General features: G+C 42.0%; 8 protein-coding genes, 3 non-coding genes and 1 pseudogene across 11 annotated transcripts; 7 read left to right on the top strand and 5 right to left on the bottom strand.

Moving 5' to 3' along the window:
* Positions 1 to 11,490: 11,490 nt before the first annotated feature.
* On the top strand, positions 11,491 to 18,424 carry LOC119562274 (protein hunchback). The gene is made up of 2 exons (XM_037875452.1): positions 11,491 to 11,954; positions 15,219 to 18,424. Exon 2 carries the CDS (start codon positions 15,237 to 15,239, stop codon positions 17,523 to 17,525), a length of 2,289 nt encoding a protein of 762 aa, XP_037731380.1. The 5' UTR covers positions 11,491 to 11,954; positions 15,219 to 15,236; the 3' UTR covers positions 17,526 to 18,424.
* An 11,335-nt stretch (positions 18,425 to 29,759) lies between these two features.
* LOC119551517 lies at positions 29,760 to 31,870 on the top strand. The gene is given in 3 exon segments (XM_037860907.1): positions 29,760 to 29,822; positions 30,950 to 30,982; positions 31,049 to 31,870. Coding segments are annotated over 3 exon segments (918 nt in total).
* Positions 31,871 to 31,893: 23 nt separating this feature from the next.
* On the bottom strand, positions 31,894 to 33,884 carry LOC119563142 (cysteine-rich DPF motif domain-containing protein 1-like). The gene is made up of 2 exons (XM_037876399.1): positions 33,761 to 33,884; positions 31,894 to 32,531 (listed from the first exon to the last, which is right to left on the bottom strand). The coding sequence occupies exon 2, from the start codon at positions 32,527 to 32,529 to the stop codon at positions 32,065 to 32,067; it is 465 nt and encodes a 154-aa protein (XP_037732327.1). The 5' UTR covers positions 32,530 to 32,531; positions 33,761 to 33,884; the 3' UTR covers positions 31,894 to 32,064.
* LOC119563141 (putative transferase CAF17 homolog, mitochondrial) lies at positions 32,569 to 33,904 on the bottom strand. The gene is made up of 2 exons (XM_037876398.1): positions 33,761 to 33,904; positions 32,569 to 33,695 (listed from the first exon to the last, which is right to left on the bottom strand). Exon 2 carries the CDS (start codon positions 33,692 to 33,694, stop codon positions 32,648 to 32,650), a length of 1,047 nt encoding a protein of 348 aa, XP_037732326.1. The 5' UTR covers position 33,695; positions 33,761 to 33,904; the 3' UTR covers positions 32,569 to 32,647.
* A 534-nt stretch (positions 33,905 to 34,438) lies between these two features.
* LOC119563194 (protein unc-50 homolog) lies at positions 34,439 to 35,888 on the top strand. The gene is made up of 3 exons (XM_037876481.1): positions 34,439 to 34,878; positions 35,245 to 35,604; positions 35,660 to 35,888. The coding sequence occupies exons 1-3, from the start codon at positions 34,548 to 34,550 to the stop codon at positions 35,794 to 35,796; spliced, it is 828 nt and encodes a 275-aa protein (XP_037732409.1). The 5' UTR covers positions 34,439 to 34,547; the 3' UTR covers positions 35,797 to 35,888.
* A 172-nt stretch (positions 35,889 to 36,060) lies between these two features.
* On the bottom strand, positions 36,061 to 37,188 carry LOC119563193 (39S ribosomal protein L19, mitochondrial). Its single transcript, XM_037876480.1, has 2 exons — positions 37,046 to 37,188; positions 36,061 to 36,992 (listed from the first exon to the last, which is right to left on the bottom strand). The coding sequence occupies exons 1-2, from the start codon at positions 37,107 to 37,109 to the stop codon at positions 36,127 to 36,129; spliced, it is 930 nt and encodes a 309-aa protein (XP_037732408.1). The 5' UTR covers positions 37,110 to 37,188; the 3' UTR covers positions 36,061 to 36,126.
* A 530-nt stretch (positions 37,189 to 37,718) lies between these two features.
* Positions 37,719 to 41,834, bottom strand: LOC119558281 (transketolase-like protein 2). The gene is made up of 3 exons (XM_037871659.1): positions 41,477 to 41,834; positions 38,145 to 39,743; positions 37,719 to 38,075 (listed from the first exon to the last, which is right to left on the bottom strand). The coding sequence occupies exons 1-3, from the start codon at positions 41,578 to 41,580 to the stop codon at positions 37,898 to 37,900; spliced, it is 1,881 nt and encodes a 626-aa protein (XP_037727587.1). The 5' UTR covers positions 41,581 to 41,834; the 3' UTR covers positions 37,719 to 37,897.
* Positions 41,835 to 42,409: 575 nt separating this feature from the next.
* On the top strand, positions 42,410 to 42,503 carry Trnay-gua. Its single transcript has 2 exons — positions 42,410 to 42,446; positions 42,468 to 42,503. It is a non-coding gene; the product is annotated as a tRNA-Tyr (tRNA).
* A 338-nt stretch (positions 42,504 to 42,841) lies between these two features.
* Positions 42,842 to 42,935, top strand: Trnay-gua. The gene is made up of 2 exons: positions 42,842 to 42,878; positions 42,900 to 42,935. It is a non-coding gene; the product is annotated as a tRNA-Tyr (tRNA).
* Positions 42,936 to 43,265: 330 nt separating this feature from the next.
* Positions 43,266 to 43,359, top strand: Trnay-gua. Its single transcript has 2 exons — positions 43,266 to 43,302; positions 43,324 to 43,359. It is a non-coding gene; the product is annotated as a tRNA-Tyr (tRNA).
* Positions 43,360 to 44,052: 693 nt separating this feature from the next.
* LOC119552819 (peroxisomal N(1)-acetyl-spermine/spermidine oxidase-like) lies at positions 44,053 to 47,398 on the bottom strand. Its single transcript, XM_037862671.1, is given in 6 exon segments — positions 44,053 to 44,642; positions 44,704 to 44,824; positions 44,886 to 45,660; positions 45,725 to 46,130; positions 47,094 to 47,276; positions 47,279 to 47,398. Coding segments are annotated over 6 exon segments (1,752 nt in total). The 5' UTR covers positions 47,363 to 47,398; the 3' UTR covers positions 44,053 to 44,459.
* A 664-nt stretch (positions 47,399 to 48,062) lies between these two features.
* Positions 48,063 to 51,412, top strand: LOC119552812 (annotated as a pseudogene).
* Positions 51,413 to 51,743: the final 331 nt, after the last annotated feature.

Raw genomic sequence — 51,743 nt, 5'->3', positions numbered from 1 at the left:
CGGACACGGGAAAGCAAACACGTACGGCGCTCTGTGGCGGCCATATTGGGTCATAAAAAGCACTCACACACACTCGCGCACTCTCGCCAACACACACACACACAGACACACACACGCACACACAGTGAAAGCAGCATAAAATCCTGGCCACAAACCAAAAGCAGGGCAACAACAGCAACAATAACAAAGGCAAAAAGTGACAGCAACAGCAGAAAAAAATTTTATGATGCTGCCTGCGCAAAAGTTTTGTGAAGCAGAAACATATAAAAAATGTTGCATATTTTTGGGCATGTGGGAAAAGGGGCGGCCAAAAGTGGGTGGCGTGGGGTGGTGAGGAGATGGGTGTGCCTGTGTATGTGCCTGTTTTGTCATTTCCGTTATTTGTCGTTGTGTTGTTGGTTTATAGGCGCACAGTTCTATCCCGAAATGAAACAAAAGGAGCAACAACAACAACGCCAAAAAGCACACACAAATTAGAAATGGCGCATTTTTGTAATTTGGTAAAAAGGCCCATAAAACGCAGTCAAAATGCTGGCAAATTGTGCCATGTTCCATGATTAGAGGTTCAACGAAATTCCTATAAACCCATACGATTTCAGATTGCTTTGAAGGAAACACTAAAATGATTATTATCCTTTTAGGATTTTGGTATAAATGAAAGCCTTGACTAGGACTTTCTATTATAACAAATCCAAAAGTTTTATAATACATATGTATATTTAAGGGGGATTTGATAAAAGGCATTTTTAAGAAACATCTGTTCTATAACTGTTCTTGAATTGAGAGCATTCGTTCTCAAAAATCGTGTAAAAAAAGTACATTTTGGTATCAATGTTCTCAATATAAGAACGAAATGGTGAGAAGAGAAAAGTTAAATAGAGTTTGCTTAACAATATTTTGATAAGAATACACTACGGACTGAACTAATAGTTTATTTGTTGAGATATACAATGTAAACACCGCCAATTCAACTTGATTCGAGCAAAATGAAAACATTTTAAACTTCAAAAATGTCGTTATATTTTTAAGAACATTTTCAACTCAGATGAGAACGTCAGAATTTTCTCTGTGATTATAGTTTTATGTTATTATTATTAAATGTGTAGAAATTTATAATTGATCAGCGTTACCAAAAAATGTAGCATTTGTTTATAAGTTATATACAGAAGTACCATAGTATAAGATAGATATGAGATATTGTAATAACAAAAATGTTCTAATTTTTCTTCACATTATTAGCAAAATAGGCATGAATTGTATGAGAAAAGTGGATTATTTTCTAATCAAATACAAATCTTGCCATAACCAATGACCCAGAGATATTTTACTGCCAGTTCGTAATGCACTAACCAATCCCCAATTTCCGCAGCAACGTTTCTTCGCAGCTTCATTGCCCTCACGTCCAGACCAAGGGAATCCGACCATATGGATGCGAACCGAGAACCAGAACTCAGAACCCAGTACCCGAAACCCTCTGCAGTACTGAACCCTGGCCATTTCCTGTCGCTTTTTCGGCCGGCCACGTTATTAGCGTCTAGCACATGGCTCCGCATCGTATTCTGTATTTTTGGGGGGCGTTCGAACGGGGGGCGTGGCCGATGGCACACGTTTGCAAAATAAACTAAAGCTGCTGCGCCTGCCAGCCGAATGGACTTTTGTTGACCCGTCCGCCCGCTCAGAGGACTCATAAAAATATGCTTGAAATTGGTTTGGCCGAAAAAAAGGAAAGAAAGAAAGTAAGGCGGTGAAAACTGGGGGTGGGGGAAAAAGGGGGTTCGTGAAAAAGAAAGAACGCTTAGCAATATTTAATGTCGCCAACGATGTCAACGGAGCGAAATCGAGGGGAAATGGGGAAAACTGGGAATGAACATGGCGAGTGCGTTCGCTTTTGATTGTTTTGCAAACAAAGCGAAAAAGGCTCTTGGAAACGGAAAGAACCATCCGTAATACTTAGAAAAATTGGTCTTCCATATACATATGATGAATCTTGGTTCCTCCAAAAAAAAAGATATAAAATATGTTCTAGAAAATCATGGAAGGTGAAAATTAGCTTATCTATAAGGATTGAACTTAGCCCATCCTATAATTATTTACTATATTTTCGATCAGTTTTCGGTATTTTCAAATAGTCTTTAATTGGCTTTCTAAAATATACCAAAAAGGTACATAACGTATTCTGATTTTTATAAAGACTTTATTTCAAAGTGTATTGCCATGGCACAACAACCGATCCACACACACACTCAAATAAATACTTTCACCCACCCTAACACATGGAAACTCACCCACTCAATGCTTTTTGCGTTCTTCCTTTTTTTTGCCCACTTAAACAAAACAAAGGGGAAGGAAAGAAAACAAAATAAAAACGAACGGGAAAACGGAAAAAACGTTGGCAACTTTTTTCGAGGGTGGATTTTCATTTTGTATGGTTCATGATTTCGAACTCTATTTGCTCCCCCAATTTCGCCCATGCAGCCCCTCTCGCTCGCACTCACATGCGGATTTTTTTTAGCATTACATTATTTGGAAATTTATGCAGGGGGTGGCAGCCCCTGTGACTCATTCCCATTCCGCCCATCGATTTTTTGATGGCCAGTAGAACGGGTAGGAGAATCCGCCGAGCCAACGAGCGATTTTTTATGTAGATTGGCCCATTATGTGGAATTAGTTTTTGTGTGGCCTCTGATAGAAATGGCGAAGCTCGTAGGATTTTATTGGCTGACGCCGGCTTTGTTCCATAACCCGAAAAAGTATGCAATGGCATTTTTAGGAACCCATTGGCCGGTTAACCATATCATAAAGAACACAGTATCTAACATGAAAACAGCTTTAGTTTGGTAAAAACTTCGCAATAGTGGATAGAAAACTTGGCAAAATATTCCATTTAATATGAGTAAACAAAACTATTATCAGGAAAATCATTTTTTTAAATTTAATATGAGTAAACAAAACTATTATCAGGAAAATCATTTTTAAAAATTGACTTTTTTAATTTCTGGAACTCTTTAACAGTTATACTCATTCATAATAATGACAACAAATATTGGTAGTGATTCGCTTTATTTGTCATGATGTCATAAAATAAAAGCTAGCCAATCACATATGGGTTAAACATTTAGATTGCTTCGTTTCGGATTAGTAGACATATGACGGGTGCATACTTTACATGTTTCACATAATGAAATCGAGTGCTTTTGTCATTTTCCTGGTCTTTTTTCTGGACTTGTCTCTGGCAGAATCAGGACCAGTTTTTCTACCTTTTTTCGGATCCAAGTGATTGGGAAGGATTAGGGGGTTTTAAATAAAAGCTTTTTACCTTTTAAATATTAATCTTATTAAATGAAGAGCGAAAATAACTTTACAACGGTAAGTATCTTACAGACCAAACAAAACTAAAATATTCACGCTTAAATACTTGTACTTACAGAAACTTCAAAGGCAATCATCATACAATATATCTTGATTTAATTTTAAATTTAACTTAAGATATAATCTTAAAATCCATTTGTTTTGAAATAGTTTCGAAAGCAAGCCATCAACTTTTACGAACTAACTATTTCTTAATAAAATAAAATAAAATAATTTATTTTTTTTTTAAATGTTATTGATGGAGATTAAAGGTATTCGAAATTATGTAGTTCATTTTCATCTGGGTCTCTCCTACTAACTAAACAGCTAAGCGATAGCGATCCAATAGTTGTTCAAAATTTTCCATGGAAAGCAAAAAGTTGACTGACCACTGAGGCAAATAAGTCAAGGCATTTGCATTTTTATCAGTGCGAACAAACAGAACCAACCAAATTTCAGAATACACATATTTGCACTTTTTTATTCTTAAACAAATCATATTTGACATTTAGCTTGTGTATATAACTTCTACAGAACTTAAGTTGCTTAATCGGGAGATTGGAAATTTGGGTGTGTAAGAATGTTTACTGATAAGCAAGGGGCGACGAAACAAAGAAACCAATTTAGAAAAATAGTAGGTACTCAAATCCGACTATGGGTCTATAACATTTTACAAAAAAATAAGTATACAATTGTAATTTTATAAAAACATTTTCTTAAGAAATTTTATTGGTGACGCCAACATAAGATCAACTTAATTTTAATCTTCTACCTTTTAGTAAACTAATAGAGAGACCTTAAGATGCGGTGGAGCTAACACAAAAACAAATAAGAATCTAACAACTTGAACAGCAAACGACGATTGCAGATATAGACCATCAGAGTCTTAGGCAAAGGGGTGCAAGTATAAAAAATGTAAGGATAAACTAATATCATTTGATAATAAACTTTCATTTAAATAAAATATATAACATTAAGTTACAAAAACTTAGAAAACATTTTTGAAGCTCAATATATTTTCTTCTAGATTGTATTTTTTGATTTTATATTATAAGAGATACAAGTCAAAATTATTAAATAAAAAATCTTGGTCTAATGGTCTGAAATGAAATTATTAAGCAATACTTCCTATACTACTTGTCCTCTTAAAACACTCCTACGCCCCTGTAAAAGTTTTTGGAATTGAAGGGGGTTGGTGGGAGTCTGCATAAATAGCCGAGCCACCCCACTTTGGGGTGGATATATAGTTTCTATTTGGCCCCGAACTGGGTGATAATTTAACAACAACAAAACCGAATTGCCAATGCGAAACTGTTTTTGTGTTTTACTTTTATTTCAGCTCGGGTGCCTTTTTTATACACAAGGACGCACACACATGCGGGATCTGAGTGACATGTGAGGGGGTGGTAAAACTGCCCTTCTGGGTGGTTGGTTTTTGCTGGCTAATGTTTCTGGCACAAAAAGCAAGAAATTCACATAAAAATATACGAGTCCTCATTATGATAATACGAAAATAAATGACAGTGGTGTTTACACTCTAACGGTAAGCCCAAAAGAAGCTGGGGATGCGAGGGAGCAGTATATGGGATTATGTGAGGAATAGGACCAAGTGTTAATGCAGCCTTACTTTTTTTTGGGGATGTAAGGATGTGATCCATTCATTGGGTTCAGTTCGGCTGGGAAATAATAATAATGTGAGAATAGGCCTAAGAACCACAGCTTTGGAGAATATATCTTTATTTTTAACAATAAACATTGTTTTTCTTCTACTTCAGATAAAAACTACCCAGAGAAAATTCTGACGTTCTCATCTGTGTTGAAAATGTACTTAAAAATAAAACAACATTTTTGAAGTTGAAAATATTTTTATTTTGCTCGAATCAAGTTGTCTTTAGGGTATACTTATCAAAAAGTTTTAAAAACAAAATCAATTTAACTTTTCTCTTCTCACCATTTTGTTATAATATTAAAAACATTGATACCAAAATGTACTTAAAAGGTTTTTAAGAACGAATGTTCTCAATTTAAGAACAATGTACTTTAATAATTCTCTCTGTGTGGACAATAGATTTCAATATTCATTTGTAAAATAATTTTTAATTCAAAATCTAAAAATGGTTGTTGCAGGATTTTAGTTTTTTGGAAAGAAATCTTGTATAATATGAATGTCGTATTGCTAATTTCCAAATTTGTATACAGGGTATCCTAAGACCAAGCATCATCCCGTCTGCCAAATAAATCCGGAATCTGGCATTTCAACACATTCATTAGAAAATAAAATATTCTGCTTTGTCCTTTCACATCCTGCGCGTTGGAGCCGTGGTATCGTTTTGTGCCCTTTGTTCTTGGCACCCACACCTTGGCAGCAGCGAGTCCTGGAATATCATCCTGATGGTCGCAATCCTAGAAAAAGAATTACTTATTCAGCGCTTGACATGGGCTTTGGCTTGGGCTAAAAGCCTGATGGCCGTGTTTTTGGTTTGGGCCCGGCGTTGACTGTGCGACTAATAGGCTCGCATATTTATCGTAAGAAGTTCAATTTTTTATTCGCATTTCGGCCGTATGTTTTCCGGCTTAGTTCGCCGGGCCATTACCGACATTTTCCGAAAAACGGGCCTGGCCATTAGCTAATTCTTTGGCTCAACCAACGAGGAAAGAGCTTCGAGCTGGGCTGGAACATAAGCAGAGAGTTTTCCAGCTGCCGATGGACGAGAAATACGTTACATTTTCCGGTTCTGTTGAGTGGGAAACTCAGGGGTCAACAATTAAATGCCATTTGCAATAAAAACAAACCTGGGATGGCAATGAAAAATTATTCAAATGCCGGATCACAGCGTTTTCAAATGTCAAGACGGAAAAAGGTCAGGAGGGTCACCCAATGGTCAATTAAAATCGCCCTAACCCGGCGACCCCACCTCCTAAAAATCCAAAATCGAACCATTTTTCACAACATGCAAAACAATGAAGCGCAAATTCGAACGAGCTGCAAAAATCCTTCGCTCCACTGTTACAGTTTTCAATTTTCAATGTCGAGCCATAAATTTGACCCTAGCCAACCCCTATGCCCTCGCTCTCCTTGAGGCGTCTTAGCCGTGACCCCGAATTGATGCAATTTCCCCGCATTCGCATTAATTTTAACCTCTGCCTGACGCTGACAAGGGGTCACAGGACCAGGACGCTGGCGCGCGTTCCCAATTTTATTATATTTTTATTCTATTTTTACTTTTGCTTGCTTTTTGTTTTATCCCACATCGGCCTGACCAATGCCCAATGGCCAATGGCCAGGGGCCAACCCCCGATCCGCATCTGTAGCGCCGCAGGGGTCACGAAAGTGTGAAAATGTGGACTGATTAGACGGCACATCGTCCTTTCCAACCAAGGATCTCTCTGGGGTGGGTGAGCAATGGTCCAGAGGTTAGGGTAGGGGTACATTTTTGGCGCTTATTTCCCAACGCCGATTGCCTAAGCTCGGGATTTGGTATGGGTTCGTTTTCGTTGGGTCTTTCCGGATGGACAACAATGGCTGGACTCAAAAATCCTTTATACATTTGTCCAATGTCCAATGTCCGAATGCATTTCGCTGGCGACTTAGTGGCCTTAATTTCCAGCGAATTACGAATGTAATCGCGCCAAATGTTCAGCCAGGAGGATCGAATATAATTTGTGGGATTTTTAAGAATCTTTGTTGATGGCCGTTACTTATGCACGACCCATTAAAATGATTTTCCTTTTACTATTTAATCTTTTCTATTTCATTTTATTTAAAGATCTGATATGTCATATGTTTAAGATTGGGATTATAACAAATATGTCAGCATTTTAAATATTTTCAGTATATTGATTTTGGAAGAAAGGAAACCATTGCTCTATGATAAGGATTAAGAATTCCTTTTATAGTTAGTTCAATTTAATTTTAATACAAAAAAATAACTTTTTAATATATTTTGACAATTTTCTCGAATTTTTAAATATTTTTTTTTATTCATAAGAACATACTTATATGACCTCCCTGTCGCAGGACATTTCCCCTACAAGTTTTTCAGTATTTTCCCTGCAGTAAAATGTTTTAGAAATTACTCGCCTTAACCCTTTGAATTTGAATACACCCCATAAACCCACCCAGAGCCAGAATCGAACTTAACCCTTTCGCCTAATGACCAATGTAGTTCCGAGAAGATCGCGGCTCGTAAAAAGTGCGATGCAGTTTTCTCTTAACCCCTTCTCGACGAACCAGGACCAACTTTCTCGCCCGCAAAAGGGTTGAGGAAGTAGGGATTTGGCCGTGCAACGAGGCTCGCAGGACAAAAGGACATCATAAAAAAGAAACAACCGAGGCGTCATAAAGAACACAAAGACGCAGACATTAGCTGGAAACAAAAAGAAGAGAAAACGCAAAACACACCGAATTGTGGACCGTTTCGAGGGAAACTGGCAAGGACACTCCCAGGATGCGATTTTTTCTTAATGGTGAAAGGGTTAAGGTCGCACACAAAAAACGGCAGGCGTCTACCTGACCTGTCCGTTGATCATAAAAAACTAAATATTTTATGGTGCCCACTATAAAAAAGTAGACAAAAATAGACTTCCTTACGCGGAAGTGAGTTTTTTGCGAGGTTTTTTAAGTTTCGACCAAAGTGCCGGGCACAATTGTATATAGAGCGATCCCCTCTAATGACCATTAGACTCTCGAATATTGTATCTTGTATATTAACATTGTGTCTTTAGAAGTTTCTCGCGATTTTCCAGCTAGTTTCATTGTTGATCGAAGGTCTTACCTGACCAAAACAAACCGGGACCGAAGCGAAATGCTTAGAAAACAACATGCAAAGCGAGTCGCCTTCATAAAATCTCGTGGCGTGTCGACTGGAAATCCACCGGGCGATTGTCCTGCATGTCCTGCCGTCGTCCTTCAGGCTTTTGTTTCGCCGCATAGCCAATTTTACGGCGTAACCATTAAGGCGGACAATGAAAATTAGAGCAACTATTCGCCCCGGCCCGGTCCCCTGCTCTAGTTTCCTTTTTTAATCCTTCGGTTTTTCGTGCTAAAAAAGGATTTACGGATGTTGGGCGAACGCCTGCCCTCGGCCATCCTCTCCTGTGTTTACCATAACATTTCGCCGGAATTTTCCCGCATCCCTCTTTTCGTGGGCGTAACTTCGCGACTCGCGAGCACTTTTCACATCTGATTTATGCGAAATGCTAATTTTTGCGGCTTGCTAAGGGTCTCGACATGGCTGTGAAGTGTGCAAAATGAACCCAGCAAATGAAGCACAGATTTGCAAGTGTTTTTTGCTACCTAAGCAACCCAGGACTTACAGAATAGATCTTTAATATTGAAATAGAAACCACGAATTGTATGTAAAAGAAAGACAAGTCAGAACTAGCAGGGATTCAATGAACTTAGTAAATGCCAAATATATAGTTTTCATCAGATTTTTAAATATCATTTAAGGACATATTTCTATAAATTTTTTTTTGTTATTCTGTAATATTAGGTACATAAAAAACGATTAAACTGTTTGTATGGATGGTTCTGCAGCCAAAGAAATCGTAAAAAGTAAAATTAAAGTCTTATTTATTCAAATATTGGTTTAGAAAACATTATCTTTAAAACACATTAAAACAGTTTCTACAACATCTTTGAAATCTTTAAATTTAAGTATATAAAACTGTTTTCAAAATATTCTGAACTCAACGGTAGCTCTCAAATCTAAGTAATTGTGTATCAAAACCAATTTGCACTTAAGATCAAGGAGCCAAATCCCCTCACAAAAACCAAAACAATCAACAAAAAAGAGAAATCTTTACAGAGGAGAAAAAAAACTCAAGTAAAATGGCAAATCATCCTTAGCATGAAATCAGCTTACGAACTCAAGGTGATATCTCAACAGGCCGGAGGACAAAGGTCACGGGGAAGAGTGCGCCAAATCAAAACACAAAAAAGGGATCCTAATGAGATCCTCTCTCGAGGGGCAGCTCGGTCAACCACAAAATCCCAACCGCTTGGCTGCACTCTTGAGAAATCCATTTGCATATATGGAAGATGTGAAGATCTGGAGATAAAGATGTGAGGATCCTCCCTGTTGATCTTCCCCTCGAAGGAACTTCGACTGAGACAGCGGCAGGCCAAAGGTTAAGGATCATTTGCATACGTGGTGGCAGGGACTTTCGGCAATTAGACGATCATGATCATCATCGGCAGCATGTTTGTGTTTGCCCAGATCACAGATAGGTACATATATCACTACTACCAATTAAAAGGTCAAGCGTGACGGTCCTTGGGTTAATTTGTTATGTCCTTAGCTTCAACTTTACATAACTTTCCGAAGGGATGGCCAGGATCGCAAAGGATCCAAACACCCGCCCGCCTAAGCAGCGCTAATCGGGCTGATCAGCGAGCGCTAATCGCTCGGGACCAACTGGATCCTACGGATCAGCGGCACTGATCCCTCGTGATCCTGGGTACTGCGTAATGTTGGATTATGCCAGGCGGGCCAACTTTTAAATCGCTTTTAAATCCACATCACTCTAGTTCCAGTCGCACTTCTTCGGATGCGCGGATTAATGAACTGGGCGGGCCGATCAGGTAGTTATGCGTCCTTTAATCCTTTCTCCGCTAAGTCCGGTTGCAGTTCGTAATCCGGTTGGCCATGTTGAGAAACGTCAATGGCAGGTCTGTCCTCTGCAGCATCGGCAGGTAGGCCATATAGGTCCTTTTCGCATTTCCCTCTGCATTTGGCGAACAACTTGTGTAATTTGCATTTCGGCGGCGCTTTGTTTGCTTTCTGCCATGTCGTTTGTTTTGTAAATATTGCTTTTACATTTCCCCCGCCCCTCGGATAACGCCCAATTATCCCCACTTTCATCAGCACTAGCCCAAATATTTCAATTCTAATGAATATATAAAATAATCATGGAAGCCCGATGACCAGAGGCAGCTTAATTTCGAGTGTAATTAATAATTACTAACTATGTTTTAGTTTTTTTAATCAATCTAAATCATTGTTTCAGATAGCAAGGTTTATAAATTAGTTTTAAAATTACGTTACTATAGTTTTAGGATTTGTTATTTGTATTATTTATTATAATAAATGTGAATATTATTATATAACGAAACAATATACATATGTACAAGTATTTATTCATTTATCCTAAAAACACAAGTTTTCTAAAATTTTTTATTTTAATTCCATTTATTTCTATTTAATAATAAGGATAATATCCTTTTGAGCTTATAATATTTTTGTCATCATTGTAAAATATAATAAGTGTTGAGAGCAAATAACACACACAAGCTGAAAATAAACTTTCTGGCTATGAAAATAATAATATCAAATCCTAAAAGATACAAATTATTATGAAAATCCCTGTTTACAAAGATGCATTTTCCCAAATGGATTTAATACTATCCCATATCCCCATTCACCCTGTGGAGAAGCCAAATTTCGGATCCTAATTGTGGCAAAGCTTTCCCAAAATTAAGTTAACACGCACACCCACACGAAAATGTGTTAAAGCAACAAGAAATCTGCTCGGCCCCAACTTCATCGGCCAAATTGCAGTTGGCTAAGTTGTTAATGTGTCTGGGCTTAAAGTTGCCCAAAAAACAATTGGCGAAGGCGGCCCCCTCTCCCTCTCTCTCTCTCTTTTTTGGGGGACAGAAATCAATAATCAATAGTGAAGCGGAGATGCCAAAAAACGGCAAAGAGCCAAAAAGGCAGCTGCAATCGGCCAAAATGCAGCGCCAGAAAATGCAAAAGGATAAAATGAGCGAAATAGAGAGAGAGAGGTAGAGAGTGAGTGCAAGAGAGAAGGCAACGAAGAAGGGGATGCTGTGTTGTTTTTGGGGTTGGGGGAAATCACTCAGATTTACAGCTAGCATCCGTTTTGAGTGAGTTTCGCTCTGCCATTGCTCGCTCTCTTCTGCTCTCCGTGTAACGGCGGCTCCTCTCTCCTCTCCCCCCCGCCTTTCTTTTTCCTGCTGTGTTGTTGCACTTCTGCCATTTGTTTCTGCTTTGCAATTGAGATTTGAGATTCGAGTGGACCAGCTTTGAGTTCTTTTTTGGCGAGTGCACTATGAGGAGCAGATTTTCAGCTATTAGAAGAGCCCGCTGAGCACGAGTTTAGTCAGTTGTGCTCCGAGTCCCGAAAACGAAAGTCGCCAGCATAAACAGGCAGAGCCCCTAACAAAAGCAAAACCCAACAAACTCCAAAGGACGAAACTTAACTGCTATCAAAATAAATATTGCCTATTGAAAACCCACAAAACTTCGTGTTCGTGCTTGAAAAAAAAAAGTTAAATTCAGAAACAAAGGATTTACCCAAAAACTTACTTTTCCGCACATGCGCGAATTCCGCGAAAAAGAAGGCAAAAAAGCTAGCTAAAAAGCGAGGCCCAAAAAATAGACAAAAACGAAGAGCAAGGAGCCCCCACATCGCCGCTCCCCCTCGCACGCACTGTTCGTTGTGTGTTGGTCTAACGGTAACCGTGCCGCGGTCAAGCGAGAGCAAAAGAGAGAAAGAGGCCGCGACCTGGGAAAAAAGTTCCGTGCTCCCGGTTCCCGTTTCCCAATTCTCCCGGAGAATTCCTCTGGAGCGTCCCCAAGGTAAGTAAATGGGGGTACTACCATCTAGTATTCTCTGGCGTTTCGCTGAATATGACCTCCAATAAATCGTAAAAAACATATGCAGGTAGAAATCGCGAAAAGCTTTCAATGGATAAACAAATAAACAAGAATGGCAAATCACATTTGCGGGGGAAAATTAAAAATTGTTGAGGCATTCAGGAATATACACGGTTTTTGAGAGGTTTTACGTTCTATAATGTTGATAGTTTTACACAATTTTTTTGTATTTATTTTCTTTTTGATCTTTTAATATTTTGATTATTAATATTTCTTGAAATTTAAAAGTGTTCTATTATTAATAATCATTTTGCTCCATTATCTCAAGTCCCCAACTTTCTTCTAGTTCTTGTACTTCTGCCCTTCCTTGTTGTTTGTGGTCGAGTGCTTCTTTTTCTGTCTAACCTTAGAAACACAAACAAGAGAGCTCACTCACACACACACACACCGAGTGGTAAATCATTTGCTAAAAATGCAAACGGCAAAAATTCTAAAACAATATTTTAAAATCTGTCTGGCTTTTGGCCGATCTTTGGGTGAACTTGTTTTTTGCCCGCGCTGTCTGTTTTTGCCCAGAACTGCAGCGCATATCCCCCAGTCCCCCCTTAACCCCCTTAGACACCGCCCCTGGCCACGCCCCCCTCTACGCCTGACAGCTAATTTTATTTGTTTACATGTCGACTTTCATGTTGTTTTTTTTTCGCCTTCCTGCGCCTCCCAAATCCCCCCCTCAATTTTTAGCATTTCTTTTCGCTCTTCTTTCGGCAAATGCATTTTCGACTTTTCTTTTTTAATAATTTAAATTTAGACATCGAACTATAATTCAAAGTCAACGTGGGCAATTTTTTAATGGCAAATAGTTTGGCACTTGCCAAAATGCATTTCAAATATAATAAATATGTGACGGCCCCTGGCGATGATTTTTTAGGACCATCATCTCATCATCGTCACAAGATCGGAACTTTGGCATAGACGACAGTTTTAATGTTTTCTGACAAAAAGAACCGAGCACAAATCAAACAAATGGGGCTTTGTTAGGCGCATAAAAATAAATATACACATATTATACGGGATATATTTATAAATCCCGAATGACATTGAATCACTTCAAAAGCAGCAGCAGCAGCAGCAGCACTGCACTTTTCCCCAAGCGAGTGCAGCTCCAAAAAGTTGCATTTTACCAGGGGCACAACAACAAGTTGTTCTAAGCCAACAACAATGGGGTATGCTATATAGAAATATACGTTTATATTTTCTGGCATATCCTGCTCTTGGCTTGCTTTTTGTACGGATTTTTCAACAAAAACATTTTTTGTGGCGCATTTTCTGCGTTTGCGAATTTTTCCATTTTTGCAATTTTCATGATATTTTTAGAGGGGTAAAAAGGGGGTGTTGGGGGGTGGCGGGGGGACCAAAAACGACTAGCACATGTTTAGTTTACTTTTGCAGTTTCGGTTGCCTGGCTGCACTCGTTGTGGCCGCACCCCCCTTTTCCGCACGCCCCTGCATGCCCGGCGTAATATTAATTTTACACTTGGCCTTTAGTTTGGCTTTGTTGCTGTTGTTGGGCATGGCACAAAAAAGCCCAGACGAAAGGCAAAAATTCTCTTTGTTTCTTTCATAGCCCCACTCACACTAACACCCACACCCACACACACGCACTGCAATTAATTTTGGCTTTTCTTTTTAAAAATATCCACAATAGCGAAATTAAATAAATATGCTAAGCTTCATTTTGTGTGCACTTTCTGTTTCCTGAACCATCAATTATGGCTAAGTATTGTAGATATTTTAGCTGCCAGATAGCACAACACCAACCCCATATACCATATACCATTTACCACCCAACCCCCCCCCCCCCCCCCCCCCCCTTTTGCGTTTTGCGTTTTTAATAATATTTACTTAAAAGCACAAACAATTACCCAAAAATGCAGCAACTGCACAATTTTTCAGCGTGAAATTGGAAATTGAGAAATTGAAAAAAATGGGCAAATGCAGCGGAACAAAAAATTTTAATGCGAGAATTATTTGTAGAACTACGCAAATCAAAGTGAAATGTCTAGCGGAAAATTTGTTGCCAGGAAAACGTTTTTCTTTCGAAAACTTTTAGATGGGGATATGAAAAGGCATTAGAATTATTTAAAAAGTTAAGTGGTAGAGAGATTTTTAATATTTAAAACTATTTAATTTTAAAAAATGTGATACCTATTTCTATAAAGATGCACTTTACAGATTCCATACACTTTTGTATTCATCAAAAAATGCCCATGGAATATTATATTTTAGTATAGTTCGTGCCTTACTGAGATTTTTCCCTCCATATCCAAACTTATAAATAAAGCAATATATTAAATAAATGCGGTAATTAGGGAAGAATTCATGGTATTGCATATAGTTTAGTCAGTCCGGGCATTTGTTTGGCCCAAGGAAATTTCCCGCAGGTCTAAGCGACTCTGATCCGCTAATTTAGTTAAATCCCGCAATCCTTTTTGCTTTTTATTATTAAGCATGAAACTGCCTCCTTTGTTGCCTACTCCTGCTGTCAGGAGCGCTCTAGTTAATCCCTTATAGAAAACCTAGGGAAAATTCGCAGTTCGCTGCTAAGCTGGCCATCCGCTAAGCTCCCGGATCATCCAAATCCAAGTGCGCGTAATTCTTTTTTGTTTCGCACCAATTTTGTGCTCTAATCCAGAATGGATCAAGCGATCCGTGATCCGCGATCCGCGAACCCCGATCCTCGCAATTCCCAATCCGCGACCTGTACCTGACTTCCCGTCACCTTTCGCCCATCTAATCCCTTGACGCGTGCGTCCGTCTACCTGAGCCGCATATAAGCCAATGCCTGTTGCAATTGCTTAGTCAGTCACGAGTTTGTTAGCACAGCGACAACATCATCACACGACAACATCATCACCATACAAAAATCCCGAAAAATTTGGAATATACCTTGATAGAATCACAGCCAAAGAGCGGCCACGAAACGGTAGGATATTATCCCAGCCATCACCGATTACCCAGTTTCTCCATTTTGTTCCGAAATCACTCAAATCCCGTTCATGGGGGTGGGTGGCCAGCCACCCCTGGCTTGTGTTAGGGGTGGTGCCGCAACAAAAAAAAGAAAAGCGAGGAAAAATAAAATGAAAAACAAGCGAAAAAAGCAAAAAAAGGAGAAAAAACTCGACGCAGGCGCAGTGTTTGAATGGCCATACTAACCCCACTCTCTTTGTTTTTTTTTCCACATTACAGCCGTCTAGAGCCGCCAAGATGCAGAACTGGGAGACGACAGCCACGACCAACTACGAGCAGCACAACGCCTGGTACAGCAGCATGTTTGCGGCCAATATCAAACAGGAGCCGGGTCACCATCTCGATGGGAATAGCGTGGCCAGCAGTCCGCGCCAATCCCCTATACCCTCGACCAATCACCTGGAGCAGTTCCTCAAGCAGCAGCAGCATCAGCAGCAACCCATGGATACCCTCTGCGCCATGACCCCGTCGCCCAGTCAAAACGATCAGAACAGCCTGCAACACTACGATGCCAACTTGCAGCAACAGTTGCTGCAGCAGCAGCAATACCAGCAGCATTTCCAGGCAGCCCAGCAGCAGCATCATCACCATCATCATCTGATAGGTGGCTTTAATCCCCTGACGCCACCGGGTCTGCCCAATCCCATGCAGCACTTCTATGGCGGCAACCTGCGACCCAGTCCTCAGCCCACTCCCACATCCGCATCCACAGTGGCTCCAGTTGCAGTTGCCACCGGCAGCAGTAGCACCAGCGAGAAATTGCAGGCTCTTACACCGCCCATGGATGTCACACCGCCCAAGTCGCCGGCCAAGTCCAGTCAATCGAATCAAGAGCCCGAGAAGGAGCACGACCAGATGTCCAACTCCAGCGAGGACATGAAGTACATGGCCGAGTCCGAGGACGATGATACGAACATACGCATGCCCATCTACAATTCGCATGGCAAGATGAAGAATTACAAGTGCAAGACCTGCGGCGTTGTGGCCATCACCAAGGTGGACTTTTGGGCACACACCCGCACCCACATGAAACCGGACAAGATCCTGCAGTGCCCCAAGTGTCCGTTCGTCACCGAGTTTAAGCACCATCTGGAGTACCACATCCGAAAGCACAAGAACCAAAAGCCCTTCCAGTGTGACAAATGCAGCTATACCTGTGTGAACAAGTCCATGCTGAACTCGCACCGCAAGTCGCACAGTTCGGTGTATCAGTACCGTTGTGCGGACTGCGATTATGCCACCAAGTACTGCCACAGCTTCAAGCTGCATCTGCGCAAGTATGGACATAAGCCTGGAATGGTCCTGGATGAGGACGGCACCCCGAATCCCTCGCTGGTCATCGATGTCTATGGCACGCGTCGTGGTCCGAAGAGCAAGAATGGTGGACCCATTGCCGGCGGAGGGAGTGGCAGCGGCAGCCGCAAGTCAAATGTGGCAGCTGTGGCCCCGCAGCAACAGCAGCCATCGCAGCCCATCCAGCCAGCCACATCTCAGCTGAGCGCTGCCCTGCAAGGATTCCCTTTGGTGCAGAGCAACTCGGCTCCCGCGGCGGCATCTCCGGTGCTCCCGCTGCCCGCCTCCCCTGCCAAGAGTGTGGCCAGCGTGGATCAGACTCCCAGCCTGCCTAGCCCAGCCAATCTTCTGCCTCCCCTGGCCAGCCTGTTGCAGCAGAACCGCAACATGGCCTTCTTCCCCTACTGGAACCTCAATCTCCAGATGCTGGCTGCCCAGCAACAGGCCGCTGTCCTGGCCCAACTATCGCCGCGAATGCGTGAGCAACTGCAGCAGCAGAACCAGCAGCAGAGCGACAACGAGGAGGAGGAGCAGGATGATGAGTACGAGCGCAAGTCGGTGGACTCAGCCATGGATCTCTCTCAAGGAACCCCCGTGAAGGAGGACGAGCAGCAGCACCAGCCTCAGCAGCAACAGCCGCTGGCCATGAATCTGAAGGTGGAGGAGGAGGCCACGCCGCTGATGAGCAGCTCGAATGCCTCGAGGCGCAAGGGACGCGTCCTCAAGCTGGACACCCTGCTACAACTGCGATCGGAGGCCATGACTTCGCCGGAGCAACTGAAAGTGCCCAGCAGCAGCAGCATGCCCACTGCGTCCTCACCGATTGCCGGACGCAAGCCCATGCCCGAGGAGCACTGCTCGGGTACCAGCTCGGCGGATGAGTCCATGGAAACGGCCAATGTGCCGCAGGCCAACACCAGTGCCAGTTCCACGGCCTCCAGCTCGGGTAACAGCTCCAATGCCAGCAGCAACAGCAATGCGAACAGCAGTAGCAACTCTAGCAGCAATGGAACCACCTCAGCGGTCGCAGCTCCTCCATCCGGAACTCCGGCTGCGGCGGGAGCCATCTACGAGTGCAAGTACTGTGATATATTCTTCAAGGACGCCGTGCTCTATACCATCCACATGGGTTACCACAGCTGCGACGATGTGTTCAAGTGCAACATGTGCGGCGAGAAGTGCGACGGACCCGTCGGCCTCTTCGTCCACATGGCCAGGAACGCTCACTCTTAAGTCCCCCACACACCTTGTTATTATTATTTATCACTATTATCACATTAATCGTTGTCCAGAATTGTATATATTCGTAGCCTAAGTTTTTCAAAACACTATTTTGTTGTCGAAAATTGTAAATAAGCCAATTAAGCCGCTAATTCTAGACCTAAGTTTATATATCTAATCCTAACTGTATCGAACTGTAGCCACCTTTCTATATGTCTCTCTATACTCTCTTGTATTTTCGAAATCGACTAAAAACCCTGAAAACGGTTTAAAAAATTATCATAAATGCATGGAGAAACGTAAGCCTAAGTTTAGACTAATTTTTAAGTCAAGCGAGTCAAGCGAAACAACCAAACAAACAAAACCAACAGTCCAAAGTCAAATTAATAAAATATAGTTTATAACATATACATAAATGAGTATGTTTTATTAATATAAATATTTAGACTTATTTAACCTACGTATGTATACACATAACGCTCAATTCTCTTTCTGATATTCTCTCAGTATTTTGTTAGTTGAAAGTCGAAAGCAAAATCAAAATCGAATCGAACGAATTCAAATCAAATAAATACAATTTATTCAATATTATTTTACAAGTTTATCCTTTTATTTTTTAACCTTTGGCACTAATGACAATATTTTCGATGCAACTGAAACTGACGAAAGAAGAAGTACAAATTTAGAGATTTTTAAAGAGTAGCCAAGATGCACGCAATCTGAGCAACGGATCAAAATTAGTATTTACTCATTACAATCTAAGCCGAAGTCATAAAACGAATTTCGAGACTTAAGATGTGCGCCCAGTGTAATCCTTAAACAAATCCTTTTTAAGTAAATTAAAGTAGCCTAAGATTTGCCCACGAAATGTTTTTATGTAATAAAATAATAAAAGTTAAGATATTATTAAATATTTGGATGTTTCATTATGGTGTGGTTGATTTTAAATAGATTTTAGGTGTTCGTAATTGATAGTGCTGGACAATACTAAAGTATGTATAATACACATTGTATATACAGGTTCTCGTAGTGTTTAAAATTTCGGAACTTAACTCTTAATGCAAGTTTTGGACTCCTTCCTTAATTCAGAACTCTCATTATTACATTGGAACTGGTCTTAATTTCTTAGTTCGTCGATTCCTAGGTATTCTTTTAGGTTTGACTCCCTAAGACTTCTAACCCCAGCATAATTTCTCATAGACCGGGCGCAACCATATGTCCGAGGACTGACCAAGGAGAACTGTCAACACGCGATCTATACCATATGATTTATGGAAACTGATCACCCACACCAAAAAAGTTACTAAAAAGATTGGGAAAATGGAAAAGAAGATTCTTCTTTTCAAGTGAAGAACTGCTCCATCATGTGCTAAATACCCTGGTTGATAAGTGAAATGGAAAAACATACAAAAAAATTTGTGTGCGGGCGCAACCAAACAAATTGGACAATCTCCCTCTCATTTCATATTTCTAGGCCTGAAATTTTGATGGATTATTGACGTTTTGCGTGAAAACGCACAATTCGCATTGCATATGAGAGGGGAATTATATAATAATGAAAAACTCATGAGCACGCGTTGGAGAATCGGAGGAGTGGCAGGAAGATGACGCAGCAAGGCGTCTCCTTTTGGGATCGGGGATCACTTGGGATCGATCTTCGGAATTTTGGGGTTGGCGCGCATGCGTCGAACGTACTTCAGCCAAATGGCGCGTGCTTGGAGGGAAATTCTATTATCCCAGTTTTTGGGTCTTGAGTGGAAACTCAATTTCATAAAAATAGTTTTCTCCGGGCTGCTTCTGATTGGTGGTTGAATATACATGTTTAAAGAATGCACTTCCCTTTTATATTATTTCCATGTAAATTACGTTTAAATGCCGTTTTTCCTCATTAAAATTTTTCAATTTCCTCAATAATTGATATTTATGGCTGAAATTAATTTTGATATGAGTCAAGGGTGAGTGCAGGGTCAAGATGATGTTTTTAGGCCCCTGATCTTATCGCAAATTAGATTTTGCATATCCCCTTTAGATTAAAGCCAGAGACTGTATCTAAGGATCTAAGGATCCTTGCTCATTTGAGCGAAGTTAAGTTGGCAATTTGGCCTTTGTACCGGATGAACTCTTGGCTTGTGGCCGCCGCAAGCGAAAGATGTTTATCGAGGGAGTCCCAACCTCATTGTCCTCATCCGAGCCAACGATCCCTAGTTTCTGGTTTTGTTCCTTACTTCTTATTTCAGCTTGTGGCTTTGTAGCATCTTTTTTCTTCCTGCTGCCGGTCATTGTTTGCGGAATAGACAAAAAAAGCAGGAAAACAGGAGAGTTCTGGCCACTTTGTAACCTGGGAGTTCTTCAAATAGTTCAATTGCCCGTCTGTTGACCATTTGAAAGGTGTAATTTTGGTCCTGTTAGGGACTTCTCTTGTGTCTTGGAGGCAGCTGTTTTTGCTCTCCTTCTTTCCCAGCTATTGACTCACCTTTGACTCCCTCAACTCTGATTGATCAGCAGGACACGCGTATGGCACGCTTTCACAATACATAATTTGGGCTTTTAATATGTACCCCGTCTCCTTCAGCAATTATCAACCTATCCAAAGTCTAGAGAATAATAAATTGCACTTGGAAAAAGACAACAAATGTTTATTTACCTCCCTATAAATCAATACCACATTGCTTATATGTTTTTTAAAACATAAGCACAATAATCGTAAGACAATCTTTTAAAAAGTAACAATATAGGTAATTGAATTCAAATGTGATCTTTTCAGATCTTGGATCTTAGCATTGAAAGAGGAAATCAAGGAAACATATATTTTAAAGAAGCAATCCTGTAAGAAATTACTTTCTATTATTACTAAATATTTTCCCTCAGTGCATTTATAAATAATAACGGCTTGGGCATTTGTATATCCCACAGGGCTGAGCAACGCCATAAATAGGGTATTTATGTTTAACCACCACCCCGACTTCGCCATTTTGGGATGGGGTTGTATTCCGGATTTGGTGTGGGTTACGGATTGAGTTTTGGAAACGGTTTGGTTTGGTTACAACGGTGCACAATTCGGTGGCCATTTTTAGCTGCGTTGGCACTAAAAATAACAGAAAACCAAAATAGCAAACATTGAAAGGGGAAAGGGGTTTACAAGGATTTTCACTCACCCAAAAATATATATTACTTAGGGGGTAGCATGTTGTGGGTGTTTGGTTGATTAAAACGCGCCCGGGGTGCCGATGGTGAAATGCAGGATTCGATGATTAGCAAACCACCCCGTCACCATTCTTCGACGAGCTGTTGATTGCATCAGTAAAAGGCGGCGCCCACATCCAGAGATCAGCAGTGGAATTACCGAAACGCTCCGGCTCCTTTTTTCCACAACTTTACGCATTTTAATTATGAAAATTGGCAGGGGCAGGGGCAGGATCAGTCCGAGGGACCCGGATCAAGGGTATACGACTGCGCCAGCATCTGTGTGGGCACCCATGGGTTAATTACCGGCGGTGCGGCGATCCTTTCGACGTCTCAGGCGTGACGTCATGAGCGAGCCACCTTAAGGATTTGTTGAACCCCCCGATAATTTATTTCTGTAAACAGTTTTTCACTGGAAACGAGCCCAAAAGGTAGTCCTTTTGAGCGGGCATTCTTGTGCCTCGTCCAACAGCTGACCACTGCTCGTCCCGCGAGATTGAGGTGGGTGTAGCGAATTCTTAAGTGGCCAACGCCGCCGCTAACAAGCGCTAAGGATGTGCTGACCATCTGAGTTTTGGCATTCGGCCAATTTATGTGCCTGGCAGTGAATTACGAGGTTTGGACTGCCCATAATAGATCTTCCCAAACGCGTGGCCAGTATCTTACAGATACTTAAGGTTGATCTTTTACTCTCGTGGGACTTATTTATTTGTAAATAATTTTGGAGAATGCAGCTATATTTTAATTTTGATATCTGTTTTAAAAATAAAAAAAAAAAAACCATTAATCTTGTTTATTGTGAAAATTAAGAAATTATTGAAAACTGTTTAATTAAAGATTTTCTTAATATTTTTACACAGTTCGGAACGATACAAATTTGAAAATTCAGGCTAAAATATAAAATGCTTTGAAATTAGACTTAAAGAAATAAATAAATTAAACAATTGGCTACGTATTTCACTTCTTAAAAAGATCCAACTGTTTTAAGGAAAACATATAATTTTAAAGAAATTGTTGTTATTATAACAAATAGTCATATTTTACTGCATTATGCATGCACAAACTGTGATGAAATACCATGATTTTCGTTTATTAAGAAACATATTTCAATGGAATTTATATTTAAAAGCCCCTCCAATCCGGAGTAAAATATCCATTCAACTGGCATTATGTATGCCCACCATGATAGTTAATCATCCCAGTCGACAGCCATTTCACTCGACCACAAAATTTCAACTACAATTCAAAGGCATAAACCAAAACTAATTGCAGCGAATCAGTTGGTGAATATGCAAAACTGTAGAAAATTAAAGCCTATAAGATAATGATGATGTTGATGGTGGTGGTGGGGTGTAACGTATATGTTGAATAGCCTTTGGAGATCCATGAAGGACCCACCAGATCCCATAGGGAAATAAACAAAGCGGATAGCTAAGAAAACTCGCGACAGCAAACAGCGAAAGTAACAAAACAATTTTTACAGTTCGGCAAACAAAATGCGTCCATCGTGTCCACTCCACATGTAAATGGATGGAAAAAAAGAGGAGATATAGGAGAAAAACTACGACGGATGGAAAAAACATCTGCCCCTGATGGCACTTTAGTTAACGAAAAACAACAAAAGGTTAAAAATATATGCAAGCGGACTGTGGCTTCCCGATACCCAGTACACCATCGAATACCATCCTCAGTTCCATTCCCATTCCACGCCATCGATAATGTCCAGCATCCGTTATGAAGAGACCGAAAAAAGGAAGTTGACAACATAGTGTGCCTCGGCCTCTGGATGTATATTTGTATTTTTCTACTTTTGTATCCGAGTGTGGGGGTTGCACAGATACGATAAGCGTGTCCTGAGAGTCCTTCACCCTCTGTATCCCATATTTGCACTATAGAAAGTCCAGCCGCTATATTCGTTTGGTCAGTTTGCTACAAACAATGCAGAGTATTTAGTGTGGGCCAGTCGATTGAATTCCCCGATTCCATACTCTTCCAGCAGCCTTTACTTTTTGTTTGCCCTCGGACCACATCCACCAGATGCTATCCAGTCAACATAGAAATCATAGACGCCTGGGAGAGACCCAAGTTCGGAAAGGGTAAAATAAAAGATACAATCAGGGGGCATACTTTAATTAAAAGGGATAATAGTGTACAAAATATTTATTATTAACTCGCTGAATGAATCTAAGATAAACAGGACGTTCTATTTAAAATATATATCTAAATGGATCGTTTATTTATTAGTGTATAAAACATTTGTTGCAACCCCCCTATAAATAGTTCTATAAAACAAGCGAAAAAAAATATTTAATAAATTTCGTTGATAAATATCTTAACTTAAGGAAACTTAATAAATAAAACAAAACACATATATACCTATATCTACTAGAAATTGTGTACAAATTTTATATTTGAGTAAAGGCTTTCCCTTTTCCCCCTAAAAAAAGAATGGGAACCCTCCCTAATCGAGCAATCAAAACCAATCAAATCGTAGCCAAAAAGTCAAAGCAACGCCTATTACACAATCCATATAGAGGAAATTTCACGCAAAAAATGCGATTACCACCAATAAAAATATCACACAAAAAACACTTCTTAAAAACGTGGCAAAAAATCGAAACCCAAACTACCCAAATTGTGATATGGGGTGGGTACGGAAAGCAAACCACCACCACCTTATAGAGGGTTGCAAAAAAAACCGAATACGAAAACAAAAATGGAAAAGAACCCAGAGAACCATTTGGTAAATAGTTTCAATGGATCGATATTATGTTTTTTTTTTGAGGGTGAGGGATGAGCCCGACATGTGAATAAAAAACAGGTAAGGTAAGGTTTTCCTACTTTTTTTTTTGTGTAAAAGATACTTTTTTTTTAGCAACATGTGTTTGCTTCTTTGAAAAGATTTAGGATTCGGGAATCCTCTACTTTGGGTTTGGGTAAATCGACTTATTGGTCTTTTGTGCTAGGTTCGAAGTGCAAATGTCAGCTGTAGGGGATAGAGAAATGGAGTGTAATGTGAGCAATTAGAGGACCCCGAAGATGATGTATCAGTATCAGGACTGTCGGAGGTTTACAGGTGCTAAACGATACTTCAGAAACAAGTTGTCAACGCTTGGATGCTTGATGGGCGGATATGGGTCTCGAGTTTCCGTTAGTTGTCCACCAAGGAATCAAGTTCTAGTCAGCCCAAAATCCACCCTCCTCCCATTTGGCTTGCGTCCTCAAATGAGGACATCTGGTAATTGCATGATTCACTCTCAGTTTCAGCTGTTTTCCCCCACAATTTCCCCTTTTCCCTGCAGGTGCTCAGTCCACATCCATCAATAATTTACGATTTGTGCCTCTTCTATTTTCCGAATAGTGAAGTTTCTGCTTCGATTTACCAAGGGTTAACTTTACATTTTTCAGCTGGTCATTGTGGTTGACATAAAGGGTCTCGTTTCGCTCCAGTGAAAGAGGGAAACTGATTTCTCTCTTGTTTTTCTCCCGAAAAATTGTAATAATTTTTGCTCTTGCCAAAAACGAGGGAGTAACATCTGAATAAAGGTGTTAAAATGTCAGCTCGAACACTGAACCCTTTTACATTATTCAGTTTTCTTTGGTGGTTATTCTGGGGGTACCAAATGTTGCTAATTGGAACAGCTGCTTTGGATTTTAAAAGCAAAAAACATTATTTGGCAAGAATTATGGAAATAATAGAAAATACATTTCATTATTTATCGTCGTATCTGTAATAAGAATATTAAAATGTAATGGTAAGACCCCATTAACTTTTGAATTAGAAACATTTACCCTTGTCAAGAACTTGGAGCTTTCTTGTTAATTTATTTGTATATACCTTGGACTTAGTCTTATTGTGAAGTTTTACTTTAAACATTTTTTGTAGTTTTTAAGTCAGGCTTCTCATATAACCCCGCATAAGCTCTGCAAATTGTGTATTTTTATCTTTCAAAAATGCATTATTTAAATCTTTTTTTAGCAGTTAAGTTTTTAATTTGTTTTAAAAGGTTTTTAATATCAGTATTATTTTTTATCTAAAAGGTTACCTTTTATATTAACTAACGACCAAAGAGTATTAATTTGAAGATCTTTCGTTTCTATGTGTTCATCTATTGATTCTGTTAAAACTGCAGTTTTCTGTGGTAAAACTGGTTCCTAACTAACACAAAAATCAGAAAAACACTCGACTTCATTATGTTCAACCAGTAAATTCAACAACCGTCGAGTATGAACTAATCTTAAATGAAACAATCGACTTAATTTTTAGATTATACATATAGGCGAAAAACAAACTTATAAGAAGGTTTTGTGTGGTGAGGTTAATGCGATAAGACTTGCCCTGGACAAGCTTTTAGTTTGGGAAAAATCTGTATTTGCTTACAATGATTTTTTCTTATCAGACAAATGATTAACTATGTATGCGTATGTACTAGTTTAAAGCTTTATGTGATTTTATTTACACAGAGAAATTAAATGACCTTCACATTTCCATTTTCAAAAACCTATACTTTCTAAGAGAACATTTTCCATGAACTTTTTTCCATCGACAATCGTCGCCATTTTGAAGTTTCCCTAGTGAAGAAAACTCACCCTTTTGGTAACCTCAAACTCCATTTTTCCCTCCTCCTCAGCCACACTTCATAACAGTTTGTTAGTTTTATTTTTAAAAGTGTCGCACGCACTTAGGTCCCTACTTTCCCTCCCCAAATCGAGACCCTCTCGTTGTCTTTCGGTACAATTTACAGGGCGCAATAAAAACAAAATGAAATTAAGGCGAGTGCACCCTTGAAAAGTGCTTGAAATGTGTTCATTTATTTTTGGAAACCCCCTAGGACGAACGTCCATGTCCCCCCTTTTCCAAGGGGCCAATCATCGCGAAGGGATTAGATGGTCTTTGGGCGTGTGGCACCGCAAGATCTTTGTCATTGAACTTGAAAAAGAGCCGAGGAAACGTGCCACAGACAACTGGGGAGTCTACCCTTTCAACGCATTTGGGCAATCTGACGTGATCCTAAAAATACAACACACTCATCCCTTTCGGAACCCTTTCCTTTTTCCCTTGTATCTTTTTATCTCTCGCCTGTTGCATCATCATCATCATCGGGTTCTACCCTCGTCAAACATCGAGTACGGGCTCTCAAATTAACCACCAATAAAAAGGCAACACTTCATAAAATAAAAAAGAAAGGAAAACAACTTCCGTTTTTTCATTGTTTCCCCTCATGATCCTGATCCCTCGCCTGTTGCTCCCTCGGATATTTTTTAGGCTGTTCCGTAATCGAGGAGTCGTTAGGTAAACACCCTTAATTTGATTTTTAGCGCCACTTAACATGAGGGCACTTTTTTTTTATCCATACGATATGAAGATGGGGTGAGTTCTTTTTAACATGGTAAATGGGGAGGGTAAAAAATATATGAGCATTACAAAAAAGTTGACATGGTAATTGGTGTATCGGATGCTCGAAATGAAGCCATTATTATGTAATTGACCTTTATCGGAAATTAGCTGGGAGGGAAGTTTTTAAAGGGCGTGGTTTTTTGTGGGTAAGATCGGATTTTTTAAGGGGAGTGTTTTTTATCAGCCATTATTATCGGTTTGAGATAGTGGGGTTGTTTTTTATGGACAGATTTGATTTTTATTGTTATGACAATTATCGTAAGTAGGTATAAACGGTTAGTATATATTGTTTTAAGCAAATAATTTTTTAAAGTCATAAAAATGTGTACTGTTAGAAGAACATTAAATACTTTTTGTTTCTCCTTAGTTGTAACCTTTAAACTTCCCTATATTAGGATAGGAAAACTAAAATCGAATAGTAGTAATCTTAATGGAATTCAATTTCCCTCTTTTCAGGGATCAGCAGTACGCAATGCCTAGATCTCTGGGCATACTTCGGCCCTCATCTGCTGCAGTCTGCGCCTTTGTCCGCATAATGAATTCATCACATCAAATGCTGATCCTGGTTGCGATCGCAGGACTCGTCGATAGGCGAACAGAGGAAAACCCAACAATTGAAATCCAACGAGCGGAGGCAAATGCACAAAATTCAAATGTCATTCAAATAACGGCTGTCAGGACAATGGCCACGCACGCGGTCAGGATCGAAGTGGTAGTAGGAGTAGGAAATACAGCCGAAAGGTGGTTGAGGTCCTGCGGAAAGATGACGAGGAGTGGGAGAGGTAGCAGAAACGCCTGCATATCATTTAGGGACTTCAGCAAATCTATGTACTTCTATTTTCTCTTTAAAATGCACTTGGAAAAAAAATTATACATACGTTTGAAATTACCATCGAAACAGAGTTGATAACCAAATGTTGGATATATGATATATCTATCTATATATATTTATTTTTTTTAACATTTAACTCCCATTTATTTCGAGTGTACTGCAATATCCTGGCACAGGATACATGTATATGGTTATTGTTTTCGTGTTCCATCCGGTTTGGCCTCAGCTGACTGACAGCCAGCGGCCGACGGCTACAAAAACATTCCGCATTCTGCACCTCCAGCCAAAGGCGACGATGATGAGGACAAAGTCGGACTGCCGGCTGAGGCCTCGACTGTCGACTTCCTTTCCGCCGCCAAACCACAACAGATCCACCCGGTCCATCAGGGTTTCTTGTTTCTGACCCGATAAGCGTGACATTTTCATATTGCCGGCGATCGCAATCTCAATTCTCTCAATCAGAATTCAGATTTCCCAGTCAACCATAGGTTCATTCATCTATTGATTGCAGCTTTGCCATTTCTAAGGCCAATCACACGCTGACGGGATTAGCAGAAGTGCTGTTTTTTATCTGGGCTAATTGGACCGAGCCATTCTTTGTCCTCCTAAGCGGACAGCCATGAAATCAGAGTCCGATCATCCGATGGGCCAGCTCTGATACATGTCTCTCAAGGTCCTTTCTTATCTGGCTTTCTTTTTCCAAGGGCGTGCAATTGGCGTTAAATTTGAGCTGACATTTAGCTTAAGGACTAGCAAGGAAGGACTTTCTTCTTTGATCTTGGTCGATATAAGACGATCAAAGACGACTTAAAGTATTTTTATTTTAGCTATACGTTAAAATTTTCAAGAGTAATTTTTAGAAGAATCTTAAATGCTTAAGAATAAATAATTTGTAGGTTATAATATTACAATATAGTACTTTAAAAATATATAATTCTCCAAATATAATCCACAATATCTACCATCTACAATATGAACTGTGGCAGCTGTTTAAGGAGCACCCTTTCCTTGGAGCACATCAAATTTTGGAGTTTGTAAAATTAACTAAGAACTACCAGAAATTAGGGCATGACTCCATAACTCGCCAGTCGGGAGCCAGGGCAGATGTCAAGCTGCTAAAGATCACACTAAATACAAATATCGCCCAAGGAGCTCGGCTCATTTGAATGAGGGGTCTCAGGCTCAGTTCCCGGGAAAGCAAACAAATTCCTATCCTCAAGTCCCAAAGGAGCAGACATAAGAAAATCATTTGTTTTTGGGGGAGGGGGGAAGGACTCCAAGGGATCAACCCTGAGTCAAATGCCAAGAGTCCCCTTCGGAAAATCTGAATGTCGCGTGTTGGCGCGTAAGATTTGTGTTTTCCGGGGTCGGCGTCTCGGAAAAATCGGGGTCACACGAGGGGTCGGGGTCGGGGCTCAAGGCATTATAATAGGCTCATTTCCTTGCCTGCTCCTTCGGCTCCTGCTTTTCTGAGCGTAATAGCGTAAACATTTAACGGGAGCGTGCGCTGCGCACGCGCAACATGAACTCACATGGCGACCCGAGTCCTTAGTCCTTAAGTTCCCTACCCTTCGACCCTAACCTCATCCCGATACCAATCTCCGCGCCATTGTTTGATTTCCTTGAGGATTTGCGCGTCTTATGATTGATTCAATGTTTTGTAACGATTGTTGTTCCCATGATTTCTCCATGTACACGATCACAATCTTGTGGCATTCTCTATGCAGCATTATGAATCTTTTTATGCGTTTTCGTGGGTGTTACGTTTGGTTGGGGGATCAGGGTTGGGAACTGTCTGTTTGACAAATATTCAATTCATCTTCCTTCTAAATAAAAGGCGAGGAAAAGCTGAAGCCAATGGGAAGTTACCATTTAATGATGCATGGAGAATGGCTAAGAATAATCGAGATAATATTTAAGAGACTCGCAGAAAATAAAACATATATTTTAGATTCCTATTTTAATATCAACAACTTCCAACTGCTAATATACAATTTAAAGCATTAAGGAAAAACAATACAAAATATTTTATAAGTCTTCAAAATCTTGTTCGACCTATCTAACCGTTTCTGACAATCATTTAATATTATATACAGATTAAAATACATACATGGTTAAAATTTTACTCCTGAAAACGAATTCCGTGTATGGAGTTGAACACAAATCCTTTTTTCTGTATGTTGGTCCCCCCGACAACACATGATGTCGCAGTAGCAGCAATCCGTGATGCATGTGGCACATTTAACACCTCCAATTCATAATGAATGAGTTAAGAGCATCAACAAACCAAGCACGAACATATAGGCGGAGGACTACTGCACATGGGACCCCAATATGGATTGGGATCTGTGATCTGGGTGCCGTCGGAGGTGCTTGTTCGCCACGCCCGCATCGTCCAGGACATGTGTTAATCAAGGGGCAACCTCAGCAGCGCATAACTCAGTTGCAGATGGACTAATTTTTGTATAAGTCGGGTAATACTCCCAGGAGGTGGGGTAAACCCTACACAGCTGCCCAAAGGACTAAAAATAGTCGATGGCAAGGTGCAGGCTGCGTTACAATTTATGTGACACAATTCTCATGTTTGCGCTTAATTTTCATTTAATTTTTATGGGCGCCAAAAGATGTCGGACGGCTGCTGCTTGGATACTACGAAAGACCCGGCCAATTTTGGTATCCAGATCGGTACAATGAGGCGGACAAAGAAGGTAACATGAGCTAAAAAACCAATAGAAGTAACAAAATGTGACAGGCAATCGGAAGAAGACAAACAAATGAAGAATCCAGAGAAAAGCGCAATTGTTGCAGGATGACAATTGAATGCAATCCGGAAATGTCCTGCGTGGACAAGGATCGATGGCCATCGCCCAAGTGGATTTCCTTAGCCACTCAAAGAGTGAGTAAAAGATAAAACAACTCAAAGAGAGGGTCTTTCTCCTTAGTTTTCTGTAGAAATAAAAATCAACCCCTATATGAAGACTCAACTCGATTCCGTTTGAGTTAGGATCGGTTTTAGCAACCAACTCGGAACAGATTGAGTGAAGATCTGTTGAGATGAGTTTTCTGTGATTTCGAGACCCCAGGAGTCCTCCCAACAGATTCAAACTTGACCTCTAAGGCGACCTCAAAGATGGGAAATGGGAGATGAGAGAAGCGCGCGCGTTGCTCCTTTTGTGCCCTCATCCCTCGCATCCTTCGGGTCACCTCCTGACCTTTTCATTTGGCACCCGCTTGCCCTTTGTCTTTCGCCCGGGATCGTTGACAAAAGACCTGGGGCATTGCAATAAATGTGATAAAGATTGTTTTTTGTTTTTTCCCTTTCTGTGCAATTGCTTGGACACCGTGCCATAAATTGCCCATAGACCGGTGATCGCCAATCGCTGACCGTTGATCATCGACTAGGGGTTTGGTTTGCAAGGAAATAACCTGAATGATGCCTTAATTGTGGGACAGGCAGCTGAAACTGTCGGGTTCCATTGAACTACCCTGCAATTGTGGGAGTTTAACGCGTGTTTTGCTCTGATCAAAGGTCCGTCCTTAGGCGCTAGTCTGATATCTTACACATGTAATGCTTTAAATTATCGCTGATATCTGTATGTTCCCGTTTGTCCACCGCACAGTTAAACTTAATGCTTACCACAAATGTTGTTAATATTCCTTAAAAATAAATAAATATATATATATATGGTCACATAGATCATATTATATATTTTATTTGTATATTCCATAAAATATTACTGATGCTAACAGAATTTCGTAACTATCTTATTTGATCTTATATACCATCACTATAAGTTATAACCCACCGAAACTAATGAATGGTGTAATTTTAAATTATGAGTTGCACCATTTATTTTAAATTCAGTCAGGCAAAACCAGTTATCGGTAGAGGTTCAACATTGGTGGTCTAATGAGGACTACCGCATTACCTATTGTAATTATCCTTCTAGCAGGTCTCCTGAAAGTGGGTGAGTAGGTGTCCTTAACTTTAGTAATAACCAATCAAAGTTATACCCCATTTAGGTGGAAAAAAGACACAAAGCATCTACAGAAACGGTAAGGTTTTGAGTTTATGTATCTTGTAAACTCACATGAGATTATACAAACTTTATTTTTACAAAGGATTCCCTGCAAAAGACCGATGCAAGGTTTAGAGACTTACTAAGGGAGATTAATTCGACGTACCATAATAGACCCCTTAACACAGCAAACAATAAGGAATTCGAGAAGTATTTCCGAAATGTTTTATCTGCCCTAAACTTATCCATTTATGACCTAGGTACTAAAATTGATATTTACACAGATTTTACAGTTTACAATCAAATTAGATTAGAACTTGAAAGAGAAATGTTTAAAAAGAAACAAGTTGCCGAGAGACTTCTTAAGTTTAAAAATCTTTTACCAAAGTGTCGAACGTTTTTTTCAAATCAATTAATCGAACTGAAGGCGAGCTTCACTAAATCGAACTTAATGAAAATGGAAATATTACATGATCCCAGTCCAGAGTGTGAAAACGTTGAACTAGAAAAGATTTTCGTTCCCCCAACTCCAACTCCGAAACCCAGGAATTATGATCAAGAGCTTCATGATATTTTGCAAAAATATAAGAAGCGTCCTTGGGGGAAAAAAAAATATGTAGAGTTCGACGGACAAATATGGAAAGTGTTCATGGCCACCAATAAGGAAAGCAAACATAAAAAAAGAGAGGCAGTGGACGCGTTTCTGGCATATGACGACAACCGTGACAAACTGGATAAGGCCTTGGCAAGTAGAATTGGAAAATTTAAAAAACGCATTGGAACTGAAACACATTCAGCTTGCAAATCTGACCTAATAAGCTTAAATAGGAAACTAGCTCAAGCAATGTTCAAAACCATTCAGGAAAAACACACAATCCTAGTCGCCACAAACTATGTACAATCTTGTCTCTAAAATCAAAGGTAACAATATTACTTTTACTTTACATATTAAAGTTTGTATTTATCTAAATTTATTTTTGTTGCCAAGAACACAATTGCTTTAGAAACAAAAAAAAGTACCGCTTAGTCTATAAAGTTAAATTAAATGATGCAATACCATTTTAGAAACATACAGTTTTTTAAAGTATGTTGTTTTTATACAAAATCTTAAAGTCGAATCTATTTTTTATTGCCTTGACTGGCTGACAGTTGCTTTCGAATCCGGGCTTGGGCTTCCACTGGCCAGTTTTTGAGCTCGTCCTGACCGCATGGCAAGCAAAACGTGGCTGTGTAGTAAAAACTGCAACCAGGATCCTTGCACACTGTCTTGGAACAGATGGAGCAGTTGGCCCCCAGTGAGATATAGTATTCTGCCTTTGTCTGCCAACGAGGTGGAGGTGGCTGGAAGGGATCCCGCATCACGTAGTTATCCTCCGGATACTTGATTCCCAGGGAGAAAGGCGGTTTCCTTCCAAAATAGTGAACCATCTCCTGCATTTCACAGCCAGAGCAAAGAAACTCAATGCGTGCTATGCGTTCATCCTCTTCCTCGGGATCTGTGGGCTTCTTTTCCTCCTCTGGCAGCTCTAATCGTTGAATCTCAGCTGCCTCGTTGTCCAGGACGAAGTCGTCATCGGCCTCCATTTCTGCAATACCAACAGAGAAACAAGGAACTGGGCAAACTTTGACGATGACTAGGTTACGTTTACTACACTAATAACAATGGTAAAATAACAAATTGTGGTTCAAATTAGCTTGTGGGTCATTCAGCGAACGCCTGGCGGCGCTTTCCGGGCAGATCCTCCGGCCACCATTCCGGCCGTTCGACAAAGCAGCGCTCCCCATCGATCATCAGCTCCGGACGACCGTTTAGAACCTTCTCGATGCGCAGCAGAGCCACACCATGATTGTGGGCAGATCCAAAGACGCGGCCCAGTTTCGCGCCGGCCACGGAGGTTACTTCCTGACTGGAGCCCGCCTCGATTGGGGCCGTCAGCCGGATGGGCATATAACGCTTGCGGATCACACCCGAATGATGGACGCGGGCGGTCAGCTCTTGGCCCACATAGCAGCCCTTGTGGAAGCTAACGCCGTGCAGGTAATCCGCATTGGCCTCGAGGGGAAAGCACTTGCCCGGCGGCAGTTCTGAGCTGCCCTCGCCCACTCCTTGCTTATAGCGCAGCAACTGGTAGTTGTTGCCCGGGGTGGCAGCTGTGGCGATGCCAAAGTCGGCGAAATTCTTGGTCAGCTTGGCCCAGTCCATGTCGGTGGGCGCCAGGATGCGAGTGCCCAGGGCGGGCAGCCTTGGATCGGGCGATACAAACAGATCTGGATGCGGATTGGGCACAGCCTCTGAGGCGTCCTGGAAGTTAAACATCACCCAAGTGGTGTACTCATCATCCACACTGTCTACTTCGATGCGCCGGCGAACACGGTAGGTGCGCAGATGGCGCCGGAAGTCCGAGGAAGCCTCGCGATCGCACTCCACCAGGATGGTGTCCGGATTGTTGGTGCGGTAAAGGATGGTGTCGTACAGGACCCGACCGGATTTGTTGAGAAAGTGGGCGTACTGGGAGGCAGGACCTCCATTCGACTGAATTTTCGCCACATCGTTGGTCGCCAGACCCTGCAGGAAAGGCACCACCTCGGCCCCGTGGATGCGGATGAGCTCCCGGTTGGCCAGCGGCTCGAGTGTGAAGTTCCGCTGACCGATGCCCATCGGCCGGGCATAGGGAATCCGCAGCTCGTGGAGATTACGTATGTGCTGCCGCGCCGCGAGCAGGAACCGCGGATTTGACCACCTATTCATGCTGCAAAACGGAGGCATCGGATGCCGGCAATTGGTATTCGGAGTGCCAAAGGAAATCGCTCTTACCTTGTGTAGTAAATATTACTCAATTTATTTTATCTAGCAGCGGAAACTTAAATTTTGTACACAAAACAAAGTCAGGCGAGGAACTGACTTTTTGGCACCCGGCTCATAATATCGGGACTTGACAGTTCGTTAGAGATGAGCGCTTGATGGGGTTTTTAAACGTGACACGGTTGCGGATGCACAATAACTTCAAAACTTGAAACTAATAAAACTATAGAGTATCACAAAGATTGTTATAAATTATAATTGTAACCAATTTTATTCTGATTTTTAAGATCAATAAATTGGAACACACATTTAAAAAATAAACCAAATTTAAACTTTTTGTAATACAATTGATATTCCCATTTTTAAAAATCTTCAAATTGAAAATTTATTGTATAAATATAAAAGTTTTGACTTATTTATTTTTTAATATTAAAGTTTTGACTTTTTACTTATAAAGTCACCACCAAAAATATATCCCTTTGAACATTCAATTTATAAAAGTATAGAAAACAATTTTATTAACAAAAATAGAATTGTAAAATCAAGAAATTTTTAAATTTAGTCCATACCCGGTTTTGTTTGTAGTTTAATTTTTTAACATTTCAACTCACTTCACTTATTTTCAGATAGATTCCGTCACGGTTCCATCTCTAATCAGCTGTTTTCTATCGTGACACCACATCATCTTGTTTCGCCTGGCCTATTTTAGCCAATTCTACACGAAAAATCGGTATTTCGATGCGCAGTGGGCGCAGCCACTCTGCTGGAAACACAAGAAATTAGTTTTAAACAAAACAAAATGAGTCAATACAGCCACGTTAAGTATACGCAATCGCCGACGCCGTCGGTGGTATCCGGCTACTCGAGCGCCTCGCGGCTCCACTCGCCACTCCCGCCGCCCGCCAACCACCGGAGGGACTGCCTCTCGGCGACCACCAAGAGCTACAAATACCTGCGACGTCTGCTCAAGTTCAATCAGATGGACTTCGAGTTTGCCCTGTGGCAGATGCTCTACCTCTTCGTGGCGCCCCAGAAGGTGTACCGGAACTTCAACTACCGCAAGCAGACCAAGTCACAGTTCGCCCGCGACGATCCGGCGTTCCTGGTGCTCCTGGTGGTCTGTCTATGTGGTGAGTTCTACGCCCAACCACCCACGGGGAGGGAAAGCATCTTTACATCTGATGGAGTTCCATATTTCACCTTATCTAAGAACAACAAATCAGTCAATAGTTCTATCTTAACGAGCAAAACCAAATTATTTCACCAGTTGCCAATAATATTGCTCTTAAACAGCAATCCTCATTTTCTTCTCTTTACACTTCACACATATATTAATTCATAAGCTTTAAATCAAATATTGAGTACTTTAAGGATAGAACCTAACCGTATTAAGCAAAAGAATGACTATCCGTTTCTTCAAAACATATTTTTAAGGTTGCTGGCCACATTATCAAGCTTAAAATATACTTAATAATAACTTCAATACCTTTCCACAGTCACCTCGCTGGGTTTTGCCTACGTACTGGGACTGTCCTTCTGGCAGAGCATCTCCTTCATCTTCTACGTGGTGTTCGTGGACTGCATTTTCGTGGGCATCATAATTGCCTCCTTTTTCTGGGCGGTGACGAATCGGTATCTGCGCACGAACAGTCTGGAGCCGGACATTGAGTGGGGCTATGCCTTCGATGTGCATCTGAACGCCTTCTTTCCACCCCTGATGCTGCTGCACTTCATCCAGCTGTTCTTCTACAACTGGCTGATCAGCCAGACGTGGTTCATCTCCCGATTCTTGGGCAACACATTCTGGCTGCTGGCCATGGGCTACTATGTGTACATCACCTTTCTGGGATACAATTGTGAGTTATATTAGGCATTGCCATTTTCTCTAATAATACGATTTCCATGTTGCAGGCATTCCCCATCTAAAGAACACCCGCATCATACTCATCGCCCTGCCCATCATCTTCCTTCTGTTTCTGGTTGTCACAATTATTGGCTGGAACGCCACGATATCCTTCGTCAACTTCTACAAGTATCGCGTATATTAATCATGTAACGTGCGTTGTAAATTATTTCGCGTTTAGCTGCTAAGCACTATACATTTATGACTAATAAACTAATTAATTTAGCGTTATCCAAATCGAAGGTGTAAGAAGTGCTCTTTCATAGTTTTCAAATGAAGAAGAATGATTCTTTTCAATATAGTTATTGACTGTCATTTTATAATTTAAACCCTGAAGCCATTAATAGAAGTATTTAGTTTTAGTAATTTTTGTGAAATTGAAGAGCGACTGTAAATTAAAATTCTTAGCTGGCTTTAACCATGTACTTCAACATGTTCCGAGTTTATTAATCTACAAAATGGACAACAAATGCATTTACGCCAGCTGCTTGGGCTTGACGAAGGTGCGCTTTCGCTTGTTGCGCTTGCGCTGCAGCTCCAGGGTGTGCAGTTCCGTGTGCACCTCGGCGAAGATCTCTGTCTGCTCCTCCTCGGGAATCGAGCTGCGGTAATCCTTCATCATGTCGTACTTTTCCCATGGTTTCTGCACCTTGGCCGCCGACAGGCGATGCTTGTCCTTCAGATACTCATCGATGTTGGCCACGCCGCGCAGATTCTGGCGCTCCCAACGCTCCAGCCAAGGACGTGGTCGCAGCACCACCTTGATGTCATTCACGGGCACCGGAGCCCCCTCCTCCAGCGGTTCCGCCTCCATGTTCTCATCGAAAGTGCTGTACTCCGGCAGAGCGTCACGCAGGTAGAACAGACTGTCATCCAGACGCTTCTCCAGCCGCAGAACCTCCACCTTTTGGATGGTGGGATCGTACAGCTCGTAGACCACCTCCATGCCCTGGTGATCGATCACGTTGCGCAGGATGAAGCGGGCACGCAGTCCACAGCGATCCCTGTTGATGCAGATACCCACGAAGCGACTGGTCTTGCCGGCGGCATGGGGATCGGAACTGGTCACTGCCAGCACGGAGCCGACATAGAACTCGGGCAGATCGATCTGTTTGCGCCGGTCCAGCATGTCCAGGCGCTCCAGTTTCTCGCGGATGGGGTTGCGCCACTCCACCTTGGGATCGGGCAGGAATTCCGGGTAAACAAACCGATAGTTGGCCGGAATAATGGGCTTGCGGATCACAGGAGGAGATGGTGGTGTTGGCGGGGCAGCCGGAGCCTCTTTTTTTTGTTCCTCCTGATTTTCAACAGCATGTTCCGCCGTTTTCGTGGAGTATGTGACTGAAAAATAAGTTTCCTGAATGTGTGCCGTTGGGGAAAATGTGGATACTTACCAATCCGCTTGTAGGCGCCCTGCTGCACCACTCTGCTTAGCAAAACTCTGGTACTTAAGTTCATTTTTAATAGTTTTACCAAGTCGCTGAAACAAATAAATGTTTAGATAATCATGCCGCACGATAATCAGCTGCTGCCAGAGATGACGATAGCAGAGTTATCGATATATTCCGCGAACGGATCAGAGCAGAGACTGCCAACTTGTTTGATTTTACATTAAAAAAAGTAACTGACTTTTAAATATGTTTATATTCATAACCATAAGCTTATGGCAAAAAGAGTAAAAGAGTTCACACATTTATTAAACATTCATAAGCTCTTTGTTGTTTTTCGAATGGGAAAAGGCCTTATCCTCAATTTACTACTTGATTGCATAATTCTTGTATAAATTATTTCCATTTGATAACGCTTTTATTTGTATGAATATTTCGTCAATTGCCTGCCTAGTAAAAGAAAACACTAGAAATCAATAGGAAATAACGACCCACTCAATAAAAGTAATATGTGGAATATCAACAATTAAATTATTAAATATCCTAAGTAATAGTAAAATCCATGTAAAGTTTACTTAAACCATTTCAATTTTTATTTACATAAAAAGTTTACCTTAAAGTTTAATAAACATACATAAGATCAGTTTTCCCCCAATAAGAAAATGTCTACAAAAATATCTTCTGTTGAAATACTTTTATCAAAGATAATTTATTTTCCTGATGTTACAGTGCAAATCTTTTAAAGTATATCAACCATCTTAGAGGAGAATGATGGGGGTAAGGGTCAATAGTAACTGGGGGAATTCCTGTAGGCGGTAAATGGATGTAGCCGGGTGATGACTTTATGAGTCTCGATTCCTAATCCTTGAGGATTTCGTTGACGGCGTTGACGACGTGGCGGGCAGAGATGCCGAACATGTCGATGAGGACGGTAGGAGGACCCGAGCGTGGCACGGTGGGCACGAACAGGTGCTTGACCACAAAGTTGCGCTCGCCAGCCAGGGCGCTCAGCACAGCCTCACCCAGACCACCTTGCCTGAAGGGGATAAAGAAAAGAATCTAGTTAGCAAAGGAGTGTCCTAAAAAGATTCTAGATAAAACTCACTGGTAGTGATCCTCCACAACGACCACACGTCCTCCGCACTGCTTGCCGTGCTCAATAATCAGCTCGGCATCCAATGGCTTCACGGTGAAGGGATCGATCACACGGACGGTGATGCACTTCTTCTCCAGCTGATCGGCGGCAGCCAGGCACTCGTACAAAGTGATTCCAGCTCCGATCAGAAGCACCTCGTCGGAGCTCTTCTGGCGCACAACCTTGCCCTTGCCGATGGCGAAGGGTTCCTCGTTGTCGTAGATCACGCAGGTGTTGGGACGCGACGTCCGGATGAAGCAGACGCCCTTGGTGTTGGCGGCCAGTTCCACGGCACGCTCCGTGCTCACCGCGTCCGAGGGATAGAAGATGGTGCTGCCCGGAATGGTACGGAACATGGCAACGTCTTCCAGACCCATCTGGGAGGGGCCATCCTCACCGATGCTGCAGCCGCAGTGGGAGCCCACAAAGTTCACGTTGGTCTGCGAGATGGCGCCCATGCGGATCTGATCGAAGGCACGGGTGAAGAAGGTGGCAAAGGTGGACACAAAGGCCACGGTACGGCGACGGCAGGCGGCTCCAACGGCCACGCCCACCAGATTCTGCTCAGCGATGAAGCACTCGATGTAGCGCTCCGGGTCGAGGTTCTTTAGCTTGTCGGAGAAAGTGGAGTTCTTGGTATCGCCATCCAGGGCAACCACGCGCACGTTGTTCTGTCCGATCTTGGCCAAAGCCGTGCCGTAGGCCAGACGGGTGGCAATGGAATCGCCCAGCTTGTAGGCTGGCGGCGTGTTCAGCTTAATATTGCTGATGTCCACCTCGGGAGCGGCGCCCGTCTTGGACACAGGCTTGGGAGCCAGCTTGACGCTCTTGTTGACAATCAGACCCTCCAAATGCTTGATCACCTCGGCGGCCTTGTCGCCCAGCGGCTTGCCGTGCCAGTTGTCCAAATCCTCGATGTTGGGGAAGTCCTTGCCCTTGAAGGTCTTGGCGATGATGGCGGTGGGCTTGCTCTTGGTGATGGCAGCGCAATGGAAGGCCTTGGTCAGCTCCTCGACATCGTGTCCATCGACGACCACGGCGTTGAAGCCGAAGGCCTCCAGACGATCGCGGTACACATCCAGTTTGTGCTGCAGGGAGGTGGCCTCCGACTGACCCAGACGGTTCACATCGAAGATCACGCAAAGGTTGTCAAGTTTGTAGTGACCGGCAAAGTGCAGCGACTCCCAGATGGATCCCTCGGCGGACTCGCCATCACCCACGACCACGTAGGTGCGGTAGTCGGCCTTGTCGAAGTTCTTGCCAACATAGGCCATTCCGGCGCCGACGGCGACTCCCTGTCCCAGGGATCCGGTGCCCACATCGATGAAGTTCAGACGGGGCGTGGGGTGACCCTCGAGATCGCTGTCGATCTTACGCAGGTTGTTCAGATCCTCGATGGGGAAGAGGCCAGCCTCAGCCCATGCGGCGTAAAGGATGGGAGCAGCATGTCCCTTGGACAGGATGAAACGATCGCTGGAGGGATCGCGAGGGTGCTTCAAGTTCAGACGCAACTGCTGGAAGAACAGCACGGACATGATCTCGGCGATCGAGGCACATGATGTGGGATGGCTATAACGAATGAAAAAGAAGCAAAATATTAGATTGTAGAACAGACTTTGTGTACTTTATTGAGGTTGAGGCAGGTGTTTATTGAACCGGAGTAGAAGTCGACCTTCGTTATAAAGGCCGAGGTGGAAAAGGAAAGTATGTGTAGAAAAATTTAGCAAAAAATAAAACTTTGTTGCTTAAACTTTTTGTTATATGTTAAGATTAACTGAATCTATTTCGTTAATATTGTTAAAAGCTTTAATCATTACTGATTCTTTTTATAAATGTCTTGAAATAAACCGAAGGTTTAAGATTTCTGTAAAGTCTCAATATCAAGAGTATCCAATTTCAATGTATAAATAAATAGTATTATCTCCAATTTGCAGAACTCTGAGTTCCCATGCTATCGTGTTCCAACAAATAAGATAAATTCCAAAAGAGAATTGCAAATCTGGCACAACTCCAACCGCATAAACAAGCAACCCTAGGCAAAAAGGGGGGCTCGTCTTACCCCCAGACATATAAATAAACCATATCGCGTAAACAACATGACATATATGGTGTGATTTTCCTGTATGTACAAGTGCTAGAATATATTCATCGCAATTCCTCACCGGTTTCAAGACCTTGAACTTCCCTGATCCCCAAAAAAAACCCAAATTCTAGGGTGGGTTTCACGATGGGGTTGCATGCTGATCTGCGTGGACGCACGTGTTTCCAGATAGTTCCCAAGTGCGTCCCCATTTCCTCCAGCCATATCAAGAACTAATGAAGGTGATACGGAGTGTCAGAAATGACCCGGCTCGACTATTTTATCAATTTCAGTGATTTTCGATTATCATGCGGGGAACACACTTGAGCTGGTCACCTCTAATCGGTCATATCGTTGCCAGTGAGTAACCAAACCCGGCTTATCTCGCCGGCAGAGGTCACATTTAGAGCATATAGAGCAGATCTTATCTGAAACCGTTAAAAAAAAAACACGGAAAAACTAATGGAGGCGATAAAAGTGTTTTCCTTATCAGCATACTCTATTTTTATTTACTGTTGCAGTAATACTTTGGTCGCGTCTATCCGAGATATAATTACATTGAAAGCTATAAGGTCGTAAATCTCGAGTGCAGGGGATCATTCCATTAATATTCCCATCCCTTTCATTCCCGTCACAAGCTGTGCTTTCCAACACTTTTATATACAGACTTTCATATATCAAACGCCGCTCTTTGTATTTTTGTATGTCACGCCATGTGTAGGTACATATGTACATATGTGGGTATTGGCGGCGTCGGCTTTTTGAAAGCCACGCACAAAAACAAAACAGAATTTAAAAAGCAGTAACAGAAAAAGCTTAATTTTTCAAGGTTGTCGAAGGTCAAAATAACATTAGCCTAGAAATTAAGGTGAATGTGGCTTATCAGTGAGTACGCAAACAGAGCGACAAAATTCGCAAATTCACTAAAGTCACAGGAAAACACGTGGCTTGGCAACAGAAAGTCAGGGGTGGCTAAGGGGGGTGTTTAAAATAAACCGGTCTTTAAAACTTTCATGTGAAAGTGGAGAGTTATATAACTTAAATTAAATTTGGCAAAACAAATACATAATCCCCTTTGTAAACCTTTTCTACAACCGCCCCTGGAATAGAGGGGTCACCTTTGAAGCAACAAGTGCAAGGTGCACAACTTTTGAAATTCGCTGCTCACAAATATATGCACACTTTGATTTACTAATGGGTTTCCATTTATGCGTTAGCTTACCCCGATTTGGAGGCCTGGGTGGCGTTGATGGAGTGAATTCGCAGCTTGTGGGCCAGATCTTTCAAATCCTGGACGGTTTTGGCCTCGGGCTTGTGGTACGACATCTTGCGGATATTGGTGTGAAATGGATCCGTACGAATGCGGTTTTTGATAGTAGGTTGCACAACAACGACTCTTGAGAGTTTCGGATTCGTTAGCCAAAGGGTGACGCCTCTATGTTTGCAAAAGACAGACAAGAGTATCGACGTGGTGGAGGAGCTGGAATCGAAGTTGTCAACGGACCGCTGCAGCCGGCTTCTGGGAACGAACTACTCTCGTCGCCGGCGCCGCGGTCGCTTTTACGCTGGTGGGGCTCAATCTTGGGAGCGAACTCGCACTCGCAAAGTCACCGCTAGCTGGAGTCCAATGCTCTGCTCACGCTTCACTCGTCGGGGCTGGAACGAGATGGATATATATAGACATCAGTTCGGGTCGCACCCTCTAGTCTGGACACAGCGGCGGGAAGGTAACTAGTCATGATCAATGCAAGATAAGATAGTTTTTATGTTGTTTCTAAAGTATGAATCTTCCGATTCCTCCAATTTAAATAATAAACTGATACGTTTATTTTCTAAAAACAGATGAGTGAAGAAAATACAGTCTTTGAAACGCTTAGTGTGGAATATGTAAGAATGTAAGGAACAAATGTAAAGGTGATCAAATTGCTTGTTATACAATTTATTTTGTACCATTTACAAATTATATTCATAGTATGGAAAAAACCTTTTGAAATTTAAAATACTACTATTGGAAATACCCCATTTTATAGCAAGACCTATTATTTTGAGCGCATTTGTATGTCATGCAGCAGTTTAACAAGAGAACGGCTCTCTTTTCGTTACTTTCCCCTCCTCTCTCGTGAACATAAGGCGAATTTGCCGCCAACGAATTCAACCTTCGATAGCTCAGTTGGTAGAGCGGTGGACTGTAGTTGGAAGAACACGCAATAGAAATCCATAGGTCGCTGGTTCAAATCCGGCTCGAAGGATCGGAAGATGTAATCTTTTTTATTTTATTTTATTATTTTTTAATCACAGGACTGCAATTTTGAAAAATGCTCAATATATAACTGCAAAACTGATGAACCGTGAAAATTGGAATGAAATGTAATTAAAACATATTATAATACCAGCTCAAAATAATAACAGTTCAACAGTAAATTTATAAAGTTATTTTAAACGTGCACCTTTTAAAAGTCCGTAAGTGCAAACGAACAAAATTGACCATTTCTTTTGACCTGGATAATTAAATAAAATTAACAAACAGAAATCAAACTTCTCGTTTGTGCGCATGCACAAAACTCACATTGGCCGCCCGTAATTTCAACCTTCGATAGCTCAGTTGGTAGAGCGGTGGACTGTAGTTGGTTCAAAATGCAATAGAAATCCATAGGTCGCTGGTTCAAATCCGGCTCGAAGGATTTTTTGCTTTATTTTTATTGTTTTTTTTAAGAGATGCCAATTGGTTTGAAAACCCGCATTAAAAAAATTATAATTATATGAATTTAAGCACTTGATACAGAAAATAGACTAGTCGTTTATAACGACTCCGTCTGGCGATTGTTATTTAAAAACCACCAACAATCAAAAGGAAAATACTAAGAAGCAGATGGTCATAAAATATCCGAGGCCCCAATAGATGGATTAACAATCTGAATATTAAATTAAGTTTGACTATTTACCAAACAAAGTCTACCGAACGCTCGCGATTATATGGATACCGGGGAAAAAACATGCACCTCAGCACACCCCCTTCGATAGCTCAGTTGGTAGAGCGGTGGACTGTAGTTGGAAGACATGCAAATAGAAATCCATAGGTCGCTGGTTCAAATCCGGCTCGAAGGATTTTTTGTTTTTTTTTTTCATTTCATACAAGTAAGGATGTCGGTGCTAATAACAAGAAGTTCTAGTACAAGAATTTCGTAAAATGTTTACATCTGTTTCTTGTTTTGAGGATCGTTCGGTTAACTTAATTTTACATTACCTTTTTCGCTTATGAAGAATTGCCGCCTCCCAGTATAACTCGTTTTTTTGTATAACAAGAAATTTGAAATGCCTGGAATCGAAAGTTATTCCAAATATTTAAAGAGATACTTTGAAATGTACATTTTTTGGACTGAAACCTAAAGCCCTACTTGATATTTTTCCTTTTTCTTTGCGATGAACCAAAAATATGTTTTTCTACCATTATAATATCAAGCTTCCATTTACTTATTAAATTACAATTTTAATATATAAGTTAAGTAATAGATTACAAATTTTATTTAATAATTTAGCGTCTTCTTTTATTTATTTATGCGTACAAGTCGATATATTTTGTCACAAGTAAATATGCAGATCCAATAGTTAAAACGGTCTTATGACTATCAACTCTCGCTTTCCCGTCTTAAAGATTCAACCAATGCATAAATTAGTTAGCAAAATAGTCAACGTTAACAATAGTTACTTTTAAATATACATTTGTTGCACTCAGCCTCCGACCGTCTCATTTCCAACTCGTTGCAAAGGTTTTCTACATTAAATACGAATTTATAAAAATAGGCATTATGTTTGTATTTATGTACTTATGTTTGCTAATCGGTAATTAGGTCTAAACAACATTATGTTTTGTGCACACATTTTGTCCAAGTACATTGAAAGCTGCTGCGAGTGCACGATCTGTTAGTGTTGGCAGCACATTGATCAGCTCAGCTAAATCGTTACTTTTATTTATAGTATTGTACAAGCGGGTTCCAAATAAATTACAAAATAATTGCATCAACAAAATAAAACAAATGCTCACAAGGGATGTACGAAAAATAGTTAAATCGTTTTACGACGTTAGCAAAATAAATTACAATCGAAAAAAAGAAATATCACTAGCTAAAAAGCGTTGAAGAGAGTGTACGAAAAACGATAATAAATTATAATACAAAATCGATGAGTGATCGTTGATTTGCTTAGACTCAGTCCAGGGCGATGCCCTGTATCCAGGCGCTCAGATCGCTGCCTTCCGACTCCATGATGATCTCGTCTGGCTCCTCGCTGGCCAGCAAATGCTGCGCTGCCGTCCGTCCGCTTAGATAGGCGCCGTGTACAGTAGAGTAGAAACTGGAATGGGTGTGCTCTCCGGCAAAGACTATGGCGGGCTAATGAGATACAATAAAATTAGTTTAGATTTACAAAATAAAAATAGCTTATAGAAACAACCTTCATGGCCTGAGGCGTGGCGTATAGGGGCTGGGCAAGGTTTTCGATGTCCTCCTGAGTGGCCCCTACGGGTATCGAGGTGTAAGCTCCGCCGGTAAAGTCCTGCGACTTCCAGCTAGTGCTGCAAAGGGAATTTTGGTTAATATAAAAACATCAAACTAAATTATTTGCCTTTGCCATACCACACACATCGCTTCGGTTTGGGCACATAGGGATCCTGAAGAAAATTTCTCAGTATTTCCGTGCATTTTTCCGCCACCGCCTCGTGGGGCAGTGTCTCCATGAACTCCGCCTCTCGACCCGAAACCCAGCCCAGCAGCAGTGTGTCCGTCATCTTGGCAAATGAGTATATTTTCTTGAACCAATTCTTGCTCAGATACGCTTCGCTGGCCAGCTCCTCTTCGGTGCTGTTCATATCCCGCTTATCGTCATCCCAAAGCAGCATAATCTCTGATATATCGGCACTAAGGAATGGCCGTTCGTACTCCAAGAAGATCTTGTCAACGGTGCCGAACATGAGATTCTCGATGGACTCCTGTTTGAACTGCGGCAGCACAGGATCGAAGAGAGTTCGATGGTTGTTTTTTAGCACGCCCAGTGGTATGGTGCATATCACATGGGCAGCATGAAACACTCGACCGTCCTCGCAATCTACGCGAACATGTCCTGCAGGAGAATCACAATTGCCGCTGGAGTTTGACTCCACGGAGCCGCCACGAAGTCCCCCCGTGGGCACTTCCGTCACTGTTCGCTCCGAGTCGTCCGAGTGCTCGTCCTCTGAGTTCTCATCAACCGTCTCCAGTCCGGTAAAGGTCTTTTTTCGCTTCCAGTGAATTTTCTTCACTGGACATTTGGTCAGGATGGACTGCTTGGGTATCTGGGCACCCAGCGGTCGCAGGATGGAGCTGTAACCAGACGGCAGCACTATGTTGCCACCCTGTAGCTCCGTATAACTGCCTAAACGGGAGAATACATTTATGTTTCAGTTTGCATATGTTTTTCCAATATTCCAGGCACTCACCTAGTTCGAGGAGATCCACCTCGTTCATGTTATTGCAGCCCGTAATGCAGGTCTCTCGCTTCAGCAAGCAGTTGAAGATGGACTGCTTCAGGCGCTTCTCCTTAGGATCCTGCACGCCACTCAGGTAGATCTCGATCTCGTAGTTAATGTGCTCGCCCACACTGTGAATATCCGGCGGCGGGCTGTACTGACACAGGAAATACTCATCGCAGCGCCTCAAGAAACAGACGTACGCTTCGTAGATCTCCTGCAGTATGCTGAATGGCACCTGGTGCCCGTCCTCCGTGGTGGCCACCACCTTGTGCGGTTTTGGTACGTTTACCACGCTGACTAGACCATGCTGCACGGCCAGCTCGAAGATGGGGTTGCCCAGGACGCCGTGTATCCAGTTGGCGCCCAGTTCAATCTGCGTAATAAAAGTGAGATAATTTGAGAGTGTTCCAGTGGTAAATTGGTGTTCTAGGACTAGTGACTGACTAAAGCTTTTTGTTTAAAAATAGATAAATGGCGTTCAACTTGCCGGTGATAAACAGATAAGAACTGACCTAGATCATTTTATTTAGGGGGCGTAGAAAGTGAATTTAAAATGCAAAAGACAGTACGTAAAAGCGGAAAGTTTTTGTAATAATCATGTTTAGATCATTAACGAAAAGACTAACTAAAATAGTTTAAGTCATGCTACTGCCTATGAAATAATGAAATATTGTGAAATAAATGCTACTAAAAAGCATTATTTTATAAAGGGTGTCGTCAATGAACTTTAAAAATATATTTTAGATATTAAGGACCTATACCTATCCTTATAAACATGTATACTGGCGGTTTTTTCAGCCCTATATATAAGACTAGCTACGTGATCGTGGGCCCGCAAACCCGTGAGTTTATTAGGGCATTGCACTAGATACGTCATCATTGTCTTAATTCAGAAAAACCCTATCTTATCTACCCAAACGTTGCCAAGAAAGTTGTATAACAAATTCCTTGATAAGGCACCGCCAGACCGGTCAAAACTATGCAAATAAACAGAAGAAAATCATTGACATGTGGGGACTTTGAATATCTGAAAGCCACATTGAGTGCAATTAAATAAATTAATGGGCCCAAAGGGGCCATGTAACACACAAAAAGCTAACATTAGGCAACTGAGGAACAAAACAGGAATATTTATAAAAATAGCACCGATGAAAAGCGAGAACAGCTGACCGACTGCGCAGTGCTTGGAAAAATCTATAATCAACTTCTGGGGCGAAGAATCTGTTACAACATGCTCAAAGTTTTTCCGAATCGGGAGTTGTTTAATCCTATCCTATGGTTTCGATTGCGGTTTGTTTTGGTTCTTGGTGCTTGGGGGTTATATAACGATGGCTACCTTCTGATTATTGCTGAGCGGTATGGACACTATACGTCCGCCCACCCGGCCCCGTGCCTCCAGAATGATGAAGTCCTCGCAGCCGTTTTGTAGAAGGTGATTGGCGGCCGACAGTCCCGCCATTCCGGCTCCAATGATCACGATCTTTACGTTGGTATTGCTCCCCGAAGTTTGGGGCTGATCCCAGCGGCTCCAGCAGTCCCCATGTTGGCCATTCCCTCCTCCGTGGGCGAGGGAGCGGGTGTTACGGGCTCCTCCTTGTCGCCCATTGCTACACTTTGGTTTCTCTGTACATATGCGAGTTGGTTGTATTCCCCGGTTAATTATTTATGTTTTTTTAATGCCTTTAAGCCTCATTTCACTTTTTTTAACACTTTTCATTCGCCTGGCGAGTCGCGCGACTGTTTTGACGTTTATTTGACAGCAGCTTTTGCGGTTGGGGGAGGTAACAGCCAACAGCTGTTCAAACGGGGACTAAATATGCTGTTTTTAGCTACACTCATTGTTTTATAAGAGTATTACTTCATGTTTAGCATATTTAATAGTAATGTCTATCAACTTCTTGGATTTTTATTGAAAGTTTTGGTGAAAACTGAACCAACAGCTGTTGTCTATGGCGTTGCCAGATGCATTCAAAGAAAGGTAAACAAGGCTATTGGCATTTTACAACACTAGAAAGTATCAATATTTACAAAAATGGGATTTCTAAATACTTTTTGTTTTAATTGCGTTGTTGTAAAATGAAATGATATAAAACATGCTACAAATCTTTCAATAATATAGATATTTCACTTACAATTATAATCAATAAAATTGAACATTTAGCTATTAAACATTACCTGAAATCCAATTCTTTTTATTCACAGCCTAAAACACATAGCAGCATAAAACTAAATAAAAACAAATAGAAATAAACATTTAAGACCGATAAATACAACCACTTGTTATCGACCACCTGCCAGCGCTAACAGAGCTGCCAGACAGTTCCAACGACCTGTGTACATAAATTGCTTGCCTGGCTGATAAAAACACAAGTTTTTTAAAGCTAATAATTGCCTGAGATTAGTGAGGCAATTAATAAATCCCGATTAACGAACAAGCTATGTGATCAGCAAACGATTTGAAACTATAAAACACCCGCAAGATGGCCGACGCCTACTGCCTGACGAACTTTATTGATTTTTCGCTGTCGCTGTCGCTGCCGCTGAAACACCACAATCGCATCAAGGTGAGCAATCCAGTTGAAGCGAATCTCACCTGTAATTTGATAGCCACCCACTCACCGATGAATCTCATCCCCCTCCTTAGTACACCTGCTTCGACATCTCCGACAGCTATATCATCTTTGGGGCCTCCTCCGGATCGCTGTACCTGTTCAATCGGAACGGCAAGTTCCTGCTCTTGATACCCAACAAACATGGAGCCATCACCAGTCTCAGCATTTCGGCCAATAGCAAATATGTGGCTTTTGCAACGCAACGATCGCTCATCTGCGTGTATGCCGTCAATTTGTCCGCCCAGGCGACGCCGCAGGTGATCTTCACGCACCTGGACCAATCCGTGCAGGTGAGCTGCATCCATTGGACGCAGGACGAGAAGCAGTTCTACTATGGCGACTCCCGCGGACAGGTCAGCCTCGTCCTGCTCTCCTCGTTCATCGGGCACAGCCTGCTGCTCAACATGACCGTGCACCCGCTGCTCTACCTGGACTCCCCCATCGTCCAGATCGACGACTTTGAGTCCCTGCTGCTGGTGTCCAACTGCACAAAGTGCATTCTCTGCAATACGGAGTACGAGGAGTACAAGCAGGTGGGTCCAGGTTCATAATCGCATCACTTATCATTAATTGAACCCAGGGGTGAGAGTTTAAGGGAGTTAGATCTGCATAGAGTTCCTTGCCACATTTTTGTTTCCTATTTTTTATCTGATTATCCTTAATTAAATTTTTGTCAGAGTCCCTAACGTAATTCTTCAGATAATAACACTTTTAAGATCTGAAAAAACACTTAACACAGAAGGCGGACCTGTTACTAGATTAGCTCTATGAGTTACTTAATAATCTATATGCGCTTTAAAAAGGAGACTCACAATATAAGCTATAATTGTTAGATCTCTATCGCTTGATTTCACTTCAAGTGCAACAACGTCGCTATCTTATGTAAGCTGTAATTCCTAGAAGTCATTGAGTTACTGGGCTGTGGTTATGAAAGGCAACTATATTTTATTGATTTTGCAGCGCTCTATGTTTACCCAATAGATTATATTAATCACTCTTTTGTAATTTATCTTTCAGATAGGGAATCGTCCGCGTGACGGCGCCTTTGGAGCCTGCTTCTTTGTCTCGCCGCAGGAGTCTGTGCAGCCATCTCGCATCTACTGCGCCCGACCAGGCAGTCGCGTTTGGGAGGTGGACTTCGAGGGCGAGGTAATACAGACGCACCAATTCAAGGCCGCCCTGGCCACCGCACCTGCGAGGATTCAGCGACCTGGCAGCGGAGCAGACGAACTGGACGCCAATGCCGAGCTGCTGGACTATCAGCCGCAGACCTTGCAGTTCGCCAAGGTCCAAAGGCTGAACGAGGACTTTCTGTTGGCTTTCACAGAGCTGGGATTGTATGTGTTCGATGTGCGACGATCGGCGGTTGTGCTGTGGTGCAATCAGTTCGAAAGGATCGCCGACTGCCGCTCCTCTGGATCGGAGATCTTCGTATTCACCCAATCTGGTGCACTTTATAGTGTCCAGCTGCAGACGCTGCAATCGCACGCCGTTTCCCTCATGCAGCAGTCCAAATTGCTGCCCTGTGCGAATCTACTTCGCCAGCATGTGCGGTACTTTGCGGACAAGGCTCGCGAGGATTACGAGCTAAAGCAGCTGAATCCTCTGAAGCAACTGCTGATCGAGCGACAGGAGTACGAGCTGCTGAATGATATATCCGTGATTTTCGATGCCATCACACAGTGCACAGGCAGCGCTTTGGACACGCAGAGTTCGGGAGGAAGTTCAGCCACCACTGAGCGCAGTTTAAGCGGCGGAAGCTCAGCGAAAGCGCCACAAAAAGGAGTGTACGTTCTGGAGAACGCCTTCTGCGACAACCTGAAACAGCCGCTCAAGTCGGGACACTTCAAGGATGCCCTGCTGACGGTAACTGGTAAATTCGGCAAGAACATCATAAAGTACAAGTTCAATATTTTTGCCGAGGAACAGCAGCAGCTGGTCAGAGAACTAATCCCGGCAGCGAGCGTTCTCTGCCGTTCAAGGACATCAAGGCGCGCTACGAATCGGGAGGGGAGGATCAGGAGGAGGAGATTGTGAGCCGCTGCAAAAGACCGGTTCCACAGGCTCCGCGCATCAGTCCCGAGGAGAAGACCCTCTACAATCTCTACCTGATCGCCAAGAGCGCTAAATTCAGCCGGACGCAGTGCGTCGATCGATATCGAGGAGTGTTTGATGAGTATGCCGCGGGGGAGCTGGTGAATTTGCTCGAGAAATTGGCCCAAGTGATGGTGGAGCATGGTGATACGCCGGATGAAGCGCAACGCAACTGCTATGAGATGTACTTTGATTACCTGGATCCGGAGCTGATCTGGGAGGTGGACGATGCCACGCGGGATCACATAGCTGCGGGATTTGTGCTGCTAAATGCGCCCGAAAATGCGGAGATTGTAAAGTGTGAGCATTGCTCGTTTCCGCTGCGCTTTGATACCTCCTGTCTGTACCATGAACTTGGAGCCGTGCTTCTGCGATATTTCTGGTCCCGTGGCGAGCAGGTCAAGTGCTTCGATGTGGTGCAGTGTGTTCCGGCACTACTAGATGTCCTAGCTAAATTCTACCTAGCCGAACAGAACCTCACCAAGGTGGTGGCCATTGTTCTCAACTACGGACTGCCGGAACTACTGGCAGATGTTGGCAAGCAACTGAGCGTTGGCGCCTGGGGTCGCTGCTTCGAACAGTTCGTTGAACTCCAACGCGGCAAGCTGATTTGCGCCAATTGTGAGTGCATCTCGGGCGTGGAACAGGAGCAGCTGGGGCGTCACTTCTTCTACAACTGGAACTGCTTCCTCAACATCGCACTGGACCACATGGCCGCCGGGGATACGCTGGCGCTGATCTTCAAGTGGAGCTCGTACATTCCAAACGACGCAATCGACCGGGAGTTCTACTCCCGCTGCCTGCTCAAGGGCTAGACGATCGGGCATTATTATATATATACGATACTATATAGCTATATTTATTGTTCCACTATCTAATCTCAAGCTAAGGCCAATACCAAAAGCATTTATTCTATATAAACATGTACACCAACGATATGTATATTCTAAATACGAGAGTGCATGAAATATATCGAGAGTTCGAGAATTCGAAGAGTTTTTGATTTTATTTATGTATCTTAGGAGGGATAAAGAACACAATATCAAAATAGATATTTTGTATATATTTCAAATCCCAATTCAATGCCAATTTCCTTGCCTTTTGCTTCAAACTGAGAAATGGGAGAGGGACTGACGCTTTGTAAAACAGCTACCCCTAAACATAAACACAACAATTTTTGGCCTAATTGTTACAAAAATTTCAACTGCCCAGCCTCAGTTCTCTTCATTCAAAAAAAAAAATCAACAGCCCAAAGAAGATCGACGACGCCCAAAAAAAGC

The sequence above is a fragment of the Drosophila subpulchrella genome, chromosome 3R (genome assembly GCF_014743375.2).
Source record: "Drosophila subpulchrella strain 33 F10 #4 breed RU33 chromosome 3R, RU_Dsub_v1.1 Primary Assembly, whole genome shotgun sequence".
NCBI lineage: Eukaryota > Metazoa > Arthropoda > Insecta > Diptera > Drosophilidae > Drosophila > Drosophila subpulchrella.
The sequence above is the reverse complement of the archived record's forward strand: the minus strand, read 5'-3'. Positions and strand labels throughout refer to the sequence as shown.

Coding starts and splice junctions, on each gene's coding strand:
- LOC119562274 (XM_037875452.1), top strand. CDS start 15,237: ATGCAGAACTGGGAGACGACAGCCACGACCAACTACGAGCAGCACAAC.
- LOC119563142 (XM_037876399.1), bottom strand. CDS start 32,529: ATGGAGGCCGATGACGACTTCGTCCTGGACAACGAGGCAGCTGAGATT.
- LOC119563141 (XM_037876398.1), bottom strand. CDS start 33,694: ATGAATAGGTGGTCAAATCCGCGGTTCCTGCTCGCGGCGCGGCAGCAC.
- LOC119563194 (XM_037876481.1), top strand. CDS start 34,548: ATGAGTCAATACAGCCACGTTAAGTATACGCAATCGCCGACGCCGTCG. Junction 34,879..35,244: donor CCTGGTGGTCTGTCTATGTG/GTGAGTTCTACG, acceptor ACCTTTCCACAG/TCACCTCGCTGGGTTTTGCC. Junction 35,605..35,659: donor CACCTTTCTGGGATACAATT/GTGAGTTATATT, acceptor TCCATGTTGCAG/GCATTCCCCATCTAAAGAAC.
- LOC119563193 (XM_037876480.1), bottom strand. CDS start 37,109: ATGAACTTAAGTACCAGAGTTTTGCTAAGCAGAGTGGTGCAGCAGGGC. Junction 36,993..37,045: donor GGGCGCCTACAAGCGGATTG/GTAAGTATCCAC, acceptor CTTATTTTTCAG/TCACATACTCCACGAAAACG.
- LOC119558281 (XM_037871659.1), bottom strand. CDS start 41,580: ATGTCGTACCACAAGCCCGAGGCCAAAACCGTCCAGGATTTGAAAGAT. Junction 39,744..41,476: donor ACCCAGGCCTCCAAATCGGG/GTAAGCTAACGC, acceptor CATTCGTTATAG/CCATCCCACATCATGTGCCT. Junction 38,076..38,144: donor GTTGTGGAGGATCACTACCA/GTGAGTTTTATC, acceptor TATCCCCTTCAG/GCAAGGTGGTCTGGGTGAGG.